Genomic DNA, 61,936 nt, shown 5'->3' on the forward strand with positions numbered 1-61,936 from the left:
ATATTTCTATGTTCTTTCTTTAAGAGTTAAAGAATGATTATGACAAGGTTTGGAAAAGAAAAAAACACTTTTCAAACTGTCAACTTGCAAAAAATCAAACTGGCATTTTGGTAAAGTTTTGTATAACTCTAACTATCGTCATCCCAAACAGCGTAAATTAGACATTTAAAATTATTAAAAAAAATTTCTTTACTTACTTGCAACATTTTACATTCTTCTTCATCAAATTACAGCATGTTCAAAATCCCAATTAATGAATATGCTTATTCAAAAAACAAATATGAAATCAAAATATTGATAAAATTATAAAAAAAATTCATATACTATTTTTATATTCTGTCGTTACCTTTTTTTGTATCTCGCTACCTTACCTTCTAAAGTAAACTAGAAAAACAGGCCAAAATGTAATATGTCGTCAGCCAATTCTTCCAATCTTTATAAATTTGATTAAATAATTGTTGGAACTCGTTCAAGGCACCTTAACAGAAGATACTTCTAACCCAGTCAATCAATGTTTAGACTCAAAGAAGTAGCAAAATATACATTTTTTGGGGGCGTCCCCAAGATTATATATATTTTTAGAGGGGTGGGCTTGGTTTTTGGAATTTTTTTACAAAAAAATATCCAAAAATTACATTTTTTAGGAAAAAAAAAGTTAAAATTAAATTTTTTGAAAAAACATTTCAAAAATCCATAGCTATTCTCAAAAAAATAAAATTTTAAATTTTTTTTTCAAAATCCGGAGCTGTTAACAAAAACTGAATTTTTTTGGAAGAAATTTCTATATTAAATTTCCAAAATAAAACTTTTTTGAAAAAAATTTCATATATTAAAGCATTCTGAGATATATTTAAAAAATCTATAGCTATTTACTAAAAATTAAATTTTTGGATTTTTTTCAAAAATTCAGAATAAACTGAAATTTTATGGAAAAAATTTCAAAAACTAAATTTAAAATATAACATTTTTTGGAGGGATTTTTTTAAACTGGATAGCTTTTCACAGACAAGGTAATAAAAATTGTCAAAAAATTAAATAAATTATCAAATATTAAATTTTTCAGAGATAAATTTAAAAAATCTATAGCTATTCACGGACAACAACACTAAAATTTGAATTTTGAAGTTAAATTTCAAATATTAAATATTCTAGTAAGAATCAAAAATTCCTTATTATTATTGTTATTTTTTTGGGGAAGGGGGGTTGAGGTGGGTACGGCTTTCTTCCTGCGGACGCCCCTAAGTTTACAACGAAATACTGTGTAATTTTGTTAATAAGGCATTCTTTATATTATACAATAAATATATATGTATATGGATAAAATTATAATCTATATCGATAATATTCCTAGTGAACGAATACTATTAATTTACATAATATTGGGAATATATAGATATGTCATAATAATATCGCCCATACAGCTGCTAATATAATTCCAAAAATAAAAAATAATATTTTTTATACTTACATATCTATGAAAATATATTACATATAATCCCTCAATCATGAAACTTTGATCATGGTGAGCCATACGTAGAAAACACATTTTAATTTCCATTGAATAATTAATTGTTAAATTAGAGTTAAAAGTTATATTATTATTGTATAGTGTGTGTATGTATATTATATAAAAGATCTAACACGACGATTTTAAATGTTTAAATAGACTGGAAACAAAAACATTTCCTCATAATTTGCAACTCCCTTAAAAGAATTAATTAAATTGTTTTGAGTATGTTATTTAAGCCATAAATAATGTACTTTTCCTTTAGAAATAGATTTAACTCTCTTGACTCTTTCAAGAAGGTTTTGTGACTAAATCAAGCAAACAACCAATCAAGACAGCGATATTTTACTAAATGTTTCATTGAATCCCTCAACCTTTCTTCCAATAAGAGATATAAAAAGCCCAGAAATTATATGGTAGCTACTTAGGGTAGTGTATGGTTCAGTTTCAGTCACTTAAAACAAGAGGTGTCCCTACCCCCCTTGAAAAAAATAATCATTATTGCCTCTTTTAACCTTAGTATTATTATTATGAACATTAAAAAAAAATGTGTTATAAACTTTAAATAACATACCACAACATATATGCATTAAAAAATTGTCTAGATGAGAAGTCCATTTTCTATTTACTTCAAATAAGTCCCAAATCGAAATTCGCGTAGTAAATTGTAACAAACTTTTTTGCGCTAATTTTGCAAAAAAAATAGTTAATAGCATTTATTGGAATTGTAAAAGAAACAAAAGCCTACTAATATTTATTTTGAACTTGCAAAAACAAAAAAAGTTAGAAAGAATAATGTTGTCGAAAAAATAACCCTCCATAACTGGTTCATTTTTGCAAATATTGCAAAAAATTATGTAACAAAATGTTTCCGAAATTGAAAATATTTAGAGAGTGAGACTCACAAATTTTATTTACAAAATGTATCGTTTTGTGGTATTTCTGTTAAAAATATTGAAAATTGACGCTTGATAAAAAATGGCGGGGAAAAAGAGAGAAAAAATGAAAAAAATTGAAAAATTATCAGAAAATGATAGATATTTCAGTTAAACATCAATTTTTATTTGGCAAATTTATATGCAAACCAATCTCCAGACAAATTTCTATAAACTATTATATTTACTAATCCCATATTCCAATGACAGTTCATTTTTTTACACCTAAAATTAATGAAATTACAATTTTCACGAATTTCTTTTTTTACCCATAACTTTTTGATTTTGAATAAATTTAGAAAACGAAGTTATTCGTATAGTTGTTGTTTGAAACGCCACTCCCTTTTTGATATATAACTCAAAACCTTATCTAGTCTCCATGAGCTGCAAAAAACGGTTTTTGTGTTTGGGCATAGCATAAGCACTTATATGACCCCCAAAAAAAAAAAAAAGACAATATATAAAAACAAAAATATAATAATCGACACCCCCGTCTTAGCACGTCCGAACCGCTAGTTCGATGAAGGTACAACCTTAGTAATGGTAGCTACCATACAGTTTTGGCTGTTGGTTTCGGCCCAGAAATGCTAGAACGGTCCGAGACCGTTATATTTTTTGCTGGACGGAACTAGTTCGACCTTTTAGAAGTGCAGTCAAGATCGATCCCAAAGAAATATTAGATCTAGATCCGAATTGTTGATTAAGTCAGTTATTTTTCCACTTTTTTCGAATTTTGAGTACGTCTAGTTCGGAAAACATGTGTTATGATAAGAAAATAATCTATCCAAAAATTTCTAAGATCAAAAAACAGTATCGACATTATTCTAGCCTATAAAAAATATTAGTAAATTTTTTTTCTGAAGCTACCCTATGGAGCAAAAAGAGTGAATAACAAAAGAATATTTTGATTTTTCCTTTCTGAAAATTTAGAAAAAAAAAATCCATTATACGTTGATCATCATCAACTTTCCCAACTTTTTTCTTTTCTTCTCTGAATAAGATAATTTTAGGAAAAAAACTTTAAAATACTTTTTATAGTTTAAGAAAAATTATTTCATATGGAATCTGATAATGTCTACTTAGTACACATAACATAATTTTTTTTTTCTTTTTGCACAATTTTATTTGAGATGTGCCACCTGGCACTAGATACTTTCGCCTTAAAGCTACTTCGCCTCGAGGATATTTTGTCTTAATATATAAATAAATTAGGTATGATTATATGCCTTTTTTGGTTGAAATTGATGTTCCCTTTGATTTCTTTTAGTTAAAATATGTAACTTTTATTACTATAAAAAAATTAAAGGTTTGTTTTCTGTTGGAAAAATGAATGAATTATGCCCCGAAATTTCAATACTATCGAAATCTTATTATATAATGAATTCTAATCAAAGACAAAATAATAATAAAATTAGTAAAATAAAAAAAAGAAAGGATTTGAAAAAAAAAAACCGGTTGAATAGAAAAAGTGCTAATTACTTCTCTAATTCTCCAGTTATCAGTTTACTTTAATTTGACATGATGGATAATTCATATCGGAAAGTACTCAAGGATTGACAAAGTAAGTAAAAAGCAAAAATTTCTAATTCTGCCCCCCCCAGACTCCTATAGTTAGAGAATTCTCTCTTGAATGGATATGATCAAATCTAAATAGTTTTAGTCTAGGAAATCAACATTTTAAACACTAATAGGAGGTAAAAGTAAAAAATAAAATAAACTGGAGTGGTTAATGTTTTGGGGATAAATGCCATGCCTTTTATAAGTGTTCTGAATGTGGATTGAATGAAACTTTATAATTATATAAAGTTTTTCGGAGGGCAGTTTGTTTTACAACTTTTTTCGAATTACGGCTAGTTGTGGAAAAGTTGTGATATTTTAAGAAAATAATCTATACAAAAATTGCATTGTCGTAAAAGGGCATCTTTAGGTAGCACATCTGAATCAAGTTATGAAAAAAGGCAAATAATCTTTACTTAGTAAACACAGAAACTAAGAAGACATTTTTAGTCATTTCGTATGACATCATTTTGATATACCTTTTTCTAAGCTAAAAATTATTTTAGTCTTATGCAACAAAAAAAAAGTTAGGTAGATTTGAGGATCCTTGTAAAACTTGCATCCTTTCCCTACATTTTCTGAAAGAAAAGTTCAAAATTTTCTTATGTTATTCCTCTTTTCCCCCATGAGGTTGCTTTGGAAAAAAAACTTTACGTACTTTAATGTAATTAATTATTCATCAATTATTAATGTAAAATAAGGTTGAATACTTTATTTTAATATTACTTGACAAAGTAGTCAGCTTTTGTCTCCTTTCAAACTTAGATCTAGTTGGGCTACTTAAAGATGACCTCGTAGGGCAATGACATTTTACATAGGTAATTTTCATACCAATTGACAAATTTTCCGCAACTACCCCTAATCGAAATTCGAAAATAGTTGCAAAACAAACGGGTCTAATTTTCTAATACTTTGATGTTATTTTATAAAATAAATAATATATCAACATTCAAAACCCTCCTTTTCTTGAAGTACATCTTATATATTATTGTACTTGTACATACCTACTGAAATAGTGATAAATGCACATGTGGAAAATCCTTTCATCCATCATGGCTGTGTAATGGAATAGCGCGCGAAATATAAACCGTATGCATGACAATGTTAATACATTGTAATTATATATTTAAATAACGTAAATATTTGTATGTATATACCATTTGACTTGACAGATTTGAATCCATTGTGATTTTGAATCTCACTTGGATCGGTTCCATACATTTTGTGACTTGTTCAACTTTTATTTATATATATATATATACGAGTACATACATATAAATCCTTCTCCGTTGCTGTTAAAGAAACTCTTCTTAAATCATCCGGATTTGTGCATCAAAAGGTAATCAATCATTTAATGTTTATTTTTTTAGAAATGAGTATGAATGTGTTTGTAAAGGATTCTTTTTGTTTCATTTTTGATGGTTTTTATATTATCGAGTAAAATGTAGTTTCTATGTATACATATTTATAGATGACTTATTGGATTTAAGGATTGAAAATTATTAGACTAGACTAAATACATGCATGTACATAATTATGCTCCTTGAATGCAGATGATATAAATATCTATTCTTCCAATGCAATTGATAAAGTATGAACATCAATACTTAGTTTAGTTCGCTTTCGCTATAGCATAATTCTCCATTTTGAATGCATCATGTGTAAATAATCAAATCTTAATTCGCAGGACTGAAATTCTTGAACAGTATGCAAAGCCAATTACTCGGACTGTTCAGAAGATTGTTGTATATATTAATATACTATTTTAAATTTTGATTTTACTTTATATATGAAAGACATTATTTCAAATAATTGTTCCCATTTCTCAAACTACATTTTAAACTCATATTCAACCCACTATTCTATCTTCAAATCATTCAGTGATTGGGATAATGACATCACAAATGCATATTTTATGTATAAAACAAAGTGCTTAATATCTGATTCTACTTAATAGTAGAGGAAAATGGTGGTAGAATGCACGAAATTCAATTTTTGGTATAGTATTAAACTTGTAGAAGTGATATGGATCTTTTTTTTTTTTTTTTTTTGTTGCAAAGTTCAAAATAATATGCATCTTTTGGGAACGATTTAATAACATGTAAGTTGTTTAGATAGGGATACAATATAAAAAAAAAAAAAATCCCTTTGTACAAAATTGCAAACAAGGCTTTAAGTTCATGTTGGAAATTTCAAAAAAAGGATTAATAAGTTAAAACTCTCATTTTAAGGCCACTATTTGGGCAGGAATTGATTTAAACTGTGGTTGATTGATTATTTGAAATTTCCAAAAGTATGCACTGAATGGCTTAGCTCTTCTTGTGACATTAATAGTAGTTTTTTAGTTTATTTGGAAGGATATGAATGTACCAAAAGGATGATAACCATATCTTTGAGAGATAATTCAAAAAGCATAATTTTTTATTTTAATTTTCTTTGGTTGTGAAAAAAAGATATGCAACCAGGGGGTGGTGGACTGGAGGGGCTGTAGTTCCTTCCAAATGAAGCATTTTTTTTTTTGATTAGGAAAAATTATCGCTCTAATTTCATAGGAAAACAGGTGTTAATTCTTTGAATGATTTTTTTTCTGAAAAAGGTCATTTGAGCAAATTATTCCGCGGAAAAAAAAATAATTTTTTCATAAACTTGGGGGGGGGTACACTTTAGTGTATATTTTGAGGGGCATTTTAATTATAAATATTCTTACGCTATATAATGAAGTCTCTCTTGTAAGAAATATTTCTAATAGTAGATGCATTAATATGTTAATATTTGCAAATTTTAAAAGCAGATGAACTAAAAATTTAATCAATGACATTAGTAATTTTTAATGTACAAGTATAAATTGATACAAACATCCCCTTATGACTTTTTAATTCAACAGCATAATTATAGATTATATGTATATTCGAGAGTAATTGTACTGTCGATCCTAGAATTATCTTATTTTAATAGAATACATTAGAAGGCCTTATTTACATTTGATAAGCTAAAGGTGTTTCCACAAAATCTTTAAGCATGTAATGAAGTTTCATGGAGTTCCTTCAGGGGCGTCCGCAGGATTATATTTTGAGGAGGGCTTGGTAAAAATCCATATCTATTAAAAAAAAATGAAATTTTCAAAAATCCCATTTTTGGGAAAAAAATTACAAAAATCCACGGCCATTCACAAAAAATAAAATTTTCAGATTTTTTTTTAGGAAAGAATTTCAAACACCATAGTTATTCTCAAATATAATATATTTTTTTATGAAAAAAAATTCAAAAAAAGCGCAGCTGCTTCAAAAAAATATCAAAAATAAAATTTCAAGTTTAAATTTTTTTTTGAAGAATCAATTTTTTTGGCTATATATTTTTTTTTTTTTTTTGGGGGGAGGACTCCAGCCCCTCCAGTCCACCCCTTCAGACGCTTTTGTCATTATATGATTACATTTTAAATAGATATTATATATATTTTTTGTTATGAGCTCTCCATCACAAAATTTTTGTTATCGTAAAATTTAACTTTAAGAAATTTAATTATCGAATTTTTTTAAGAATAGTTGTAGATTTTTGACATTTTTTTTTTGAAAACATTTTTTTTTTTGAATTTTTTTCTTCTTTTTCTTTTCCCTTTCCCCCTCTCTCTCAAAAAATAAATAAATAACTATATATATTTAATTCTACAGACCCCCTGGAATATTTAGTTTTATTCACCTTTAAAGACTAAAAAGTACAACATCGTTTATTTATCAACCGTCTATGTTCTATTCAATTTTTGAATTATCCTCACCACCAATGCTGTAAAATTTTAATTCCAAAGTATTCATGACATATTTTTACTTATACAAGTAATAACTTGTACAAAATTGTAATTTGTACAAGTTATGCATATTTGTGAGCTGTTAATCTCTCTACTCATGCCTTTAATTACTTTGACAATAATTATATTATTATTCGAAGCCTGACAGTCATTTTTACTAAATGAACTATGGACAAATTTATATATTTATTAGTGTTGAGACTTGCTCAAGCACCGAGTTTTTTTTCGGTTCGGTTTTAAGGGATTTTTTCTTGACCAATTTTTCGGTCCATACAGTGGACCGATTTTTTGGTCTTACTTTATAGACCGATTTTTTTCCGGTCTCAATTTATAGACCGATTTTCTTTCAGTCTCAATTTATGCACTGATTTTTTTTGTCTCATATGTCTCATTTTTTTTTTTCAAAAAAAATCTCAAAAGTACACGATAAGTTCTAGAAAAAGATAAGAGACAGCGGGATCAAAATTTCTCCAAGTTATCTCTGTTTAAACTTCGTGTAATGTCATTGTACTTTAAAAAACATATGATGGCATGTTATAAAAAATTTATCTGTAAAATCGGTCTAGACCTATTTTTTGGGACCGAAGTAGATCGAATTTTTTCTTTGGGCCGATCTAGACCGAGCTTCTTTTTGGACCGAGCCAATTCAGCCGAACAAAAAATATAAGGGTCCGATCTAGGATATCCAGACCGAAACCCAACACTAATATTTATGTACTATATACATAACAAGTCCTTATCCCCCTACTAAATACATATTGTTTGGATGAAGGAATACTCATGCACCATGCAGTGTCAACTTCAAGGTCAAACAAAATCATCTTTTCTCCATTTAGTATTTGTTACTAATTTTAATATAATACTAGTTTGCATGAACAATTAATATTCATAAGTTTTTTGTCGTTTCGAATATTGGTCATGATTCCCTTTGATTTTTTGCAACTTTAATTTATTTTCTTGACTGAGGATGATGATTTTATAGGAATTGACATTTATGAATGTATCTTGCTCCCACATGTCTAGGATTTTCCTACAAAGATATCGTCTTAGATGTTAATTAACGTATGTGTACAATTAATTAAAAATAAAAAGAGGAAGATGTTTATCAAAGGAAGGATAATAACGTTAGAGGTCAATTTTGTCATTTGAGAAAAGATATATATCAGTGATAGCTTGCATGAGGTATGATTATGACCGTACTACGTGATGCAATGAATGTACATAGTGTCAAAGAGGGTCTTAATTTTCTTTCATTGACTAAGAAGATGTCAATGAATAAAAGATGATTACCATCCGTTCCCATAAATCCCTGATAAAAATGTTCAATGTGGATTTACAAAATATTGTATTGTATACAATAATAATATGTATGCCCGATCACACAAATGGACATTGACTCGCCGGAAGCTCCAGGAGCTTGGTTTGGAGGTCCTTATGCAGCTACCTTATAGTTTGGACCTGGCGGCACCAAGTGATTACCCCCCTGTTCCTCTCCATGTCGAATTATTTTATTGGTGAAAAATTTGCCTTTCAATAGAATCTTGTCCAAATCGATTCTCCCAGTTTTTTGCCAATAGGAACAAGGGTTTCTATGAAAGAGGCATTATGAAATTACCTGCAAAATACCAACAAGCTATAAATCAAAACGGTGTATATTTACTTTAATCGGATAATTCTTGATTTACTAAATAAAACATTGAAATTAACGAAAAAATAATGGGTTTCTTTTTAGTTTGTACTATACCTTATATTTGGTTATCAAGTGTTGGATCGGTCTAAAAAAAAAAAAAAAAAAAGAAGAAGAAGGAAAAAAAAAAAAATACAGTAGTCCCTATAGTCCAGCCCTTATATAATTTCTATATCCTAGAACCGGTCCTTATCGGTCTGTTATGGTAACTACAATAGCTAAAAGGACGTAGTTACTAACTATGTCCTTCCAGCTGTTCAACATAACTTCTTTAAAGGGACAATATACCTTAAGTTTAAAGTAAAGGGGCGTTAGGCTAGAACTTATTATTACACGTTTTGACTATCATTTAGTATTTTTTTTGTTTTTATATTATCCAATTTTAGCTATGAGGGATGAATAGCTATATAGACAGCTAGGACCACAAGAGTGAAAAATATCAGACTGATAAAAAAAGACTGATTAGGCAATCAGTCTTAGGACGGATCTCACACTATTGCATAATGAAAATACGGATATAAAATACCTTATTATACTCATTTTTGTCCCTTGATGAGATCTATGACTAAAACCATTTATGTTTTAGGGCTCAGAAAACAAAGCCAAAAGTATTATAATACCATACGTGTCGTGTCATATTTTATATTTGAGTTTGAAACCCTATATATGTGCAGTTTCACATTTTTTTGACTCGATAAACTTGTGCATGCAGTTAAAAATATTAAATATTCAGTTGATCATTAAAGCGAAAAAGCGCTAATGTCTTAATTATTACTTTCCAGTGTTGCAAACGTATTGCCTCATAGAAAATGTACTAATGCAACTTTGATGTTTTATGAAAAATCTAATTGTGAAGGTGTTATATAGAGAAAATCATTCGTTTTATAGTAAAAATCGTCAAGAACAGTCAGTTAGTTACTTTGAATTCTAAAAAAGTTCCCAAATCATAACCTAAAACTTATATCTTCAATTGTTACAGATTTACAAAAATATAAAAATAAATGTGTGTTTTAAATATGGGCAAGGGTTTTAATTCTAATAAATCAGAGCAACCTGATCCACCATAAGTTTTTGTAAGTCCTATTCAAGTTTTGAGTCTTTTTACTTCAATTCAAAATTGTGTCTGAGACATAAAAGTCGCAAGGATAATTTCTCAACTCTGCTCAATGAATGATTAATCAATCTGTCAAACTAATTTACCAAATAAAGTCATTTAACATATGAGTAACTACTATGAGTAGAAATTAAATTGGGATGAGTTAAGTGTTTGAATTACGAACATTGAAAGTCTTGAAGTGCCACAAGTTATTGCTAGGGATTAGGACTCAAGTTGAATCAATTTCTTATTAAACTGTAACTTCAAACTGGACTCAAGTCATTGCTTGGGATTCGGCCTCAAGTTGAATCTAAATATCAATAAAATGAAACTTCAGACCGGAGCCAGGGGGGTAATAGTTCATGGAATAAACGTAGACGTTTATATTTTATGGGTATATTCGATCAGTTTGCCCGCCCGTCATACTTTCTCTTTCTATCTCGAAATTTGAGACAGTGACAGTGGAAAGCTGACATTCAATTATTGCAACCTTTTAATAGTAATTCAGAGGTTGCCACACTTATGAATTATTTTCAACACACTGGACTCCTACGTTGGTGACTTGTAAATAATAACTAGTGAAAAACTCTGACTGTATCAGTATATACTTATCTAACTTACAATTCCTAAAATTTATATTTTCCTCACCTCAAAAGCAAATTATATCATGACAAACAAAAATAATTCGAATAAAATATAATACACTTTTTATGGGTGTTGAACACCAAATAAAAAAATTGTATAAAAATTATACAAAAAATAATTAATTGCATGTAACCTTTTTCCACCTACTCGTACTTTTGTCATGTAATTATTTTATTATTAGCGCATAACTTTTAAATGCCTAAATTCACATGCTTTGACTTTGATCAAGGATAAGTGTCAAATTACATACATATATAATATGCACTGCAAAATTAAATTATAATATAAAAATATTTTATCCATTTCACAAGGTGTTATTCATCTTTATTTGTACCAACTCATACCTTGATATAGTCTTCGTTTATCTTACTCACTGTCATTTCCGTAGAATATACATATAGAAATTATATATTTCATCATCTCAGTGGGGTATAACAACGATTATATATTTTTAAAATAATATGTTAACTGTTGTATTCCCTAGGCGGTGACTGTTGTTGGTTTCCAAGTGGTAGAAAACTTTTTAGGAGTATACATATACATAAAAAAGAGATTAAAAAAATAATCATCTTTGTCTTATTGATACTTTTAAAGACAAAAAAAATTTGAATTAGAAATTTTACCGAAAAGCAATTTGTTTTATGTAGTACGTGAGGGTCCTTTTATATGTAGGTCACTATTTCATCATTGCAAGATCTGTGGAGTTCATTAAAGGTAACTTTGTAATGGCTGATACATAAACACACAAGCCTATGTATATAAATACATAAATGCAATGTTAACTATTCATATATTATAGCTTGTAAAAGAAGTTGTCTCACGTTACGAGCAAGTCAAAACATTATAGGTACATCCCATTAATAAATACCACCTATATGACAACAACTTTAACGGTTTTGTTAAGTTTCAATGAAATTTTTTAATTTATATCAACTGAAGCTGGATTTCTGAGCTAACGAAAAAGTGGCGTACCATTGTTATATATTAGCTTCAGTAAAAAGTTCTGATAATTTTACGCTAGATGTCTTTAGTGAGCTATATCTTACAATTTGTATCAAAAAGCTGAAAGTATGCTTAAAGGTTAAGCATACACTTTAAAAAAGTTTATTTTACAGTTTTGTGTCCTGTGAAGGGAGTTGTGTATTATAACATTCCAAAATGGAAGTAAAACAAGAGAAACTTTCATACATTCTTCAGTATCACTACGGCCAGGGTGAAAAGGCGAAGTAGGCGGCTATAAAAATTTGTGCTGTTTATGGTCATGATATAGTATCGAATGCATCAGCTAAGTGGTGATTCCAAATATTCCGTTCTGGTAATATGGACGTCAAAAATGTCGATAAAATAATGGAAATTGTCGAGTTGGACCGTCATGTGAGCACTTATTCCATTGGCCAGAAACTAAAGATTAGAAATAAAACTGTTTGGAACCGTCTAAATCGGATCATCCTACCAATGTTTTTTTATCGTAAAAATATAGCGACGAAACACTCAGAACTTTTTACTTCACCTATTATTAATTTTTAATCAAAATAGAAGCAAAAAGGTTAGATATTGCCACATTTGGTCTGCGCCAGCCATAGCTACTTTGATATTGTTAAGAGTATGAACGTTAACCATCATATAGTGTACAAGGTCAGAAAGCTTGTTGAACATGAAGGAACCCTAAGGGGTCAGCCTTGAAGTAGTAGACCAATAAAATATGAATTTCTCTTTAAAATAATTTTTGCCCTCCCCAGTCTCATGATTTGAATCCTTTGGACTCTTCAATATGGTGGCATATTGAGTTCAAAGCCTGAACAGTCCACCAAAATAACATCACCAACCTCAAATCCTCGGTTTGGAGGAAGATGTCCAGAAAATTATATACACAAAGTATGTACTGCCTTTTTACCTCGACTAGAGGCTGTATTTGAAACTATTTTTAAGATTTTCCTGTACAACTTCATTCTGATCTCTTGCGTATGGTTAATTATAGCACAATCAAAGTGGTCAATGACTTATCGAACACCCGGTATATATATAAAAATAACAGCATTGTAATCAAAGCCATTGTGGACAGAATGAAACAAAGACATATTAAATTTTATCCATACTAAAGAAATGGTAAAAAGTTTAATGAACAACTAATTACATCTTTAGATATACATTTTGTGACGTTTTGCCTGTACTCAAATACATATGTATGTATAAACTACATACATATACTGGGTAGTCCAATGAACTCTGAACACTTACTTATGACGACTTTACGTCCTCTAAGAGCGTGGAGGCGAGTTAAGTCAATTAGATTCCTCGAGTTTGAGTTGGTATTTTAATTTGGACTATGCATTTGATGTACTATTTAGACAGCGTCAAGAAGAGAGTTTATACTTTGTGGAAGTGTTGTGGAAATCCAAACTTCTCTGCTCATCCAGCACATTTCTCTCCAGAAAACAAATTTTCCTGTGAAAGGATGTTGATCAAGCAACGGTTTGGTCTTCTTCTTACTCAAGGGCCAGCTCTTAAATACTAAAAAAATATCCTTTATCATGTCATCTATCGCTAAAATAGTGTGTGAGTCGATCCCTGAACAGTGATTGAACATTTTAGAACTTAGAAATCCTTTGTTGTTGGATTATATTATTAATTTTGAACTCATTGCACTTCTTAAGTCCTTTGGCGAGACTCTTCAAGACTCACTCTCTGTATCCTTTCTTGTTGAACTTGGAGTCTACCTTAAAAAATCACGTCCAATCCTTGATAAAATCAAATAGAAAATAGAAAAATCCTCAAAGTTTCTTCTCAAGGAAGTTTTGAATTCTCAGATCCCTTAGGTTTCAAACCCGATCTATGCAATCTTATCGGTAAAGTGGATGAAGGCACCTCCAATAACGAAGAAGAACACGGGACACAAGAGGAAGGGGCAATAAAGTTTAGAAGCCCCTAAGAACATTCCCACTTTCTATTATGGTGATAAAAATGAACTTGAGCGTAACACTGAGAACAAAGAGTGGAAAATGGGTATGAGCAAGTCTTTAGTTGAAGATATCAAGATAAACATTATGAGACACTATTATTTCGAATCGTAAAGAAAGGATTCGATTTGAAGAATATATTTTTGTTAGACCAAAAAAGACCTGTTTAAAAATAAAAAACGGTTCAAAAATATCAATACAATTAACATATCTTATTCTCTTCAAGCATTTTTGATTCAGAAACCATGAACATAAAGTGCAAGAGATCTTCGAAGCTTGCAGGCAAGAAGAAAAAGTTCAAAAGACGACTGTCAACTAAAATATACATTATATTTGAATAAAGTGTAGTATACAATTTATATCTATAATACAAAAAGAAAAAAACTAATCCCGTGGCTAGAAATGTAGCTTATATCCTTTTTATTCTTCATTTCAGTCTATCATATATGTACATAGTAGTATTTATATTATAGTTATAAGTCTACAAACCTACATACATAAGTAATAATAAACTCATAATTAAGTTACACTGAAACGTAGGTGTGTTCATGGAAAAAGATTTCTTTTTATCATTTCCTTTGAAGTAGGCACTTATGCTTCATAAAATGAAGAAGGATACATTGGTTAATTCAAGCAGAAATAAAAGGAATATCAAAGCAATCGTTTCGATGGTTGTAAATTTTGTCAATCATCAGTCATATATAAAGCAACGTTATTCTTGTATTCACAAAATATTAAATATAAGTACAATTTATTCATAGCATGATTATTTAACGATATTCAATTCAACAAAAGAATAAAATCACCCGAGCTTAATTCTTATTTATCTATTTATAAAAATTATTTTTGAATGTACCAAGGTTTGGTTTACCGAGGTAAACTGACAAAGGGGCTAACTGATCAGTCTGAAATGTAGCAAGTAGATACTTTACTGAACCCTTTTGATAAATTCATATTTAAAACTTTATTTTTACTATGCACCCTTAAAAAAAGCACTAGTGTTTTAGATTTTTTTTTAAATGAACCAATTTTTTTATTTTATTAGGAATAAAAAAGTTTGTTTTTTTTACAGACCCCTTTGTTTATCTGAATAAACCCATGACCATACTTAAAAATGGTCCTATTTTGTACTGACAAAGTCATATTTTTTTAAATGAAAAGAATAAGTAAATATTTCAAGCAACTTTTGTATTTTGGGGTATTTTATGTCCTCAAATTGGAGCACACTGTTTAATTAATTAATTCAACTTAAATAAGTCCGAAACCGCAATTTTGGTTACATGTGCTAGGGACCACTAAACATCATTTTAACAAGAATATCTATGTAAATATGCAGATCTGTTTATTGTTATGGCCTAGAATGCGTACCAGATATTTTCCAGATATAAAGGTAACAGTTTTATTTTTATTTTCCAAAGCTTTGAAGAGAGAACGTCTAAGTATGAATATAAAGTGAAAGATTCAGAGTAAGACTGAGGATTGATTAGGCGGGTTAATAAGTAGTGTTGTGTTGGTCCTTGTTTATTCCAGTCTTAGGACCGTTTCTATCATTAAAACTAGTCCTCAAGTCCTGTGGACCGGTCCTTAACTTTTGGCCTTTGAAATTTTTCATACAAATATCGATGATTTATCGAGATATATGAAATATGTATTAAGATTATTGCACATATCTTGTAACAAATATGATGTTTTTCATTATAATACGAGTATATTATATTGTTAATTAGTTATATCTAATTTGTTCTATTGTATAAGGGAATAATAATAAAAAAAGAAAAGCACCCTCATTGAAATGTGACTAAACTGCGTTCCTTGGTCCGAAATAAGGACCAACACAACACTAGTTATAGGTGTAAGTCCTTGTTGAACTCAGAATGGAATTGAGGATCTACTGGGGGAAATTCTTGCTCATGTCTTTGAAAGATATCTGTGTAGCATACCCGTAGATATCTTATACAACTCTTCAACTCTATTGTGTATGATTCGTTTTTGTTAGGAGATTGTGTAATTATATTATGAAAAATGTTTTAACACAATGAAAACAAGGGGTTCTATCTCTTTTAAGCTATATGTATGTGCTTATAACTATGCCTAAACCACCACACGATAACAAGAAAATGAAAGGAAGATAAGGGGGAAAAAAGAAATAGACGAAGAAAACCATTATTTCTTCACATTGATGGATCCAGCATGATTAATGAAGATGAGATGAAGAAAATGTTCTAGTTCTTACTTTTTTCTTGTACCTATGGGTTTCTTATTTACACAAGTATCAACTTATTTATATATGAATATTATATACTCATATATGGTGTGCAAGGTAAAGTCGTTGACTTGACTTTAAATCAATCTGGATCACTTTAGGGCGAATATTTTAAAATAATAAAAATTAAAGATTATTGCAGTTAATAAAAACTTTTAAAAATTTACAGTTGTTAGCAAGGAGGGGAGTACGAAAAGGGTGTCTGATTTGCAGCACACCCAAGTGAGTATAGGGGAGATCATGAAGGTTGTAGGGTGCACTCAGAGTCTTGTGTATAAGATTAAAAGCGTGGTTGCTTCGGGAACGAACCTTAAGAGGTCCCCTGGCAGCGGTTTATATCGAACAATTGGGATCATAGAGGGTGTGGACACCGTGTTCACCAGAAGTCCGGCCAAGTTGATGAGGCAGTATGTCAAGGCTATCAATGACAGTGATTGGACTCTGAGGAGGTATGTGAATGATTTGGGGAAGGCTTTTTATGTACAAAGACATCAGCTACTTCATTCAGCAGCAACCAAGGACAACCGGGTCAAGACAGGCTAGAAATTGTTGATTTGGTTAAAGCATAGACGTAGGTTTGGCCACCGTACTCAACCGGACTATTCCCACCTCGACTATATTATTTGTGGCGTAGAAGAGAAGATAACCTATGCTACCCTCATAGAAATTTGGATCACCTATAGGCCTCCGTCGAGCAACAGTGGGCAGGCATGTACTAGACATTCATCGAGAAGTGATGCAGCGCCTTTAGGCCCAGGTGGGAAGCCATTGCAGTAGCTAAAGGAAATCATTTTGGAAAATAAAAAGATATACTCTGTACAATACATGTTCGCTATATGTATGTATATTGTATTTACGGGTAGATCAAATACCAAAGACACCATTCCATTATGTAATAGTATGTATTTGTATGCATTATTTATCATTATTGATATACGAAACTCACGACTAAGTTTTTCATTCACTCTCAACCTCGATTGATAAAAAGGAAAAGAAACATTTGAAAAAAAATAAACATATGGTAGCTAGTCTTCTGTATATTTCTTGTTGCCAACTGTTAATTATTATTTAGAGCATAATTATTTATAATTATATATGTATACATTAAATTCATAATCTTATCAATGACTGAGTATTTACCAACCATGTAGTACTCACTAAGAAGTACAAGCTTATTTAAGTTCAGTCCTCATTCAGGGCTGTCTGCAGGGGGGGGGGCAGTACCCCTCCAAATAAAAAGTTTTTTTCTTTTTACTATAATTCTTTTTTTGATGAGGAAGAAAGAATATTACACGAAAATAGGTGTAAAAATTATTTTATGAATGATTTATTTTCTTAAAAAAGGTGATTCGGGCACAGCAACCAAAATCACATATAAAGTTATTTTCCACAAAATTAAAATTTTTAGTGGTTAGTTGTGAATTTTTGAAGTTTTTTGCGAAAAAAAATAATAGATGAAATTTCATGTTTGAATTTTTTGCCAAAACAATTTCCTTTTTCAAATTTTTTTTTCAAAAAATTTAATTTTCTATAAATAGCTAAGGATTTTTGAATTTTTTTTGAAAAATTTATTTAGAATTTCATTTTTGAGAATAACTATGGATTTTTGAATTCCTTTTTTTAAAAACTTAAATTTTTTGTGAATGCTTATGTATTTTTTGGAAATTTTAATTTATGGTTTTTATTTTCTAAAAAATTCAGAAAACCAAATTCTCTCACCCCCGAAAAAAAAAAAAAAAAAAGAAGTTGTGTTTATTCAAATGATTCGATATAATCAGATAAAAAATAATTAGGTTGAATGTACTTTAATTTCGATTTATCCATATGAATTATCAATACTCTATTCAGCGTCATGTTTTGAGTCGAAATGTAATTATAATATCTATTCACTATATGAAAGCTTATAGTTATAGTATTCCTAATTGTAGGCGTATTAGTACAATTCATATGGAGGAGAAGGGGGGGGGGAAGGCAATAAAGAATAAAATTTAAGAGAATAATACTAAAAGGAAATTTCGGGAAAGCTGCCTTTTAAAATTATGATAGTAGGGGTACATGTTACCCCCTAAAGTAGTTTACAGAAGCATTGAATTTTTTATTTTTTTTTGTCTTTCATAACAGCAAATTTCGGAGGGATGGTTTTTACTGTGGAGATATATATGCGTTTTATAGTAAAAGATATGAGTATATTAATTTTTATTACTGCTAGAGTAGGTTTTCCCGGCGTTGCCTGGAATATAAAGAAATTAAAATTAATTATGAACTCTCCTGCTTAACATAAAACAAAAAATAAAGACTGTAAAATTTAATAAAAATTCTCACTGCATTTTGGTTTAGAGAAGAAAAAAGAATCAAGTTAAACTATCGTTCGCCTATCTTTCATATTATTGTCAGAAATCCTTTGTATTATTCTCTCTTCTCTAAGCTTTATAATCTTCTTGTAAAGAAGTTTGCAAAGATACATACCAACAAGTACAGAGAATGATTCTTATTTTTGTTTGTACATAAAGTATTCAATTGTTAGTCGAAAATTATTTTGTGGAAAAATACAATTTTAAGGCCGTCATGTCCTTAAAGGCCAATTTTTTACCAAGACCATCTCTTGAGCCTTAAGAATCTACATAAAAAAATTCAGCAAAATCCATAAATTTGTTTGGCCGTCAAGAGGCACAGACATTTACATCTAATATATAGGGAAGAGTGAGGCTACAAATTACAAAAAAATATTTTTTTAAACTGTCATAATTTTGACATTTTTAAATATCATTTAATCATTAGATAACCCAAGTTTTATTTTGATTTGACAATCAAGAAAACGTTCAATTGTATAAGAACAGAGTGTTTAGATAACTTTACATTTTCAAGTTATTGGTAGTGTAAAATGTCTCCTCCGTAACAAGTATCCTGACTCTCTCCTAGATATTTGAGTGTTCTTCAAGCATTTTTAGATACGTTGCACCTTTGTGGTTTTAGTTTCATATCAACCCAACGTATTAATTTAATCAACTCCTCCATTTTGGAATAATATTTGAAATCCCTAAAAAATGTTTCACTACTGAAAATAAAAGTAGATATTTTTGAAGGGGTTTGAAAGTAAATATTTAATAAAATATTGAATTGATCATTTCAATCGATGAATTTGTCCCTCAAAAATAAAGTTTTAAGGATGAATGAGAATCTTCTTCGTTTTGTCCTCTGCTCTGTCATTATTCAAAATAAAATATTATTCAATAAAAATAAGACAATTTCAACTTAACAAAGAGATACCGTTAGATCTTAATATATACTTATACCGAGTGATCTATCAAAATATGAATACTTTGAATTTTAAAATTCAACAAGATATAATTTATTAATTAGCAGTAGAATTTCAACAAAATTAATACTATAAATAGATGTGTGCCTGAGCTCCTCCGGGTCCATTCTGACTTTTTTGACAGAGTTATTCTTCCTTTCCAACCTTTTGGACTTGTTTTCAGCGTAGAAGGTGGTCTTGGAGATGCCCAACTGCTAAAAGTTACGTTCAAGTGTCATTTTCTCGACTTGAACGTACGCTAGAGAGCTTAGGTTTATTTTTTGTTTCCATTGATTATGCTTTAATATATCAAAATATTAATTTATTTCAATCACTCAACCTTAATTAATTATTGAATTAGTAAGTTTTCAGATTTCAATGGACAACCCGGTAACAGTGGAACAAAAACTACTCTCAAATAACAATTTATATAACAAGTAGTTACGCACATATAAAGAACAGTTTTTCTTATGTTATTCATTTAGACGACAAAGGGTTGTAATTTTTATTAAAAAACCATCTAAGCATAAAACTGAAATAGACTTCCAAGTACATTTTGAGGAACTATTTTATTTTATTTCCTTTAAAAGTCTAGTATATAATGTATAGATAACATCTCTATATTTTAAACATATGTATACGAAATATTAGACAATTTTTAATATCATTACAATGTACATAATATCTAATTTCAATAATTGATATATCACTAACTGCACTTTTTTTTGTAAAAAAAAGAAAAGAAAAAAGATTTGCATATAAACATATTGGTCATGGCCAATGATTCTTCTTTTGAACGACTAAGGTCAGGTAAAAAATTAAAGTTTTTTATCATTTGTGAATATTAATCAAGGGCGTCCGTAGGATTATATATATATTTTTTGGATTTTTATTTTTTTAATCCATAGCTATTCACAAAAAATTACATCTTTGAAAAAAAAGATCAAAACTCCAAAGCTTCTGATAAAAGATTATTTTTTTTGCAAAAAAAATTCTAAAATCCACAGTTTTAATATATTTTTTTTGGAAGCAATATTAAAAAATCCATAGGTAATCACAGAAAATTACATTTTTTCATAAAAAAAATTTAAAGGACTAATTTTTTTGAAAATTTGGATAATTTAGGCAAGGGGGGTACAACCCTCTAGCCCACTCCCTTTGGACAACCCTTTTCATACATAATGTCATAATGTACTAAAGATTTGTTGAATAAATATTCTTTTTTTTTTTTATGTTTATACAGAAAATGACTTCGAAGAATTGGTTAAGGATACTACTCCCAATCCTCTTAATATCTTTCCTTAGTAAGGATAATTGCTGCAATGCGGCTGAAACAACAGAAGCGATATCAGAAGATATTACAACTCAATCTTGGATTCAACGAATGAAAGACCACAACAACGACGAGAACCAAACTAGAAATAAAAATAAATTAACGGCTAAAATAGAAGGACTGTTTGATTTGAAGGATGAAGAAGAATATGGTCTTGAAGAGGATCTCCTTGATAGTGGGAGTGATCATGTTCCTGTAAGTGAGATTTATTAATATTGTTATTGTTGGGTAAATTTATTTATTATCCGGTTAAGGAAGCATGAATGGCGCTTACTAAAAATCGACTTAAATAGAATTTCAAGTGCAAAATAGTTACAGAAATAATAATAAAAAAAAATCATTTGCATAAAAAAAAAAAAAAAAAACATACTAAAAAATCAAATACACTAATCAATAATACTTTATTCTTAAATGGACAATTCAAAATATCTACCCCACTTGCTTCTAAGCCACATATCCTCTTTTTTGAATCCAAAAAGCAGACACCCTAATTATAATACCCATATATTCATTTTATTTTTTAATACAAAACCAACTACTTATTTGTGAATGAGGCACGACCTAACCCTTCACTACTTTTTGTTGCACATATTCTACATACCAAAAACACCTTTTTATTTTATATTTAACTAAAATTTGTCAAATTGTAACTTTTTTAAATATTAAATACCCCTATTGGTAAGTGTGAGTATATTTTAGAATAACTCTGCATCAGAAAACATTCTAAGTATGTAATTATTAATTCGGGGAAGAAAAAAAAAATTCAAAAATCTTTTTTTTCTTTCCTTATGTTATTTCTATGAAACATTTTTCACCAGAAAAAAGTATTTGAGGTAAAAAGATAAATCATTAAATGATCAACTACACATATAAAAAATTTAATTTGATGCGTTATTCCTTTCTATATAAAATCCTTACAATGGTAGGTTTATATCCAGAATTTGTATTTTCTTAAGTTTGAAGGACTTCAGATGAGATATAAACCCATATTGTAATAAACATATAACTTTGCAGAGAGTGGATTTCATGTGGATTACTGATTTTGTTTTTTAGCGTAGAGTTGACTCATGCCTATGTATAAAAAAGGTAAAAATAATCAAATCAAAAATTCTCAAAATACAGATTTTATACAAAAATTTAATTATGGACTTGTGATTAGTATGTAAAGTTATACTAGAATTAGACATGAAATTGAATATTTTGATAAGTATAATTATTTGTTAACTTTTGTTTTTTTCTCGTGACTATAATGATTAAATATACTTTAGGTATATTTCAAAGGTGGCCCTCTAGGAAAAGGAGTCCGGAGATCCTCATATGATCATCTTTTTCGTAGTCCAAACACTCCTCCCACAATTGTGAGCAGCCTCAACTCGGTAAGTTGTTTTTATTTTGTATCAAAATTATTAAAAAAATACTTTTTGAGTTGTATAAATTTTTGCAAACATCTGTAAATTAATATCACTATGGCAGGAGTATTCAATATGTAGCTCTGTCACTAACCAATCCACCAAATATCTATTGATACTTATATATATGATAGATCTTTACTTCCCATAAAACTTTTTTTTGTCTTTTGAGATATATTTGAGTACCCCTGCCCTATGCGCTCTTTTCATTCAATATTATTCTAAAAAAAATATTATAATCCGTTTTAAATTCATTGTCAAAATGTTGTAAATTATGTAAATGCTTGTCTTAAAAAAACCCAAGGATCATCATATCAAGAAAAGAAATGCTCAAACAAAGCCCATCAATATATCCAAAACTTACATCGCAAGAGACCTCGTTCTCCCCTCTACTCTAATGCCCTATATCCCTCCAACCTCATTCCCAATCTATGGAAGTATTTTTAGAAGCCGCCATCTCACAAACGATTATGACGAAATTGGGAGTGGAACACCTCTTTATGCCACATCCTCATCCCCTACAACAGATAGTTTTAACATAGATAACATTCCAGAGGATAACGCATATCCCTCAGATCTTCTTCTCGACTCTTCCCTTAGTAACAGCAACAACATTGTACCCCCAAAAGTCCTACCACTGGAAAATAACGAAGGGCTACAAGGGAACTCCCAGAGAATCATTCGTTATGAATATACAAATGACCATTCTGGAGAAGACGATACTGTCAAGGATTTAGACACAGAGTTTTGGAAAAATAAAGACACGTTTTCTCAGGTGATTTGTCTTTCACAAATCAATAAAGCTCCACATCCTTCAAGAACTTGCATGATTATTATGTATTAGCAGCACATGAAGCACTGGAGCATGATGTCTAAGTGTAGAAATGTCTCACTTAAGACATATTTGACTTGACATGCATGTTTATATAAATATTTTTTTTTATGACCTGATACGACTCTAGTAATAAGGAAGTATTTTTATTGTACCTATATGTTTGAAGTGTACATACTAATTGTATTCCATCTTACTTTAGGTACTTAATATATATTTAGAGAAATCTTGATAAAGTATTTATAAAATATAGAAAGAGATAGATAAACATGTAAATTTAGAAGGATTTTACAACGATCCTCCACGTTCAAAGAAAAACCCTTGAATAGAAAATGATTCAAACAAAGACTTTTTTTTTTACAATAGACGTATAAGTTGCAATATGTCGAAGGTATCTATCTCCTTGTCCCTAATCTTTCATAAGAATTCAGAATCGGAATAGGGTTTTGATTATAACTGATTCAACTATAGCAATAATAATTATTCAAGTTCTATTATCTGTTGTTTGAATTAAATGTAGCGAATGTTCATTGTTTTGACAGAATTACAATTTTTTTTAGCAGATTCTTATCAAAGAGAAGCGTAGCGTTAAAAAAAAAATATGGTAACCTTGACTTAATTCAAGTTATATTCTATTTTCCTTAAAAAACATAAATAAGTTGTATTGTATATCTACTCTTCCTTAATATAAAATTCAACAATAATAATATGCTGTATGTACAAACATGAATACATTGTACTGTATACATTGGAATAATTAAATCATTTGTATAAATCAAAGTATGTACCTATGAATTAGTGTTGTGCCTATAATAACTGGTTTGTGTCTGTTCGGGTACATATATAAGCAAACTATTTTGGTGTAAACCATTTCACAATAGAACATTTTTCCTCAAGGATATTTTGACTTAATATATAATATATATATTGTTCGTTTTTGATATTTTTGGCTAAAATAACTTATTCCCTTGGAACTTTTTAATTAAAATATGTAATGTGTATTACTATAAAACGCATTAAATGGTTGTTTTCTGTTGGAAAAAGGATGGAATCATCCCCCAAAATTTCAAAACAGAATGAATTTGAACTAGAAACAAAATAGGTAATACAAATAATATAATAAGTACAATAAAAAAAAACACGTCAACAATTTGAATAGAAGAATGGTTAATCAAACTGTTCCGTTAGTAATTATTATAAGGCATGATGGATTATTCATTCTAGAAAAGACTCATGGATTGACGAACAAGCATAATATGACGCAATTTATAGTTCCATCATTATTCCAACAGAAAACAAATATATAATACTAGATATACGAACAGAAATTGTCTTAATTTATAAAATGGTTTTATGGTTTTTCAATTTAAAAATAACATGTAACAAATATATGTAGAATAGAACGGTTTGATTTTCAAGTTTAGTTGCTAGTCCGGAAAAATGATCAAATGATAGGAAAATTACCCTTGCAAAATTGCATTACTAGGTCATCTTTTTGTCGTACATCTGCATCAAATTATTAAAAAAAAGCAAACACTCTTTATTTAGTTAATATAGATACTAAACATACATTTTTAGTTATTTTGCATAAATAATATAATTTTGATAGATATTTATTCAACCTATAAAATTGTCAAATGGATTTTATTATCAACTGTCCTATGGAACAAAAAAAAAAAAAAATCAGAAAAAAGTTAGGAAAATTAGATGAACCATGTATAGGCCGCATCCTTTTCTTATATTTTCAGAAAGGAAGATTAGCTTTAGAAAAAAACTCTATTAATTTTTCTGATAGGTTCGAATAATGTCTTTCATAATTAATTACTGCAAAATAATTATTTATGGTGTATATTAACATTTTTTTCAAACTTTGAACTAGATGTGCTACCCAAAGATGAAATTTTGCAATGGTTATTTACTTACCAAATCCCAAATTTTCCAAAGTAATCTTAATCAAAATTCGAAAAAAGTTGAAAAGCAAACCACCCTAATGTACAATAATACATTTGTATATGTTTATATCATGCCTATTACATCTTATTCTAAAAAAACAACTTATGCATTACATTAAAGTAATATTTATGCAGTGAATCAACTTGATCATTTTGTGTAAGAACCTTGAAAATCGAAAAAAAACATGTTTTTTTTCCATAAAATTTAAAAAGGAAACTAAAAATATAAATACAACCGGAATTTATTATTTTACATATTGAGCCACCAAATTTAATCGGTGGTTTTTATTTTTTAAATATTGTTTTACATACTTTGGATTGAAACAACACCTCATTTATAGATTTAGCCATCACCAACCATCCATATTTCTCAAGCCTACTATTAAAATAACTACATTAACACAAATTAACACTTTTTCAGCCCATCAGTAGTCTGACAAGCTCTTCATCCTCATCTAGCTTTGACAAAGTTCATTCAAAAGGAGTCAAAACGGGTTACTTTCCACCCAAGCAACGCGTCATGCCACGAGTTAGTCGTAAGTACTCACATTTTCGTCATTATCCCATTTAATTGTTTTTATATATATACCAGACATGGAGGCCGAATGTAGTGATGATATCATGAAACTCCGTGTTCAATTCAATTCTAGTTTTACAGGCCTGATTTACTCTGCTGGCTACGCCTATGACACCAACTGCATTTATGTGAATGGAACAGGAGATTCAATTTATGAGTTCTATATTCAATTGAATAGATGTGGAACCTTGGGAGGCTCTGATCACAAGAAGAAGAGAGATACGACATATAAAAACACAGAGCCCACTGTGAGTGTAAACTTTGATTCATTGGGTCATATTGAGATCAACACAGCCTATGAGTAGAAATTTTTCATATGGGTGGTTATCTGGGAATACTTATACTTTTTTGAATGGCATAACAAAATATAGGTTCCGTAATATAATTTGAATGAAGGGCTGGTAATGGTCACCCCTCTGTCCCGAATTATCAATTTTTTTAATTATGAAAACAATCTTTTTGAATAATTTTATTGCCATTGACAACTTCTACTTAGACTGATCAAGGTCGCTGTTGTCGCACTTTTTTAACATATTACACAAAAAATAGCTTCTTGGTTTTTAAAAGTCAGCAGTTTCTTTTGATTTGAGAGCCTTTGTAACTTACTTGCTATATAATTCTCAATTGTTCTCTAATTACTATTATATTTTGTGTTTTTTTGTGATATATAATACCCCCAGCCTAGTTGATTTGAGAGTACGTTTTTTTACAACTGCATTTACAGAACTTGATCACTCTTATCACTTATAAAATAGTTAGTAAAATTTGAGCCAATAATGCAGTTGCTTCATTTAGTTTCTTTATTCATTCAGAATATATCTTGACGGATTATTTATTCAATCTATTATTATTAGAAAAATGTCATGTGGAACACGGTGACAATTCAATACAGTCCATTGATTGAAGAAGAATGGGATGAACATTTTAAAGTAACCTGCGAATATGGATACGACTTCTGGAAGACGGTGACCTTTCCTTTCCTCGACGTTGAGTAAGTCTTTTTTACACATTTGCTAATCAAAACACTAAGTAACAAAATTCCAGTCTTGGAATACCTGCAAAAAACTTTATTCCTCGAGTCTTTAAAAAAATTAGCTTTAGTAGTATAATTATATGTCAATGCCATGTTTATATGTAAAAGAACTGTATAAGAGGTTTGTTAAAAAGTAAGATGCCTTTTCAAATGTCTCGGGCAAGGTACATTTGGTATGGTTTATTTTTTAATATTTCTATGTTGGCTCACTTGGCACGAACATATATTTACTGTTTCAGATATATCACATGTTTAGTTTGCTTGTGAAAGGCATAAGAGTTAGAAGTATGTATTTGCGTGTTTGACGATGTTTTGCTATTGAAAAAGATGGATCACAGAATTTCTATGAAATATTCTTTAAAAAAATGAAATTAAGTGCTCCAAAACACTTGAAATGATGACTGTTGTGCACGGTGAAAATGTTCTGAGTAAAAAAAAAAAATGTTTACAGGTGGTACTAGCTCGGGAAGATTCGAATGACAAACATCAATCTGGACGCCTAAGCACGTCAATAACAGATGAAAATGTTGAAGCAGTGAATAACATTTCAATCAGAGAAGTTGCTGAGGATATTAACATATCGTTTAGATAGTCCCATAATTTTTTTAGAATGTTCTGAGCAGAAGACCAATGTCAGCGAAGTTTGTTCCGAAACTTCTTTATTTTGATCTTTTCTTGTGATATATATTTTGGCCAAAAACAACATCATAATCATGCCTCAGCCACCAAATTCACCGGATTTGGCCCTATGTGTTTTTTTTATCCTTGCATCGTTGGATGACCTCAATGCTGTTCCAAAAAGTGCTTATGAGAAGTGCTTCTAGGATCGGAAAAAGCATTGGCTTAAGGGGAATGACTTTCAAGGGGATCACATAAATATTGAGGGAAAAATAAATATTTTTTTCTACAAATATAAAGTCATCTTACTTTTTGAACACACCTTGTACATGAAATTTAAAGTGTTTAACAATTGATATATACATACATTCCAGCTTATGAAGGATTTATGATTTATTACGTTTACTGAATTACAAATCCTAAACTATGTGTCTAACAAAATAAATCTAGTAAAATGAAGAATATTTTTTGGAAGTTTAACGATTTTCAACTGTTTCATATCGTTTCTGAAATTAGAGAATGAAGTATTTAATACAAATTATACAAAAAAAAAAAATTGCCTTTCAAAAGGTCGATTTTAATTGAAATCTTCCTTGTAGTTTCTAATTTTCTTATTGAATGATTAATACATAAGTAATACAGGGGTTGCTGTATAAAAGTTCTGAAATTAAATAACTAAGTAAATAATGAATACTAACCAATTATGTTAAATATGCAGTATATTTAAACTGCAATTAATCCCTTTGTCTCTATAATACATATTAAAATTTTTCTTTCTTTGTATCGAAAAAATAATAATGAAATTAATTAATATTCTGATTATGTAAAATAAATTAAACTTTATTTTTCTTTGATACATTCATTACACAATTCTGTCAAGTCCAATTCCGTATTTCATTTAGCTGGGGCGTCCGCAGTGTCTAAGCTGGAGGGGCTATATCCCCCCCCCCTCAAAAAATAAAAGAATCTATAATTTTACTTGAAATTTTTTTGTTATACCGGCAAATTATGCAGCTCAGCAAAATATTTAATATCTAAAAAATAATTAATTTCATTGATAGCTATGGATTTCTGATTTTTTCCCCCAAAAATAATATATTTTGTGAATCGGTGTGGATTTTGGAATTAAAAAAAAATTCTATGAATAGCTATTAAGTTTTAATTTTTTTCCCCAAAAAACTGATATTGTATATTATCAAAAAATTTATGTAAATAGCTGTGGATTTTTGATATTTTCTTCTAAAAAAATTAATTTTCTGCGAATAATTAAGGATCTCTAAATTTTTTTTCCCAAAAAATAATTTTTTTGTGAACAGTTGTGTAATATTGAAATTATTTCCAAATTTTTTTGATTTTTTTACACAAAAATAAAAAAAACCAAGTCTTCTTCAAAATATAACCCTGTTGAAGCCCTTGGTTAGAGTAGAATAATTATGAAATGAAACAGGGAAACGAATTAAAACAATCTTGTATTGAATGTTTTAAGGAGATAGAATAATTTTTATCAGAATAATCATTTACTAAAATATAAAATTCTTTAAGTTCCTTTAGACTTTTAGCAGAAATTTGTTTTATTCAATTATCTAGAGCGTTTTTAGCTTCCATAATTGGAGGGAGGGGGCTTAGCCCCAATAATTATCCATACTGTTAAACGTGCATAAATAATTGATGAATTTCATTAGCAACTTCGCCCTGGTCAGCTTCTTGACCATTGTGGCCTCACTGAGAAGCTGTTGCTTCTGTAGACAATGCGCCTTCATCCTCAGGAGGTCCTATTTGAACACCCTACGTATGTTTTTGAGACACACCTGCTTCATGAGCCATCTTTTTCATGGAAGTATTCTTCAAACTCATTGGCTCTATAAACCTGGGTGTGTTCTTGGACCTTGGGCAGCCACTCTTGGACCTGTCATCGACACTCTGGGTCTCCTTGTACCACTTGATCGTGTAGTGGACCAATGACTTGGACACATTGAGGTCTTTCAGAGTCTTCCCTTAAAAATGAAGCAAAATGATGGGGCGCTTCGGATTCATGATGTCGTTCTTTGAGAATGAACAACATGTTTATGAATGAAAAAAAAATTGTTTTACAACAAACAAAGATAGAAGTTGCGTAAATCATACGCAACAAACTAATTAAAAATGCACCCGTCTAGGAGAAATATGAAGTTAAATTTTCTGTCCTAAGACTTATGTCTCACCCTTGAGTCACAAGTTGAGATGTCTGTACATGTTGCAACTTGTATAAGAAATTGTACAAGCTTAGATTTCTTCGTCTTAAAATACATTATTGAAGTACAACATTTTTGGGGGGTCAATCCCCCTAAAAAGAGGTTGGTGACCCCACTGGAACTATTTATTTCTACTAATTGTAAAATATAAAAAATAACCCTTAGTTTGTCAAGAAATAGGAAGGGGTAATGAGAGTCCGCATTCAACTTATAGAGCAGTGATCTCATCTCTGATGAGTCATATAGCCATTTTAATATCTTGGGACATATAACACATCCTATACTTAATTTTTTATTTAAGTAAATGCTGTGTAGGCCTTGACGATGCAATTGGAAATGACTGATTTAGCCGTTTAATTAGCGAATTGAAGTTCATAAAATGATTTACCGTATGCCGTTTTCTTTTCATAACTCCATATAAATAAGTACTTGATTAATTCTAAGAAAAGTGACTTTATCTATATAAGTAAAATGTAATGATGTTTCAATCTCTTGTCACGATTTTTATTCTTTAAATGAGGAGGAAAACTAATAATTTTATGCAAAGAAATTCGTAAATTACATTTACATACATATATAGATATAAAAGTTAAAATAAGTTTTTAGGTAATCAAAAAGAACTTATCAATTTATGGTAAAGGAAAAAGTTTTTCATATGTATGTATGTAGATAATATTTCTTTCTTCCCTGCTTTTTAAAGCACTTAAATGCACATTAAATGATATTTTAATAGTTTATCTATCATATGAAAAATAATTTATTAATAAAACTAACTTTGTTAGTTCTACCTTCATGATTCAAAAAGGAAAATAGGAGGTAATTGATTGCTCACTTGAGATAATTGAATGCCAACTTTTTAATTATAATTTGAAATAGGGTTTTATTTGACCATTAGGGGGGGTTTGTTTTCAACTTTTTTTTGAAATTCCATATCTGTCACTTCGGGAAAGTTGTGATGTGTTAAGGAAATAAACTATGCAAAATTTCATTTTACTATGATGTCATCTTTATATATAACACATTGTTCAAAGTTTGATAGGAAGATTAATATAGAGCCTTTATCATTATTTTGCATTAATAAACCTATAAGAAACATTACTAGAGTGGTTTTCTAAAGCTACTCTATGGAGCAAAAAGAGATGATAAAATAAGAAAAAAATTATCTTTCCTTTCTGAAAATGTAAAATAAAGGATGCGCGCTATACACGGATTATGCAATTTTCCTAATTTTTTGCTCTTTTTTTTTGTTGCTTAGGACAATTTTAGACAAATACTTTTCATATGTTTATAAATTAATATTTTAATTTAATAAAAAGATTATAAATTTTAATATTATAGAAAATTATTCAATGTTTAATCTAAAAAATATATATACATTTTAAAAATATGATTCTCAATGATTTTTGTTCAATTTTTTTTAACCTTTATTTAGACAGCAAATAATTTATACAAATTGGAATTATCCAACAATTTTTGGTAAAGATGCACACAAATATATAGTTCAACATTATAGTTTACAATTTCTTCACCAGTTCCATTTTGTATTTTTTTAAGTGATTCCATTTTTTTATGTGGGATGTACTAGCAAATAATCAATATTATCATCATATTTTTTCTGATTTTGATACTAATTTAATGACGTCATGCCCTGTAAAAGGAAGATCGAAGAAATTGAAGGAAGATACTTCTAACTAATCATCCATCTCAGGATATGTTCACATTCGGATTCCAAATTCCACGAAGGATGAAGGGAGCAGAAGGTATCTGAAGAAAATTACCAGACCTCATTAAGGGGTGGAGTGGACTCCTTCCTGGGGTAAGAGATACTAGGATTAAAAATGATTGGAGATGCATATTTTTAGATATATAATTTGTTTAAATTAAACAATGAATATTTTCTAGCATATAAGCTATGATATTCCTCATCACTATGTGTTATGAATAAGTTATAAGGGCCTAAAGAAGAGTTTTATCATTTTTCAGTCGAAAAATGGAAATATATCGATTTCAAAACAAGAGGCAGAATCAATAGAAACACTTTCTAATCATTAAGAAACACTTTTATCTATGTTTTATTAATCTTAATTTTACTCCCAAATTACTATAATCACAGATATTTCCAAATTCAGATGACTGAAAGAAAAAACTGAGATCAGTTATGTAATTTGCGTTCAATGATAAATTTTCTTTTTTTGGCTCGAATTCATTTGTACAAAATGAGTGTTACCCTGGATTATGTACGATAAAAGTAGACTCATTACTATAGAAAAATATATTATCCTCGCAAATACTAATATATTGGCTTTAATGTTAAATTTTTAACAAATAATTGTTGTTCTTATAAAATTTGATTGTTATGGCCCTCAGAATGACAGATATTCATAGTGCGGACGTCATATGAACACATTCTATAAGAGAAATAAAAAACCAAAAACTCACTGGTAGTTAGACAGTTATTCCACACCTTTCAACTGATATTGTCTATTTAATAGAACGGATATTCATAGCTTAAAAAAAATATTTTGAGTTCTTGAACTCAACGTTCACAACAGGAATAAGTACTTAACGTGACCAGTTGACAAATATACAGAACACAAAGAAATATATATGTTGGTGATGTTTTTTTGGGATAAAAGTATGAAAAATGATAATTGATAATATCATTTGTGATTTTTGTCATATCTCTTAACCGATGCCAGTATTTGTTTTGTTTTTTTAAGTTAATTATTACGTTCTCATTAGTTGAAAAAACACACTTTAAACTATCAGAAAATGTGTTATTTGTTTTTTGATCACTGAAAAATATTTGTGTTAGTTTGAATAAAAAAATAATATTTGGTAACCAACCATTTTCTTTTAAATAGTCATTTTTTACATTCTGTCTTGATCGGACTACTTATCTTCATTTTCAAATTCATTCATGAAATTTCCGTTTTTTTTTGTCGCACAAACATTGGAATTTATACCTAATAAAAGTAAAATGGTAAAAAATATATTTTTTTGACAAGATTGAAATTATATTTTTCGAAAAAAACAAAAAAAAACTCCAATATTTTATGCTTAAATTTTATTATATCCAAAATATTAGCCATAAATTCCTTGAAACATTGACAATAATTGTCTCTAAATTACCTCTTTTTTTGGAAATCTAAATATAGGTGCTCTACTCTATGCAACCTCTAGAAACGTATTTGTAGGAATATATTTGCTATTGAGATATAGAAAACCTGACATAATGCTATAAAAATACCCAAATATATGTACATTACAAAGGTACTTTGATTTTTCACTCTAAAAACTGTTTATAAAGTTGATTAAAAAATATACTATATAACCTACAATTTCTTTTTGTGTTAAACCCTTATAGAATCCATAAACGATTGCTCTAAAATATGGCAGACTATGATGACATACTCATCAGATATATTCATCCATCCCCGATCAAAGGATACCTTCTGCTCAGCACTATTTATGTGCAGGACAACACGGACCTTGGCCTCAATGACCCCCAAATCCCATAGCTGAGTGGGTTCAGATCTGGTAAGGAAGGAGAGCACATTGTCCAGGTCCAGAAATTGGCTATATTCTCTCTGCACCATGCTTGGGGTTCCTATGCTTGGGTAGAGTCCTGCTACCCCACATAATTGAAGCCACTGTCTTTCACAGCATTCTTTATCGTCCTTTCACTAAATTTGTTCTTTTTTGCGAGCATGTGCATCGAGGTTTGAGGAGTTGCCTCAATACTGTCTCCCAAGGCACTCATAAACTCCTCCGATCACTTTATGCTGTCGTCTCCACTCCCATGTTGCTGTTCATACCTGCCATCATCCCCAAATGTTTTCCTAATCCTCATACAGTGGACCTGTTCACTTCCACAATCTTGAGCACCTCACAAACAGGAACTCTTGCATGGAGTAAATCAATTACTTAACATTTCTTCGACGACATCACAAATCTGACCTTGTTGCAAAAATATTGAATGACGTAAAAATGAATACTTTTCTTTCAAAAAATGTATATTGAATTGCCTTACGCTAATTTGTTTGGAATTTATTAAGTTTTGATGCCTGATGGATCTTTGCTTCCGCACATTGTACCAAACATTTCATACTATTAACCGATTTAATAGATAAATAATTTGTTTCATTTTTAATGAACATGAATCATTAGTTATTTTGATCTTTACGAAAGACCTCTTCTCCTCTATTTCATTAATAGATTCATCAATAAATCGATCTAAGTAAAGACAAGAAGTACATAAATAAACATATTTTGCGTTGCCCATAAGGGGGAACTCAATTTCCTCCGAAAAAACCCCATTACAGATGTATGCCTAGAGTAATAAATCATACGATGTATAATTAATCATATTTCTACATTTCTTTACATGATAGTAATATATTATCTAAAAGAAATAAACAGTTGTTCATTGCCCAATAATTTTATACATCCCAAGCTTTCCTTCCCATCAAAATGAGCTCACATGTTTATATACTTCAAATCCATATTTTGTTCCCTATCTAGAGTCAACACAGCAGATCCCGTACATTTCTCTCTCAACCCTCCAGAGTGCCACATGGAAATCCGTCAAGGATATGGAACATCGGGACATCGCATCACTGGACCTGTTCATGTAGGGGATCCTCTTACATTACTCATTTATATGAGATCAGAATATGATGGATTTGACATCCTTGTGAATGATTGTTATGCTCATAACGGCGCCAATAAAAAGATTCAGCTTATTGATCATCATGGATGTCCTGTAGATGAAAAACTGATTTCCAGGTTTCAGGTAAGAAGACATGACAATGTGTTTTGTCTATCTATTTAAGCGTCCTCTCAAGTCGTAATCTCATGATTTTAAGAATATTTTAATTTAAAAAGTTATTCCTTGAAAATAGGAGGTTTTGTGAGAACACATTTGGCTTTGTAATCACCTATTTGGTTTTGCTATAAAACCTTCTAATTTTAAAAATGAAAGGCATAGTAGATCAACATATATAAAATAAGTATTAAAAATCATTTTCCTATGACAATTTCTAGAAAATAACGAGACTACGCCTTAATAGTTAGAAATGAACCTCTATGTATAGCTAATTAGCACCCTCATACCATATTTGATTACATAATTAACTCTTGTTTCAGGGAAACTGGGGTATGAACAATGCCATGTATGAAACTGTAATTTATGCACACATGAAAACGTTTCGGTTCACTGGAACTCCAGCTCTCTACATTGAGTGTGATATACGGATGTGTCACGGAAAATGTCCGGTAAGCTGAATTTATTTAATAGAGTAATTTAGTTTAATGGACAACGCGCTTGGGAGAAATTATTCTCTTGAACTCAATGTGCATAGGTTCAATACTCGCTCGCTCCTGGGGAAGAAAATATTATTATGTACAGTCATGTAAATCGTGTAACTTTTTTTGCAGGCCTGTTTTTTATAATAAGTAAACTGTAGAATGCATTTTCTTTTTGCTCAGAAGAAGGGAATGTTATGACGACTAATGTAAAGCATAACCGTACACATTAATTTTCCTTCACGAATGATTGACTATATATAGTGATGAAAATCGTATATATTTTTAAAACTGGCCCGATTTTTTCGTAATTGGTAATCTGAAGAAAATACTTTTTCTTTTCCTTAGCAATTGTCGTTATTATTTAATTCCTGTGTCATAAACTTCCTTTCCTAAATAGATTCAATTATATTCAAAACCTGATTGACCGTTCCTGTCTACTCATAAAAGACAGAGCGTAACTTTGGGGATTTGTTGTTGAGTTATAGCTGTAAGTCCATGTTGGACTCGGAGTAGAATTTGGGATCGACATCGGAGTAATTCTTACCTTGTTCATTTCCTTCTCCCCCTCCTCCTCTGTTAAAGCTAATCTCCTCAGAAACATTTTTTAAATTGGGAGAGTTACGATATAGATTGTCTGTTTATTTTTTTTAACATGCCCAAAATATACACTTTTTCATCACTATATGGACTTCAACGACAATTCTTATGTCAAATGGAGTAATTGTAATACTACAATGATTACTTATATTTATTACAATTACTCCATTTGACAAACAACTAAAATAAAAAAGAAGAAAGATAGTCAGTGGGTACCAAGTAGACAGTACTATAATTCAGCTGAATTAAACTCCCTACGTGCAGAAATATATAAGAAATGAAGATGCAAATATATTTTTGATTAAACTATTAAAAACAAGGATCAAAAATTTCATTTAACAGAGTAAATCTTTTTCATGGCAATTGAATTCTTCTTTAAACTCATGTTTAAAGCACTTTCACATTTTATTTTATACTTTATTGATCAGTTTTTAATCCTTAAATGTTTTTTGATGCGCATATGCAACATATGAAAAAAACCTTTTTAGAGAATATTTCATTTAAATCTGTCAAATTGCAATTTTTTTTACAAATTAAACAACCCTGTTGTTAAGTGTGGTTTTAGTATAACTTTGCATCATAAGACATCCTAAGTAGGTAATTATTAATCAGTGATTTGAAGAAGAAAAAAATATTACTTCAATGAAAAGTTTTTCTCCTTATAAAATTATAAAAAGGATTTAAGGGTATATTTGTAAATTTACAAATTATATTCGTCCTGATTTTTATTGAGTACTTAAAAGTAATTTTTCATCAAATGCCACATTTATCGCAGCACTTGTTGACAAGAGGGCAATTTGACAAATTTCCATTTCCTACCAATTTTTTTAAAGTAATCCATTATTTTGTAGATTAATCCTCAGTTAGTTCTGTTCTGTGATAAATTAGAATGGTCCTGTACATCCACTCCCAAAATGGAACTATTTCCTGAATTTAAAATCTTGGAGCTATTTTTTTCTTAAATTAAAATATTAGCTTAAATTCACAAGCCCATTTATAATATAAAATTATTATTATATTTATGATCAAATATTAAGTGATTTATTTTATTTAAAATAGAATGGGAGCTAGTTGAACACCTTGTTGGGCACAAATTGAAACATTTAATACAGTTAGATAAGAGAAAAATATTATCACCTTTCTAATTTGTTAAAAGCAGGAAACATCAGCGGAATCTTACATGTTGAAAGAGTTGGAAATTATTAAATAATCACAATTGAAATAATATATATTTTGATTAACCTATTTTTTTTTCCATTTTACAAAATAAACACTATTATTTTCTATTATTAGTTATTTAGATAGCTACAATATTAACAAACACCATCAATCTTTTAGGAAATAGACTGGTTTAAATTTCAACTTTTTTCGTAAATACGAATACGGATAGTACGGTATAGTTGTCATATGATATGAAATTTACCTTTGTAAATTTGTATTGTTATACGATACTAATTCTACATTTACTACATCTGACGTAGGAATATTTTTTAAATTCTATACACATACTGTATATTTCCTTCTCTAGGAACGACTGAGGTGCAACCTACGCACATTTTTGTATTTTAATATTTATTGACGAAATAAAGAACTTTTGCCTCCTTTTAATCTTTGAACTAAATGCGCTACCTAAAGATGATATCGTAAGAAATTAAAATTTTGTATATATATTTTTTTTCCATATTACAACTTTTCCCAACTGGCCATAATCAAAGTACAAAACAAACTGCCCTAGTGAGCAGCCTGACAAAAACTGCCAACACTAAACCAAATAAAAAGCTAAAATGACGTGAACTATATTTTGAAATTGATGCGTACTGCATATATATCAATGTATATATGCAGAAAGTGAAAAAAAAAAAAAAAAGTAAAAAGTGATTACTTTTACTTACTAAGTTATATGTAATGAGTACTGGATTTCTTATCAACTACCCCCATTCTTTCTTACGTTATTCTGATTTCCTTGTTCTATTACCTTTAATATACCTTTTTTAACTAATCATGTTTAAGTATGTCATTTTCATAGTTTTGCAAATAAAAGCCTCTCAAAAATGAAGCGCATGATTTACGTATGTCAAAAAAATTGTGGGGTGGAAAAATATCTTTTAAAATGAATGTGCTTTAAAAATGTACTAATGGACAAAATATTGTTAAAAAAATGGGAATAAACAGCCAAATAAGGTTGAATATAACTTTGGATTTTATTCGTGAAAGCTCTATTTGAAATAATATAAACACAAATAATCCATGATTTTGTGGAAAATGTATTTTCAGATACTTTTAGTATCGTTTCAGTGTAATTCCACGAACTATACTGGAATATTTGCAAAATAAGTCACCACCAGGATGATTTGCCTCATTAATTATCTCCTTCATGCTTGAAAAATAGCAGCATCAATACAATAAATTATTAAAAATACTTACCATTATTTTCATTATTAGACTCAATCCTGCAATTGGAAAAACTTAAATGGAAATCATCTTCGAAGGAAAAGGGCTCTGGAAGAGGAAATCGATCAGGAAAGCATCATACTCAGTGAAGAGTCAACAAACAATAATTCAAGCCTCTCAGAGAGATTCAATTTGTTTCAAGCTATTCATGTACTTCAGAGTCGGGATGAAAATGAGAAGATAAATGAAACAGAGAGTGAATTAGGAGACTCAGATCGTAAGATTGAATCAACTCCAAATTGATTGTTAATTTATTAAATTTCCTTTTAAGAATCAACAAGGGCCAAGGACTCGACATGTTTATCCTCTAATTTCTTTACTGTTGTTGTGGGTATTTTAACATTTGTATCAGTGACCTTTGGAGTTGCAGTTTCCATTCTCTATATTCGTTTAAAAAAAGAGTATCAACTTCCGAGAGGAACATCCCGCGCATCATATGCAGCTACCTAATTCGCGGCTCTTTGATGAAATGTCCCGTATTTCCTGTAAGTCCGAATATGTGCATTCGAATCAAGCTAGAATACCATAAAAACTTCTACCAACTCCCTTGTGAAAAAGAGAGATGATTATGTTATTATTATAAATTTTTGTATGTCACATATACCTATTAATTAATGTTTGATTGTTAAAAGTGTTTTTATTTGTTTATTAATATTGATTATAAAAAAAAGCCCCTATATTTATATTAAAAATAAAGAAAATATAATCTATTGTTGTTGTAAGTAAATCCTATCATGAACGTTTGTAGGTATTAAATGGGTAAAATCCTCTGTCTTAATGAAAGTTATATTAGTCAAACGAAGCTTGATTCTTTCCTTTGTCATAAAGTATTATTCCATTGTAATGTTATAGCTACCTATAAATTACAACAGTTTGGTTCTTAACTTTTTTCGAATTTCTACTAGAGCCACTCTGGGAAATTTTCATATCTTAGTAAAATTAACTATACAAAATTGTATTCTCCTACGAGGTAATCTTTAGGCTGCACATCTGTATCAAATAATGAAATAAGAAAAACCCTTAGTAGTTTTCTCACGAAAAATTGTTATGATATATATACATTTGTTTAACCTTTAAAAAGTGTTTCAAAAGTTTAGTATTTTTTTGTTATTTTTAATATATTAAAATGTCGTATATTTCATTTATTAATAATTATTAGTACACAGGAGAATACAAATACATTCAGTATACTTAATCAATCAATGACCTTGTGCATTGACTAACCAGATACAATTAAAAAGTGGATCGCGGTAGCAGTGCCGCATCCAATGAATTGAAAGATAGAAATCCTCAGATTGGTAAGGGAACTAATAACTACTGGGGAGATCTAATGTATTAGTTTTTTTTGATTGTTCAGCATCAGCAGTGAGGTTCGATAATACACTTTCCTTGTTGGTTTCATGTATTCTTTCCTAGCTTCCGTAGGGCAGAGCAAACCTCACCGTGATTGTCCGTGTATTGGAAGGCTTGTACAATTCGTAGTCTACAAATCTTCCGATAGGAAGATCATTGATGGTAATATGACGGTGTTTCCATGAATGCTGTCAAGCATGAAAAGTACTCTAAAGGACACTCCATCGTCTTCCTTGAGCTCTAGAAATTTCCATGTTCTTATATGCAATGAGGGGAATATCTATGTTCCCAAGTCCTTCCTCCTTACGATGAGTCCAGTGGAGATTGAGAAATAGAAACCAGTGGAGCAGCTAAGGATCCCACATCCCATTTTATAGAAATCTGCGACCCGATTTCCAAAGGTAATAATCTCGGCAGGGAAAACGAAGTTAAAGTCCAAGGGGTAGAACCACGTATTTGCCGGTGTAGTCCTTGAGTGTCACCTCCGTGAATTGATTGTTCACAACGGCCATGGTCTTGAATTGAGGAGTATCAAGGACTGGTCGAAGACCCATTTCTCTAAATAGTAGTATATTCATGTGGCATAAAGGAAATTAAATAACAAAAGTTCACTTACGAGTAGCAGATATTAGACTCAAAAGTTTTTTTTTTGTAAAATTGTGCTGTGGAACATAATACGAGAAAAAAGTTATGACAATTTTCTAGTTTTTTGTTATATTTTCAGAAAGCAAATTTAAAATTCTATTTTTTTAGTATAGAATAGCTTTTAAAAAAACTTATAAATGTTTTTTTATATATAAGAATAACGTCTATAATAATTAATTATTGTAAAATAATTTTTAATGCTGTATTTTAATATTTATTAACAAAATCAATCACTTTTGTCTCCTTTCAAAGTTTGACAAAACATAACATTGTATGGGAATAAGTTTGCATAGGTTATTTTCATACCAATTGACAAATTTTCCAAACTAGCCGTAATCGAAATTCGAAAAAAAAGAAGAAAAACAAGTCGCCCTACTACTGAGTGCAGAGAAAAAATCTTTACACTTTCAATCTAGAATTTTATCAAGATGTACAGATGTCAAAGATGTTCAGCAACCAGATGTAATAGGGCATGTCAACAAAATAAAAATAACTATTTTTATGTTTTGGCTACACTAATCATCGATGTAGCTTCCAGGCGGCCATGAAAGGCCTTGCACTCATTGTGGATTTAGTCTACAGACATAGCATCTCAGTGCTAGTTGACGAGGTCCTTGAGGTTTTTAATATTTGGGTGAAGAACTGTGCAGTTGTTGGACTCAACATGAACCCAAAAAGTGAAGTCCAATGAGTTGGAATCTGGTGAGACGGGGGCCATATTTTCTTTGGCCAGAAAGGCAAGTTGTCCTCCAAGTTTGACCAGAACAATTTTACCTCCTTCATGAAAACTTTGATTTATGTAGAAGTGTAAATATTTTTTCGCCGCACCCAGTATATGTACATCTTATATATAGGTAATTTATGAACATCTAAATAGTTCAAAACAATAAATTCATATCTCTTGGAACTGATACAATTCCCCTCAAAAGAAACATATATATTTTAATACATAATATATACATGCTCTTGAGTAATATAATATTCAGAACTAGATACCTAGTATTTGAAGAAAAAAATGCAGGGTAGTGATACACTTAATTAAAATTTTAATCAATCGTAAACTTATTCGCCGATTGTCTTCAAACTCAGTAAAAGATAGGTTTTGGGACTAAAGATTCATAATGTAAAGGTTCGCCTAAATTAAAAACAAAACAAATGAGAACGAGTAAAATTGAGCTACAAAGGAGTAAAATTTTAAATCTTTTCTCATACGGCATGCCCCCCATGTTTATATCCACGGAGCTCGGGTGCAGCCATATCACTGTTTATGGTGCCAGAGACTTATTCACTGCCACTATGGTCTTGGGCGTTGTGGCCAACACAGACGAAAGTCTGCCCTCCCATTTTTTGGAAGGGAAGGAGTGGCTCAATGCAGATGCTTATATCAAACTTCTGGATAAGAAAGTGGCATCTTGGACCAGAAATAATTTCGTGGACAACTTTGTCTTCATTCAAGACGGAGCTCCGTATCATAGATCCCCTCAGACCCAGACCTTTCTGAGAGATAACCTTTCGTACTTTTGGGAGCTCAACATGTGGTTCCTCCTCCCCAGACATGAAACCCTTGGACTACTCTATCTAGGGAGGTCTGAGGAGAGGGTGTATGCTACTCCTCACGGGAGTGTCCAGTCTCTAGAAGCTTCTATCAAGAATGAGTAGTTCACGCATGACCCTGAATACAGTCAAGGCATGCATGGGGCTTAAGCCTCGTATGAAGGCTTATATATTGAATTAAAGCTGCGCTAACCACTATATTCAAATGATTTTTTTAAATAAATGTCCTCACAAAATTTTTTGCTTAAATTTCACACCTACCTTTTCAACTTTCCATAGACGAAGTAATCCAACAGATTGCAATCGGGAGAGTTGGAGGGCCAGGTCTTGGGGGCAAGAAATCATAAAAGTTGGTCCTGATGAACTCTTGGCTGATCTTGGACATGTGACAGGGGGCAGTGTCCTGTTACCTCACGTAGAGCTCAAGGATGTTTGCCTACCCAGGGAAGCACAGTGGACTTCAAGCACTCATTTTCACATTATAATTGACCTTTTCTCCCTTCATGAAAAGGAAGGATGGCAGGACCTTCCCTGTGCTGGTGATGACGACCAAGACCATGATGGAGCTGAAGTTCCTGGACTTGTAGACATAGGGACATTGTCTTTGGATGTGGAGAGCCATCTGTCATTTCAAGAGTTCCTTTTGCGTTCAATAGTTAAAAAATTTCTCATCTGAGAAAATGATGGTGTGACGTGCATTGGATGTCTAGAGCCTAGAGAGGAGAGTTTTGCAATGGGCCAACCTGACCTCCTTCTATTTCTCAGTCAGCGGATGACGCACAGACAACTTGTAGGAGATCATACCAAGGTCCCCCCAATACCATTTGGATGGTGCTGCGAGACATACTGTTCCTCCTGGACAGTGTTGTCTGATTCGAGGATGGATCAGTGGTCACGGTTGTAGACAGTGCTCCTAGCGTATGCTGTGAGCTTGATGATACCTACTCCTCCATGGCCTGCGCGTGCGAGTTTAATGACAGTGGAGCTTTTGGTTTGCTCCAAGTCTTTATTTTGATAAAAAATCGGAAGAATATTAAACACAAGACTGCAACATCTTAATTGAGACACTCTGATGTAAACTCAGTGCTTATTATCAATTGAATTTTGTCCAGATATATCAATTAATAATCCTGTATATAGGTAGCGATGAAAAAAAGTTTAAATTCAAACTGCTCTAATAGACAGTTTGATCTTGTTTAATCATAAATTTACGAGGTTTTCAAAGTATCCTCAATGTTTGGATCTCTTTTTTTTCTTATTGAAACTACATACTTACTTTTTCCCTCCATATTTTGTTATAATATTTCATAGAATCTCCATAAAAAAGTCTACATATTTATGTTAAAAGTTTCTAGAAAGTATAATCATTGAAAGGAAACCTCTGGCTAAAAAAAATTAATTTATAATGATCATAATTAATATAGTTATGATTGATCTGTTACGATAGCATCTGGATTTTTAATCGTTGCCCTATTCTTTATTGAAGAATAAAATTATTTGCACAATACCTCAATTTATTTGAATTTAATCAAATCAACGTTCAGAGCTTGCTTTTTGGAAATACACAAGAATATAGCACAAATAGTCGTCTCCAGTGGCCAAGACAACTCAGACAAACAAAAGTTTGCCTGTCTGTACGAATATGTAAATGTCTGAATAAATCAAAACGTGTCACCCCTGTACTGTATATAGTACACCCTGATGTAAATCATATATATGTTTTTGATACCAAAAGTAATAATGTAGTCGTAATAGCAATGTTTCTGCTTGTTTTGTTATTGGCCTCTGATGTATATCATAATTCAAGTCCTTTTTTAGTACATTTTAAGATTTAAATTAAATATAAAGGCTGGTATGTTCAAATGAATTTTGAATTTTGACTCATCAGTCATCCCAACATCTTAATTTTTGTTTTATCAAACTCTTATTATTATTCATTCGTTTTTGAGGACAGAGCACGTATGAATTGATACAAGTATTGAGTAGTTACGTGTAAATCTGCTTATGAAAAAGAGAGAGTAACACTGAGGAGCAAAATTTGTCTTTTAGCCAATGCCTAATTACTGAGGGCAAAGCTGGGTTCACCCTCTAGTAACCTATCAATAAATTCATACAAAATGAAACCCCCTTGGCCCCATTCACAAAAATAAAAATAAAGGCATAACAGGGGAAAAACAAATTTATTAGGATTTCTAAAAAAAGAATGATTATAATTTTTGAATTTTTTCATAAAACTACTAGTATTTAAATAGTATTTTCCTTCAAAAAAGGGCAAAATGGGGTTGTTCTTCTTTATTAGACAGTGTGCACAGAAGTATTTGCACCCTTGCAAAATACGTTGACAATTTTTTTAATCAAATAAGACCTTCATTATATGATAATACACATGTTTAAAAAAAAAAAATACTTTTTTTCTTATGACGCATCATAAAAAAGTTTTAATTCATTCGGAAATTTGATTGGAAAAGGCGGGTGGCCCCCCAAAATCTGTTAATCTACGTTCATTTTTATTGTCAAGACGCAACTTTTGTTAAGCCTTTGCTATCCCTATTTTCGTTTTGGACAATACCCGATATGATATGATATAATTATTAAACTTATTTATTCATCAGCTCTATAAAATATCTTTGCCACATCTGGGCATGTTCCTCGCTTCTTTTTTCTACCAAAAAAGAATAAGAATAATGTATATTATTGAATTTACATAAAATTTGTAAATATATTGTGTACACATTTACATACCGGGTGGAAACTTGAAACTTACACACTTGTATTTTATTAATTTGAGAGGTTTTTTTTTTGTACAGAAATATGAACTGTCTGCATAGGGAGCCGTGTATCTCGAGCACCTGCTGCTTCTTGAATTTCTGAAAACAAACGAGAAATGTCATCGTAGCGAGATTCAAGGCTTAAGGTATAAACTATTCTTTGAGTGGTTCACACTCCAACAGAGGTGGCCAGGCTGACGGGAATCGGCCATCTACAATGTTAAGAAGAGGATATACCCCAACGTTACCAAAGAGGGGACTGAGTGCTATGGAGAAAATCATATCATTAATGCCGATGCCCTCAAACACCTTCCTTTATTAGGGGGTTACAGACTCGCAGTAGCCATTGAAATCGACATTTTAAAGGCCAAACCTCCCCCTTGGTCAAGCCAAATTTTCCCGACGGCAATGTTGTATTTTAGCAAGATAGGGTCCCTGCTCACATTGCAAAAATTACTCAGACCGTCTTAGCTAACAACATTAATTTCTAGGACAAGATAATTTGTCACTAATACAGTCAGGATGTGAATCCCTTCGCCTTATCTTCCTGAACGCACATCGATATGAGGGCCTCTAGCATCTGTCACCGGAACGTTAAAGCCGTGAAGCTTATGGACCCTACCTTCATTCGTAATACATGCAACTCATTTTGCAAGAGGCTTTCCCCATATGTGATACAATAGTGGACGAATATAATAAATCAATTTGACACTGGGTATGTATTAGAAAAAAATTAAATAAGAGTTTTGTTATTTTTATAATTAATGGCTAACAGGCTCTTTTCTTTCCAAGTGTATATAAGTTTCAAGTTTCCACTTGGTCCTAGATATTAACAATAACTGAAATATTGGAATGATGAAACAGCTGGAATTTATTGTGCCATTACTCATAGTCAATATGTGTATTCAACTTAAATAAATTTATATAATTTTGTATGCATACATAAACGACATCAAGTTCTTTTGAATATACACATTATACATACATAAATAATTACGAAGAATTCAAATGAAAACCAGTGAATTGAATATTTAATTAGAAAATGATAATGTTTTGGTGTGTACAAAATAAAATTAATAATGTTGTCAGAAGTAATACATTTTTTTCTTATAAACAATATCATTTGACAAAGAAATAGTAACTCAGTCTTGAACAGTTATACAGTAGTTTTTAAGAAAAATCATACATATCATATCAAATCTATAATTACACCAAAATTACAAACTTATTCAATTTCAAAACTATTACAAACTAATATGGGAATGTAGGACAATGTGATTCATATTTTCAGGTCCAATAATATTGATGTAGGTTGAGTGATTGAAATTAATTAATATTCCGATATATTAAAGCATAGTAAATAGTCAAAAACAAAACAAACATGAGATTACGTAGAAGTCAAGAAAATGACACTTGATCAATTTTAAAATTCAAAGTGTTCAGAATTTAATGGATCTCCAGGTATTAGACTGTTTCGCTTTCTTGGAAATAATTTTTCCTCCTGCATATATAAATTTTTGAGCAATTGTTTAAAAAGGATTTTTCGGTCAAAATTTGAAATTTTAAGCCATTGAGTAAAATAATGAAATTCTTATATTTTTTAGCTTTTGATTTATCAATCAAAAATATTGTGCAAATTGTTTTCAAGAATATAAGGCATTTCAGATATCCTTCATAATTTGTTGTTTCCCCGTATTATCAAAGACTAGCAAAGGTTTACCCAGCATTGCGGGGGCCCTATGAGCGAGTGGAAATCACATTGACAATGGTCAATGCAATTTTCTTAATGTTTAGAGCCCCTTCAGTGTTGGTGAGTGTTAGGGTATTCCATGATGCATTATAATTTAGAGCCTGTATATTATATTAAATGTATTATTAGGAATTAAAAAAAAAAATTTTGAACTTCAAATAACATTCATGCATATATGCTTAAAAAAACTTGTCCATCTTTTATTTTTGTTAAAAATTGCTATATCAAAATTTGTGAAGATAATTACAAAAGCTATATTGCACAAGTTTTGCCAATTTTTTTACAATGAAATGCTCTGGAAATTGAAAATACTTTACTTTTGTTATGATGAGGCTTATTTTTTTATGTCCAAAAAGCATCGTTTTAAAGTATTTCTTTTAAAAATTGAAAATTGATGGCTTATGAAAAAATTGAAAAATGATTCAATAAATGACAGATATTTCAGTTAAACACCAATATTTATGTGTCAAATTTATATGCTAACGAATTTCCAAACAAATTTCTACAAACTTTATTTATTTGTAAATTCAATATTCAATCATTTTCAACCATTTTTTTTTTTTTTGCAACTGAGAAAAAAACAAAAACATAAATTTTTACCGATTTATTTTTTTGTACATAACTCTTATGATTTTGAATAAATTTAGAATACGTTATTACTTGCTCAGTTGAATATTTTCCAATCATAAATTAAATATGATAAAAAAATATATAAGGTACAGTTTTTGATTTATAGCGTCATATTTGGAAAGATTCAAGGGGCAAAACAATGCACAATTTAGATAATTCAGTCACTTTTTTGATACCTCTCTGAAAAGTCTGGTGTGAAAGCCCATGATCTCTTGCATGATCCCTCATGAACATTGTAACGCATTGATCATGACGTTTCATTAGATCAGCTATAATCAGCGGTGACAAGAGAGGAAGGTGATAATGATATAACCATGTCGATGAATTTCCTTGCCAACGACTACTCTTTTGCTCCTATAAAGTACAACCTAGGATTAGTTTCTTTCACAAGTACCCCATACCCCCTTCTCACTGAGGGCATGAAAGCCAGAAGGCTGGAGAGGTGAAAGAAAGTCCTCATATGGATCAAGGCAAATGGGTCAATAGTGAAAATTTCCTCAGACAAGAAAATTTCACTGTTGATTAATTCTACAACAGCTGAAACGACCGCTGGCTTGCATATACAAAAGAACAGGTCCAAAGGGCTTACCACACCAAATATCTGTTCCAAAAAATGGTCCTCAGTGTTGTGGTCTCTCATAGAAAGAAGATGCCCTTGTTCTTTTTCAAGGCTGGACAGAAAATCGGCAAGGTGACCTACTATAGGGTGCTTAGGTACACCATCCTGAAATGGCTGAAGACCATCTACATAGAGGATAACTACATGTAGACAACAGATGGTGCCCCTCACACAAGTGTGCCAAATGCCAAAAGTTATGCACTGATAGCATGACTTGATTCTGGTCCGAAGAGAAGTGGCCTCTTCCTCACAAGATTCGAACCCACTGGAATTTTCTATATATGGCACTTTGGAAAAGGAAATCAACAGGATCTCATACCCAAATGAGACTCATTGAAGCCCCCATAGCGGCTACATGGAACAACTTGTGAGAAGATTTTGTCATCAACTTCTGCATGGCCTTCGGGTGGCGTGAAAATGCTGTGATAATGAAGGTGGGCATATTGAGTGAAAAAAGTTTTGTAGAAACCTTATCTCCATGATTGGTTAATATTATATTTTTGCCATTATTTTTTTTAATCAAATTATTGATGTATTTCTAAATCCATCTCTTAAGTCCACGTTTTGCTTCCCTATCCTGTAAATATATAGGTAAATACAGTTTGGGGGACAATGGTTATAAAGGATGGAAAATGGGGGGAAATGATTGATTTGTTCGTATTGCAATTATATATTTATATGTAAATGAAATGGGTGAATAATCAGTTTTTCTATTTATATGATAAATTAATCAAAAAGGGTTACTTAATCTTGACAGTACATGTATGTAATATTAGGTTGGGGAAAAAGTAATTTTTGCATTTATTTTCTTAAAACTTTGCATATTTTGAACACTTATTGGTCAAGTTCGATCATACGATAAGATGTTGTAAATGTGTAATTGTATACTACAAATGCTTCTTCGACAGTATGCTGCATGGCTAGTTCCTTCATGAGTTACGGATGCATCAAAGTAAGGAATTCGCAATATTTTAAAATTTTACTTCCTGAAAGAGAAAAGCGCCTTGAAAAATAGATTGAGTTAATGTCAAGCGACAGAAATCCTGGTCGAAAGCTAACAAAGCAGCCCAGACCGTGGCCAAGGCAGGATTGAGTGACAGGAAAGCTTAGCTGTATGTTTGGTGGGATTGGCAGTGAATAATATAGTATGAGCTGCTACCCTATGGCAAGATGGATCAATTCTGCCATCTACTGTGAGCATCTTGATCGCTTAAAGCTGGCGATTTGACAGAAGTGGCCAGCATTTTTGAACGGGAGAGGAATTGTGTTTCATCAAGACAACAAAAGGCTACGCACATCTTTGATGACGCTCAGAAGCTCCGGGAGTTCGAATGGGAAGTTTTTATGCATCCACCCTACAGTCCAGACCTGGCACAAAGTGACTACCACCTGTTCCTGTCTATGTCCAACACGCTTGGAGGTAAAAATTTGGCCTCAATTGAAGCCTATGAAAATTGGTTCCCCAACTTTTTTTGCAACTAGGGACAGGGGCTTATACAAGAAGGGCCCCCAAGCACCAAATCCATTACGGATGATTTTTGGATCATATTGAGTTGGATTATCCATGGAACGGGAGAACGGGGTATACTTGGCTGATGTTAAGTGACTGTAACGCGCTTCTTATAAAGCTAAAAATACGAAATTACTATTTCCCCCCCCTAAAATATCAAATAATCAACCTTTATGTATTTTTCTCAAATGGCTTGGCAATAAATACAAACGAGTAAGAATATAAAGAAAGTATTATGTTGACCTAAACTTCTTCTTATTCTGACATCAACATGATATTGAATAAACTTTTAAGGTTTGGAAATATCTTAAATAAAACCTCCAGTACAATCATTATAATATTGAAATATGAGAAATGTTAATTTAAGTTAAAGCCTTTATAAAGTTACCAAATATTCTAATTAAATGAGGTTTTCTCGAAAGTTTTCCAAACTTGCTTCAATGAAAAAAAGCGCAAAAAAAGTTGCAACACAAGAATTATCCTTGGCATAAAACTGACTCAAACAACTAAAAATTAATATTTAAAATATGGAATAAAAGCTGGAAAGATCAAAAGTTATTATGAACACTTTTGATGAAATAATTTTTATTTTGTAGAGTCAAATACTCTTTGGGACACTCCAAGATTGAAAATTAGATATGTATGATAATTCCTCACAATATAAATACTCATTGATTTTAGGTAGTTACATTATTGCAGTCATTTTGTAATCAATTCTTAAAGATAAGGAGAGCGTTTTACCTAGACGTATATTTCTGATTGGATAATAATTAAATAAGACCAATGGTTATCACTCAATGATTTTGTCTCATACAAAAACCATGCTGTGTATTAATAAACTAAATATAAGTATTTGATTACTTGAGGGATTAATATTATATAATTTAGTGTCAACTGTGACAGGTTAACTTTATAATGTACATATATAAACTTGAAAATAAATAAAAACAAAAGGGAAAAATATATTTATTGAAAGAAATATAGTATATATTCCCCAATAATAGCTGATCAGAATTTATCCGATAAGAAAAAGAAAGAAAAAATTCGTCATTCTATATATTTTCTATTGAATAAACGTATATTTAGGTACAGCCCTGCACACCTCTCCTGAAAACCAAACACCAGCCCTTAAAAAAATATTTTGAGTAATTTTTATCAATTATTTTTTTGTCAAAAATTATGCCGAAAAAGTTGAATCAATTATGTTTTATTGTCAATAGTTTTGACAAAAGAAAGTTACTTTTACAATTTAACTATAACCAGTTCTAAAAACCGGATATCATATGGGTTTCAGATCCATTTTTAGACGTAAGTGTTCTCAGCATGTATACTAAACTTGCTTCAAGGCAGGTGTGTCCGAAGATAAATTCGTATTTTATTATTATGATATACTTTTAGTATGAATAAACCTGTCATAACAAGATGCTCCAATGATAATTTATTTAACAAATCCATGAGATATATTTTAAAGAAAAGGTAATAATTTAATCAGAAGAATGATTTTTGGATTGAAGATAGTTATATTTCCCCAACAAGGCTGGCCATTTATATATTTTTTTGGTTAGCCATATGAAAAAATTCATAGCTCATAAAAATAAACTACCTTTTTACTTGGTACACATAACTGTATACGGAAATATTTGATTGGCCTGGATTCGAATTGAAACCCCTATACAGTACCTTTTTGTCCAATCAGAAGGAAGGACATAAAGTGATTTATATAATATGATTAAATAGATAGGTTGATTCTAGGATTGACATTGTGTTCAATAATTCAGTTTCTATTCGACGTATTAGATGTTAACACTCATTTATACTCGTGATTTAAACCCAAAATTTCATGTGTATATGCGGTATTTAAGGTATGCCATTACGTAGCTAAACGAGCTAGATGCAGGCCAACCTGGAAAAATCCGACTGGTTTTTTACTAGCCACAAGTTAGCTTGTCTGTATACCCCTGCAATGTACATACAATAGTTTGATCCGTAGACACCCTGTTAGATTCTTAAGTAACATTTTCTCTAAAATTTGGACGTTATATTGCTACAATTTGACATGTTTTTTGTAATAAAAGTATAATATGAAGAATATATTAATGAAAACGATATACGGATAATAATCAAGTCATTAATCTCTAGATACCTGGAATAAAAATCGCATTTTTCCTTATTACAAATGAGTCATTTTTATATATATGATACACCTGATATGTATTTATGATATATCAGAATTAATGTGTCATATTAAGTGTTTAGTACGTAAATATACGCTTTGGTTTTTTGAAGCATTTTATGGTCCTCAATTTTCGTTTGCATATACTATATTTTTTTTTTACTAACAGTTATCACAATGAAATAAAATATAATGAAAAACTTCTTTAAATTTTTTTCTCCATTTATTTATCTCCGATAAAACATTTTTTTTGCCTTGACAACTCCTCCATTCTTCACAGGTTGAAAACTGGTCTAGAACATGATCCTGACTACATATATAGAGTAGATTAAACTTTCTGTCTCAAAGTGGAATATGGATTATTCTAGCGCAAATAAAAATGATAAATATACCTATGCATGCCATGTCTATCAAGTGTATATAGTATGCACATATTTTGACATGCCCTTTAATATTGGGAAAACATCATATTTTGTAATTGTAAACTTACGGATATATGGGCAAAGTCTTAGTTTCATGCATTATCTACTTACAAGTGTTTACTAATAGCCCATGGGAGGCCTAGATAATGGATTTATGTATACATGTATACGTGCATAAATAATCATGTTCTTTGTCTTTCTATATACAAGACTATTAAAAATGTACTTACATTGAATGTAGTATACAATTATAAACAAAAGCCCAAATAATCACATAATTTCACACTTCAGTGATGAGAATAGAAGCCTTTATTCGTATGTTGATATGAACTTATGCTAAAGAAGGAATTAACTTGAATGACAAGTATATGTTTTAAAATACATAGATTCAATATAGGTATAATCGATTTGATTATTACTCATCAATGGTACAAGGACATTTCAGGAATTTAAGTTGATGTAGTATATCGTTAACCTCTTTCAAACTCTTCTTTAATTCTAAGGGATTCAAAATAAAATCACTTGCAACAGCTAAATTTCCAATCAAACCTGACAAAAAATAAACAGCTCTTAAGGTCATACATCCATGTTTCCTTTTCTACTTATTTTCTATTCTTACAATTACAATAATACGTTGATTTGATAACATATTAAGGTAACAAATAGTGATGAAGAAATAAACAAATCATTGGGCCCATCAAGCTACTATATATGTGAGATGGGCTGGGGGACTGATTGCTTGTTGTCAAATTTGTTGAAAAGAAAACGTTTGTTTATATTTTTTCTTCTCTCACAACTTTGATGATTTTAATTATCTGTATTCAAAATTTTGTCTGTTTGAAGTTTTTTTTATCAAATTGTTCAAAAAAGTCATTTTTCTTTTCTAAAAAAGGGTTATTCGCTGAAATCATGTCGTCTCTTCCAAAAAATGATAACGGGATTGAATCGGGAGACAAAACTTGCTGTAGTATTTAATGACGGTTTATCACTGTTATTAACAAAGGAACAAACTTAGAATTACCGAACGTGGGGATCTACGTCTTCTTCTTAGTGAGTTTCAACCTGATGTGGATAAACTAATATCCTTACACCAAGTACACCCATCCCATTAAATGAAAAACAGTAATTTTTGTTTAAAAGAATATGAAGCGGAAAATTAAAAAAAAAAAAAAAATGATTGAAAAAATGATTTAAAAAAGAATCATATGTAATTAAGAGAAATTTTTATAGTAGTAAAAAAAAAATTATAGGATTTCTTTTCTAAAAGGTCATTCGATGTGTGAGAAATAATCAAGCCCCCCAAAATGTCTATGGGAGGGGGCGCTACAAGTTTATATGGGGCGCCAGCATGAAAAAGTTTGGGAAACCCTGCTCTAAATGAAGAATTATTGCCTATTTTTGCTGTAAAATGTTTTCAAAATCTATAATAAAATATCAATTTAAATATATATTTATAATATTGTTCCTGCACTGATGCTATTGGAAACTTAGAATGTTCTCTTTATAGCAGAAATTTATTTTCAACTCCAAAATCATATAACAGGCAGCTGATATTAAGAGGGGTCTTAATTTAGATGTACCATATGTATCGCTCTCGCTTGTTCTTAGTGCAATTTTTTTCAATGCCAGGGGTGGGCAACCTATGCTTCCACGTGCTCCTGCTGGCACGTGGAGGTATATTCAGTGGCACGCGCAGATTAGAATATATTCCTGTAGTTTGTGTATGTATTTTACCATTATTGTTGATAGAGGCACACTCATTGATCGGAAATGTTGAAGTTGGCACTCCATGTCTCAAAGTTCACCTACCCCTGGTCGTTACCATAATCCTCACCTCCTTTTATTGCTTCATCATTTGAAATTCTAAAATAAAAATAAAAAATTGTTTTTGGTTGTATTTATATATTTTAATGTATGTATCCAGAAATCCAAAACTAAGTATCTAGGTTTTACTATTTCTATGTCTACTGAATATCTTGATAAGGTGATTTAAAATTTTAATGTATTTGATTGAGTTTTCCGCAAAATACTACCGTATAATATCCGACGCTAAATCGAATGTCAATGTATCGTCCTCAGGTATTTTCAATTCAAAAGCCATGTATATTGACGCCGACTGAATAAGTATGCCTCTTAACTCCATGCCATCCGATGGTTCCTTCAATGTGAACTTTTTTGCAATATAAGACTTAGAGTTAAGTATCTCAAATCCGATTCCTTTAGCCTTCTTCCAAGGAATTATCTTATTTTTGGGAAGCCCAAATATAATTATGGGCGAGATATGTCTTAGTGAGGTGTTTATATGACCTTCTAAGTTCCATTAAACAAACTTTCTCAATAACAGTACGAAAGGACACTCATCAAAAGCATGAACGACAGATTTAAAAACTTTACATCAGTCATTAAATGTTATACAACCCGTAGTCACTTGAAATTGGGCAGTGAATTTCCTGCCATCAGCAATTCCTTTAGTTGAATTCACTATATGGTTTCTCCAATCCTCTTTCAAAACTTAGACGATTTATAAAAAAAATTAAATTATAGGGACCACTACATCAGATCAACCCTGTACTTATGACGTCGTTCTTGAAAAGTATCATTTTTCCACATGACTGATGTTTGTTTCTTTTGAGTTTCATTTATTAATTGAATAAAAAAATACATCTCTTTAGTCATTTTCAGAGTTTGAGAGTAACATTATATCAATGATATGCAAAACATGTCTCGACGTTCACTTAATAACATACTAATTTACACTCTGTTACAGGTGACAACAAAATAGATTGTAATTTTTTGTGCTAGTGAGGTAGGTAGGTCGTGCTACAAACATCGATATTAGCAATATATAAGTTTTTAGATACTAAATAGAATCATCAATTGTTTGTTTTTCCAATATAACAACATATGTACTTTAGACTTGTCGCACAGAATAATCCAATCTAACTTTAATGTCATATAGTTTGTAATTATAGTAGGTCAATAATGGTCAATTTCTTATTGAGACATAATATAGATTTGAAAAAATAATGTTTTCCGGTTAGACATATAAAAAAAACTGGTTATTGGTAAATACCAATAAAAAAGAGATATTTTTTGGCTGGCTGTCAGAATTTATGCCATTGAAGGAATACTGAGAATGCCATCTCATAAATTACTTTTAAACTAACTATTAGTATGAATAAGGGTTTCTCATTTCCCGGCAAACAAGTTATTAAATTTATAGGATCCTCTTATTAAATAATAAGTACTCTAATATTTTTTTAAATATATTTGGAGAAAAAAATACTGAATTTTAAAATAGTCTTACCAATAACTAGAGATGGGATTTGTCTAATATGTGATTTTGAGGGAAGAAAATGAATTACTAATACAAAAGGATAAGTTTCTACATATAAAAAATAGCATTAGTTCGGGGAAAATATTATACTTATATTGAAATTCATATCTAATTCTAAGGGGAGGCTTGTTCTCCGCCCCAAAGGGGGGTAGAGACCTCCCTGCACAAGCCCCTTCTGACGAGGCATAATATATTTGGTTGATTTTTGGTGGAGCAACGAGCAAATGGACACTTCCTTAAGGTGTGTATCTTTTTTTATGGGTTTCTGGAGTATGATTTCATTATTCTGCTTTGACTCTTTGCCCGGCACTCCTCCAAAAATTCACCTAAAGGCTCAACGACAAACAATACGTGCAATTGAGAAGGGTCCATATGGCAGTGAGAAACTGACCTATTGTAAATTCTCATTTCCTTCTTTGTATCTTTATCACTGCCTATCGGTAGTTTTGCCCAGAGTTATTAAGAGTCAAAGAACATACACAGTTTGCTAAGACGATTTGATGAGCCAGGGTGTACTTTAGCTCATTGCTAAACCTCGTCTAAAACCACATTCATTTTTTTAAAATTGTATGTGAAAGTACTTCCCACTTTTTCTTTAGTATTTTATATTAGTTGAACTAAACGCCGGCGAGATTACATTTATTTTATACAGTGCTCCTGTATATTAAACTCCCTTTTTTTTCTATATACTGTATTGGTATATAAATCAGGGAGCACTTTATACAGTGTACCTGGAGACGATTATAATTCATACATACAATCATAGTTGGCTCTTAGTTTGAATCAATGCTACTTGTAGAATACTACATCCTGACAATTAGAACGATTTTTAAAAATAACGTTTCACTCAATCCAGTCAGATTTTATCAACTCACTGAATACTCAAAATCTTTATCATAGTCACATTATCAAATACCTTAATTCCCTAAATGGAAAATCATTCTAGATTGAAGAAAGCAAGAGTTGAGGTTTCAGTGTCGTCTGCCGAATTATATTTTTCTTGAAGGGGCCATGTTTATGAAAAAAAAAAAAAATCAATAGCTAATCACAAAAATTTTTGATATCAAATTTTTCATCAAACAATTTCAAAAATCCATTAGCTATTTACAGAAAATTAATACTTTTTTGGAAAAAAAATTTCAATTATTTATTTTTTTGAAAGAAATTTCAAAAATCGATAGCAGTTTAAACAAAATTAAATTTTTGGAAAAAAAAAAATTTTAGTAAAAAAAAATCATTATTATTATTTTTTTTTTTTTGGGGGGAGGGGCTACAGCCCACTGCCGACGTAAGCCCTGTATTTATTATAAAAATCTTGGAATGTAAATTGTTTTTTTTTTCTTAAAAGAGAAAATAGAGTGCACAGGACGCTTATTAGAGCCTACAGGATCCAGTTTATTATAGTTCCGTATCCCAGTCTCATTTGTAACAAAAATAAATGATGAATAATTTAGTATCTATGTACATTATATATAATAAAATAATACTTTCAAATTAATTAATTAAATGCTAGATTTCACGAAATTTTCCTACGGGTGTACAACCTCAGGAAATCCTAGTATGAAAAACACAATATTCGTCATTAAAATAAAAAATGTATATATTCACAAATATAGATGCAACTAACTAGAAAAGTAGGTTTATTCAAAAACACAGATGTTTTCGGGAACACTTAACATCATGTTAATCATACTGTAAATAATCTAAAAGACATTATTTAACTTACACATCATTATTTGACTAAATAATATGTTTCAAAAACATCATATACACGCATGATGTAAAAATATATATATTTTTTTAAAAATCGTTTCCAAAACTTTTAATAGCTGCTTCATATTACTTGATGTCTATATGTAATAATTTTGAACGTTTAATGTATAGAAAATCGATATTTAATGTCATATTTTTTATTTTGTATTGACTCAAGAAAGTTAGTTTAAGCTGCAAAAAGTCCACATTAACTCAATGTTCGCGATATATTATTAAAATTGCATTATTAGTAAATGATTTTAAAGTTAAAAAACATATTTAGAAATATATCTTACCGGTCGATCCACTAAAGTCTGAGCACTTTGAATTTTAAACTTCAACAAGATATAATTTATTAGTTAATAATAGAATTTCAACAAAATTAATACTATAAATAGATGCTTTTCTGAGCTCTTTAAATCATAGCCAGCATTAGTGGTAATGATGACTTTCAGGTGGCAGCAGAATGCCTGGTACCTGACATGGCGTCCTTTGGCAAACCGTCCCAGTGCTGACTGACAGTGGCATTGAGGGCCTCAGTGTTTGGATGATGGCCGGTGCAAGCCTTCCCCTCGACATGCACCCATAAGGTGCATGTCGAGGGGTCGATGCATGTCGAGGGGGTCGACATTAGGTCTGTAAGAGGGCCATAAGAGCTTAAAAGGCTCATTCAAAAGAGTCTTGCAACGGATGAGCTGGGGTTCTTTCATTGCTGGCTTCAAAAGTGGTCTCTCCAACTTTACAAGGCTGTTTCCGCCCTCTTTTTTAATACTCCGAGATCTCTTGCATGGACTTCAGGGGATTTTGCGGGTTGTTTTCTTTAAATCCTTTAGGTCTCATTTGGCCTTACTGAGGGCATGGACGGTTGTACTGGGGACTGCCCAAGAAGTCCACGAAATAATGTCTATGTGAAGTTGATTGACATGAGCGTGACTCTAACATATTATACCTATAAAAGATGGATATTTAGGAATGCAAAAGCTGTATACAAACTGGGTGCAGTGCAAGCTCGCAATAGCTCAAAAGCAAGAACTTGATTTAGAGCAATTTTCTGCTTAATTGAACGGTAAAAAATATGAACTTTCTATACCATATGTGAATATAGATTACGGTCCAGAGTCCAATGGAAAAGCAGCTGAATGTAATGCAGGCGATGAGCCGAATCCAAAGAGCTATCAAGATTATGGGATCAGTATTTAGGGGTATGCACTGTATAATAATAATTGATTACCTCAAAAAGAGTTAGACCATCAAAAGTGATTGTTACATAGCATTTTCGGAGCGTTTAAATGATGAAATCACAAAAAAATAGCCCATTTATGAAGAAAAACGCGCTGTTTCATCTAGACAATACACTTGTTCTCAAATAACTGAAAATGATTTTAAATGGCATGGATTAGTCTACAAATTGTTTTTCTGTACATTGTATTCTACCAAGCTGGCCCTCTTACTTTTTCCTGCTTATAGACTTCAAATGAGTGCTCGTTTGATAAAAATTCAGAGGTAATGAAGAGATAATCTGCAAAGCATTCTTGTCTGCGGGAATACATCGGAACAAGCTGGAAAATCTTTTCATTAAGTAGTTTTTGGAAGACATTAGGGGTATTTCTCTCCCATCAGAAGCCTCTCTTCACAAGAAATATCTGAATAAATTGTATAAAATGCTTCAATAAGTATTCAAGAGGGAAAAATCTTTAGCCATTCAAGTTGATGAGACAATAGATTTGGAAAATCGTCACGTTGCAAATGTTTTGGTGTCCATATTAGAGGTCGAATACCTTAACTCAGTTTTGGTTAATACTAGATTCTTGATCAGACACATCATGTCACAATTGCTCAACTTTATAATAGCGTAATTAATGAAATTCTCCCAAAATTCAACAGGTGTAGTTTCAAGGTATACTTAAGCAGGGAATACTAAATACATGGAATACTCCACTCGTTTCTCCCCCCTCTTTTTTTGTACCTACTAAAGGAAGGAAAAATATTTAAAAGAGAATACTTATGTACTCATCTATCAGTATTTACTATTCAGTAATCATATTCATATACTTCTGAGCCCTAGAACAAATCTTATAGTACCTATGAATTTCTTATTCTATTTCAATGAATCTTGTTATTGGAATCAAAAACAAAGTTTTTACTGAACATATATATATATAAAATAACATATATTAGGAAAAAATGAATCAATTGAATAACCTTCAACACAACAAAAATCATATAGCCAAATCAAATTCATTGAAGAAAAAAAATTGTTCTCAATCAGCTTTTATAAAAGCAGATGGAGGATGATGACCCATTGCCATTAGAGATACTAAGTATTTCTTCACTATTATCTCTTGGTCTTTTGAGGCCACCTCTACATATTTATGCAGTTAAAAAATGCACTAACATCTTCTTCTATATCATCTTTTTCTAGAACAAACTTAATTTTACCGGCTGTTGAAAGTAAACTTTTGCAGCATTCTGTATGTAACTTTCTACTTATAGAATGGGCTGCGTAACCACTCAAGAAGTAAATAAAATTTTTGTATTCCGAAGGGAAACCAAGACCCAAATAACAATCTGAAGGTATAACTGTTAAAATTTTATTAACATCCTTTGTTAATTCAGGACTTTCGACTTTGTTGGATGGAAACATTTCTTTCAAGTTGCAGAATGATTTTATTTACGTTCTTAGTATTTGAGACAGTCGAACTTTCTTCTCCGCTTCTAAGAACTGGCAACAGCTGATATTGTAATTTCCACCCCCAAGCTGCCTGTACCATCCAAACCTATGTTTAATCAGGTCGCAGTTGAATTTACGAAGTAGTATGAATTTTACTCATTTTTCTTCCAATGCATATTGAGAAAGCTGGGCTAGTCCCAATGAAATTTGGTGAGCAGTGTAGAAAGTTTCTGGAGTAAGTCCTTTGGAGCCATTGTCTTTGCAATGCTTTTCCCAGCTTTTTTTTTTAAATAGCCATTTACCAAATAAAATTAAAAAATTGACCTGATCACCATTACTAGCTGTAATGGGCTTCAAAGTGGAATCATTTCGGGAAATGTGAAAAGTAGTGGAGAAAACGTTGGCACAGTTCAAGATTCTTTTCAGCATTCTTAAAACATTGGCAGTCTCTTTAAAATCTTCGTTCTCTGGCTTCTTCTTTGTGACATGATCAAGGGCATTAAGGGTGGAGAGAGTTAATTCCTTCATCAATATTAAAAGTACTTGTTAGTTTTTTAAATGGCTCACACTATGCAAAATAATCAATGATTCAAGAATTTGATTATATAAAGAAGGGCTTTTGTTTTTCCCTAATGTAGATATTCCAAGAAGTCTAGTAGAATATATTTTATCTTTAATATAACTCAAATGTAGGTGAACTTGTTCAATCATGAAGTTAATATGGTGATTATGACTGGATTCTTCTAATATAGATTTTAAAAGAGCTTTTGTAATGGAGGTGTTTGATATAGAAGATGGGACATATCTATTCTTCAAATAGGCCAGAATGTTGTTTATATTGGAGAATCGTTGAATGAGGGCAGTTGAGCAAATATGATTGACTTCTTTTAAAAAAACTGGAGCACCAACAGCAAACATAGTATAAATATTTTGTAAATTTGAGCCCATAAATAATTTTATGTATCACATTTTCGGTTGAAATAGTAAAAAACGTTGCAGAATCTTGAGTAAAGTTCTCATGAATTCCATGAACCAATGATGATCCATCAATTTTTTCCTGGATTTCTTCAAAACAAGCAATTATATCAGAATCAATAAATGCAGGTATAGTGGCTTCAACACTTTTTCCTTCCTTCTCACATCTGAAAGTAGAAACTCAAAACAAATAGGATCATAACTCTTGGTTAAAAAATAAGAGAGTTTTGAATTTGATAAGTACCAATTGATAGACAGAGCTAAGAAAGTCTTTCTTTTAGAAATGGTAGGTAGGGATATATAGCTGGGTGCTTCTTGGACAATAATAGGCACTGCCTCAGGTTTAAGGATAGATGTTTTCATTGAAGTAGTTGAGTTGTTTTTAGATCTAGACACATTTGAGTCATTTTCCTTCAGTTGGAAGACTCATGAAAATGGCGACTACAAACTCGAGAATGCTTGGAGGGGACAAAATCCTTTCAAAATATTGCTCTCAAATACTGTTTATTCAAATCCTTATATTTGGGAAATAAATGGATAGAGTATAGAAGGTAATCCCCGAACAGTGAACAGTAAATAGTGACAAAAGAACACCGAAATTTCTTATTCCTAAAGACTGTATTGAGAGCAAATAATTGATTGTTCTATGTAATTAGTATTCCCTGACTTAAGGGATCAATCCCCCTATACCATCAAAACAGAGTCGATCAAAAAGTGTGCCTTATACAGACATGAAACACATTTGTTGCGTTGTTCATGGGCGCCACAAACTTTCAGAGGAGGTCTGAGAAACATTCAATGAGGCTAATAGATTCATATCAGCCTTACCAAAAATATTTAAAAAGTTGTTTGCAAGAATTGTAATTTGGAAACAAGGCAATCCCTAACAACCACATTCCTTTCAGCCATTGTACGTTATGGAATATGATTGAAGACTGTTTTGTTTCATGTTGCACACCTTCATATGTATCTCGAACTGTATATAAGCCAGAGGTCTCAAGCCAATTAGGTTTGATAAGATCTAGGGAAATTAACTGCAAGCTATAATGCTTGCTTATGTTTTATATCAATGAAAATTTCACAATTTTCTTCACATACATATATTGGTATTTTCTTAACAACATGTTTTTCTAAAAAAAATTAAAATATTTTTCTGACCCCTTGTAATAACATTCAAAGAGACGATCCTTAATTACTTAAAATGATCTTAATATCCATATTTTCAATGATAATTGCATCGTTTTTCAAACCTATATACATAACTCTCAAGTTTTGTATATGACTTTGCATGATATTTGTAAAAAAAAAGTATATTTGGTTACGGTATAATTCTTAATGATGTCGTACCTCTGAAATCGGCAATCGATTTGGAAAATCACTATTATAATTTTGTTGTACATCTATCACATTTTTGTTCACAACAAACTTGTTAGTTAAAAAAAGGATACTGTAAAAATATTATTGAAAACTTCTCATTTAAAAGTTTTTTTTGTAATTAATGTTCTGCCGATCTACTATAAATATATACGATATATCAGACGGATGTACCCCCCTTCGCCTTATTTCAAAGATTTGATTCAGTTTTATACGACTACACTCCAAGCCGGAAAAAAACAACAAAGAACGATATCTGTACTAAAAACAGAGATATCAGTGTTTAAAGAGTGTAAAATTCGAATCGAGGATCAGA

General features: G+C 30.7%; 1 protein-coding gene and 2 pseudogenes across 2 annotated transcripts; 2 read left to right on the forward strand and 1 right to left on the reverse strand.

Annotated features, from left to right (window-relative positions):
• Positions 1–5,206: 5,206 nt before the first annotated feature.
• On the forward strand, positions 5,207–38,808 carry LOC121120597 (uncharacterized). Of its 2 annotated transcripts, XM_040715472.2 has the most exons (11): positions 5,207–5,338; positions 20,988–21,272; positions 22,346–22,453; positions 22,791–23,261; positions 25,692–25,806; positions 25,863–26,095; positions 26,702–26,838; positions 34,254–34,524; positions 34,878–35,006; positions 38,079–38,304; positions 38,359–38,808. In XM_040715472.2, exons 2-11 carry the CDS (start codon positions 20,991–20,993, stop codon positions 38,535–38,537), a joined length of 2,151 nt encoding a protein of 716 aa, XP_040571406.1. In that variant the 5' UTR covers positions 5,207–5,338; positions 20,988–20,990; the 3' UTR covers positions 38,538–38,808. The 2 variants fall into 2 exon arrangements, with proteins under 2 accessions (XP_040571406.1, XP_040571407.1); XM_040715473.2 differs by lacking the exon at positions 22,791–23,261 and having other exon boundaries at positions 5,208–5,338; positions 38,359–38,798.
• On the forward strand, positions 13,812–14,527 carry LOC121120100 (neuroguidin-like; annotated as a pseudogene).
• A 586-nt stretch (positions 38,809–39,394) lies between the features above and the next one.
• Positions 39,395–39,994, reverse strand: LOC121120101 (peroxiredoxin-2-like; annotated as a pseudogene).
• Between the last annotated feature and the right edge of the window lie 21,942 nt (positions 39,995–61,936).

The sequence above is a fragment of the Lepeophtheirus salmonis genome, chromosome 6 (genome assembly GCF_016086655.4).
Source record: "Lepeophtheirus salmonis chromosome 6, UVic_Lsal_1.4, whole genome shotgun sequence".
NCBI classification, from domain to species: Eukaryota; Metazoa; Arthropoda; class Copepoda; order Siphonostomatoida; family Caligidae; genus Lepeophtheirus; species Lepeophtheirus salmonis.

What these genes read in the sequence shown, in the direction of transcription:
- LOC121120597 (XM_040715472.2), top strand. Translation starts at nt 20,991, where the DNA reads ATGACTTCGAAGAATTGGTTAAGGATACTACTCCCAATCCTCTTAATA. An exon ending in GTGGGAGTGATCATGTTCCT is followed by an intron (nt 21,273 to 22,345) that starts GTAAGTGAGATT and finishes AATATACTTTAG; the next exon opens with GTATATTTCAAAGGTGGCCC. An exon ending in TTGTGAGCAGCCTCAACTCG is followed by an intron (nt 22,454 to 22,790) that starts GTAAGTTGTTTT and finishes AAAAAACCCAAG; the next exon opens with GATCATCATATCAAGAAAAG.